The sequence below is a fragment of the Tribolium madens genome, unplaced genomic scaffold, assembly GCF_015345945.1.
Source record: "Tribolium madens isolate multiple individuals breed KSU strain unplaced genomic scaffold, Tmad_KSU_1.1 Scaffold_20;HRSCAF=117;Tcas5.2_LG4, whole genome shotgun sequence".
Classification (NCBI taxonomy): Eukaryota; Metazoa; Arthropoda; class Insecta; order Coleoptera; family Tenebrionidae; genus Tribolium; species Tribolium madens.
Genome location: NW_025400985.1, coordinates 9,129,220 through 9,191,271, shown reverse-complemented (window position 1 = coordinate 9,191,271; position 62,052 = coordinate 9,129,220). Strand labels below are relative to the sequence as shown.

At 35.8% G+C, this 62,052-nt stretch overlaps 3 protein-coding genes across 7 annotated transcripts; 2 read left to right on the top strand and 1 right to left on the bottom strand.

The window, feature by feature from the left end:
- The first annotated feature begins 4,534 nt into the window (after positions 1-4,534).
- LOC123004659 (LIM domain only protein 3-like) lies at positions 4,535-59,321 on the top strand. 4 transcript variants are annotated; one of them, XM_044398019.1, is made up of 6 exons: positions 4,535-4,702; positions 40,326-40,406; positions 55,182-55,473; positions 56,627-56,752; positions 56,845-56,967; positions 58,233-59,321. In XM_044398019.1, the coding sequence occupies exons 2-6, from the start codon at positions 40,382-40,384 to the stop codon at positions 58,366-58,368; spliced, it is 702 nt and encodes a 233-aa protein (XP_044253954.1). In that variant the 5' UTR covers positions 4,535-4,702; positions 40,326-40,381; the 3' UTR covers positions 58,369-59,321. The 4 variants fall into 4 exon arrangements, with proteins under 4 accessions (XP_044253954.1, XP_044253955.1, XP_044253953.1 ...); XM_044398020.1 differs by having other exon boundaries at positions 56,845-56,986; XM_044398018.1 differs by having other exon boundaries at positions 56,845-56,986; positions 58,168-59,321.
- On the top strand, positions 32,771-34,214 carry LOC123004660. The gene is made up of 4 exons (XM_044398022.1): positions 32,771-33,235; positions 33,286-33,405; positions 33,453-33,794; positions 33,845-34,214. The coding sequence occupies exons 1-3, from the start codon at positions 33,170-33,172 to the stop codon at positions 33,756-33,758; spliced, it is 492 nt and encodes a 163-aa protein (XP_044253957.1). The 5' UTR covers positions 32,771-33,169; the 3' UTR covers positions 33,759-33,794; positions 33,845-34,214.
- Positions 59,322-59,343: 22 nt separating the features above from the next.
- Positions 59,344-61,234, bottom strand: LOC123004658 (calumenin). Of its 2 annotated transcripts, none has more exons than XM_044398015.1 (3): positions 61,039-61,234; positions 60,619-60,844; positions 59,344-60,496 (listed from the first exon to the last, which is right to left on the bottom strand). In XM_044398015.1, exons 2-3 carry the CDS (start codon positions 60,840-60,842, stop codon positions 59,755-59,757), a joined length of 966 nt encoding a protein of 321 aa, XP_044253950.1. In that variant the 5' UTR covers positions 60,843-60,844; positions 61,039-61,234; the 3' UTR covers positions 59,344-59,754. The 2 variants fall into 2 exon arrangements, with proteins under 2 accessions (XP_044253950.1, XP_044253951.1); XM_044398016.1 differs by lacking the exon at positions 61,039-61,234 and adding an exon at positions 60,893-61,032.
- Positions 61,235-62,052: the final 818 nt, after the last annotated feature.

Here is a 62,052-nt window from a genome sequence, read left to right as displayed (position 1 = left end):
TATATATATGTTAAGTTTTATTCAAAACAGGGAACAATAGAATAGAGCTGTGATTTAAGATTGATTATTATTTGAATAAATATTATTGCTGAAGCATTCATTTATGCTTGCAGTTAGCTGAACTTAGCCTTGATGCGTCTATATCGGTTGAAGTAATCGTAAAATTAATTAATTTTTCAATATTAATTTGTATACTTGTAAGAGTAAATACATATCTAGGACCCGTAGCAGGGAGACGGGTAGACATGTGCCCCCATCTGTACAAAAACTGCTTATCCTAACAAAATTAAAAAAGCTCTCAGTTTTGAGATTTACAAACTGTGTTAAAACAACAAACGAAAATTATTACAAATTGTAAAAAGTTTTATTATTCCTTTTTTTCAAACTATTTTATTATTTAGGTACATAATTATTTACTTGTAAAATTTGTACCTAAACAGTAACCATATTTGTTTCCACAAACAGTCCTCAAAATAAAGTTCAAATAAAATTTATTACCAAGAAAATTTAGTGTAGACCACACAAGTATTCACTCGGTTCCTGAAAAGATTGCAAACTTTTGTTTGGCTAAGGAAAAAAAAAACTAAAAATACTTTTCAGAATAATTTTTACAAATTTTTAATAAAAGTAAACAAAAAAAAGTGCCGTTGGTTTAAACTAATAATATTATTTTTATTATTTAATATACAGCACTACAGGATGTGATAAATTGTGATTTTTTTCTCTTAGCCTTTCCATTAAAATTTTATTTGCTTTTTTTGAGCTACATTCCTAGCTACGGGCCTGACGTAGCTACAGATGTAAAAGAAATCAAAATGTAACTATTTTGGCAGTCAGCTTTAGACGACATAATAAATTTAATTCAAATGGAGTCATAAATCATTTCTTAGATAAAAGTATCAACAGAAAAACAATAAGTAAGAATGAGATTTTATTAATAACTTTGATTCTTATACATACAGGGTGTCCCAGCGAGTTGAAAAAATCCATTAGTGACTTTGTAAGGGTAAAATTAAACAAAAATATCGAGCGATCAAGATAATTTGTAATCGAGTCATCTTTGAATCCGAAAACGTATGTCTGTAAAATGTCAAGTAAGTCGAAAGATAAAACGGCATGATCAAAAAGGTGACGATTATAATAACTAAATTTATAATTTACCTTCAAAGAGGAACGGTCCTACTCGTATTACTATACGTCGGCGACTAATTCCAGCCCATTTTACCGTTTTACCTTACGATTTGTCATTTTATTTGACGTTTCCCGTGAAGTTAGTTTAAAAACAGACATACGTTCTTAGATGCAGCTATGACTCGATTACAAATTATTTTGATCGCTCGATATATAGGACATTGATAGATACTAATCTACTCCATCGCCTAAAATTATTTTCAACTATACTGCGTGTCTCAAAAATAAGTTACAATTCAAATTTGTGTTTTTTTAAATAAACCACCATATGTTTCTGTGCGTTTTTGGATGTAGATTTTTATGACAATGTTTTTAAGCTAAACTTTTATTGGTCAATTTTGCTTAGTTTTAACAATAAGACGGTTTTTTTTGACAAAAACAAGCACTTTTAAAAAATTTATTACACAAAAACTAAGACATCTAGAAAAAAATTTTTACTACCGCAAAGAAGAAGATAAAAGCTATAAGGTTGCAACATTTTTTAGTGTGTTGCATTTGCAAAGATAAAAAAATTAAGGTGTTTGTTTAAAGTTCAATAACTTAAAAAATTTAAATGGAACACTCTTTTTATTGTTTTTTAAAATTTTTATTAAATTGTCTTTCTAAAATTATTTGCTTTTAAGTGTTTATAATCAATAACTAAAAAGATATTTAACGTTAAACATTAAAAAAAATAATTACTTTTGTTTCAGTAGCCAAAAAGTGCACAGTTGCACAAGAGGTGGAAGAAATTTCACCTTATAATCACATTTGTGTTAAACTGAATCCATTATTTTTTTATTTTTACAATAAAATAATTTAAATTTTAGTATTTCTAACGACTTTTATAATTTCTTGATAAATCAACGGATAAGTGATCCGTGGTGAAATTTCTATGGTTGCCATAGTATCAACAATGCTCAGATATTTATAGGCATTGTTGCTACAATTAATATTGAATGTTAAATATCTTTTCATTTATCAATTTTAGACATTAAAAGTTTATTTTTTTTAGACAGATAATTTATCAGTCTATTTGATGCAATAATAAAAAAGTAGGGTGTTGTATTTAAATTTATTAAGTTATTTAACTTTTAACAAACTTCTTAATTTATTAATCTTAATAAATGCAAAACACTAAAGAATTGCTACAGCTTTAAATTCCGTACTTTCTTCTTTGCAGAAGTAAGAAAAAATTTGTTCTAGCTGTTTTAGTTTTTGTGTAATAAGTTTTTAAAAAGTGCATGTTTTCGTCAAAAAAACGTTTTATTTTTAAAACTAAGCGAAATTAACTAATAAAACTTTAGCGTAAAAACGGCTACATCCAAAAATACAAAGAAACATACAGTGTTTCCTTTAAAAAAACAAAAGTTTGTATCGTAACTTATTTTTAGAACATGCTGTATGGTTGAAAATAATTTTAGGTGATGCACTAGATTAGTATCTATCAATGTCATATTCAGAACTCGCCAGAACTCGCGCCCTAGAGAAAATTTTCAAGTAAGGTAAGATACCAGGAACATGAAAAAAATGTTTAAAAAATTCTATCTGTCAAAAAATTTTGACATTTGTTTTTTGACATTTGACATTTTTTTAATGATACTGATGATCTAGTATATGTTTTTTTTACAATTATTTAGTAAAGAGACAAAAATTTTGCCAATAAAAGCCACAAATAACATTGAACAGAGTTACAATTTAGGATACAGCTTCCTTGTTTCTTCTTTTAATAGCCTGCAGCAAAAAAACTTGGAAAATTATTTTTCCAACAGAAATAAATAGAGTTAAAGTGCAAACTTTTATCCTCATAACTTCAAAATTTTTATAGATAATTTTTTTTAACATCTTTTCCATGTTCCTGGTATCTTACCTTATATGGCATTTTTCTCTGGGGCGCGAGTTCTGGCGCACCCTGTATATATTTTTAAATTTTACCATTTAAATTTTAATATTTAAAGGTCATTAGTGGACTTTTTCAACTCGCTTGGACATCCTGTATATTGATAGAGGTCTTTATCATTTTTGTACAAAGATATCCAACATTTTTACCCACAGCACACTGTTTTAACTAAGTTGGTAATTGTGTACCTACTTGCAAATCATTCAAAAAATTGTATCTCCACTTCAGTTTTTATTAGATTACGTCAGTGATTAAAGAATGGAATTTAATTTTATCTTAAACAAATTTGAGATGTTACTATCAGTTCTATGTATGTACATACATAGACGAAACAAGTAATTATTATTTTATTTATTCAGGTACTCGTTTATTTGCTTATTGCATTGTTGTTGACTGTATGGCTTCCGTTATGCATGAGCGTAGAAAAAATATTTAAATATGAATTTTTAAGTAAATTTTCCAAGAACATGGACCATGTGGTGTAAGAGAGTTAGATAAATTTTGGTCTCGTTTGGAGTGTATTTAAGTATTTATTATTCAAGATGGTCTAGTGCAGATCCAATGATATCTAATAATAAACCGCTTCCGTAATGGTCTGTGTAGACGTCCGCCAACAAAATGAAATTAAAATTTAATTAACCATCATAAATTTCTCCGGACTGGCGAAATTAAGATTCACTATATGACATTGTTTAGACCGCTCGAATAAAGTGGCATTAGATTAATTAAAAGTGAAAAACTGTGTTATATTACTGGCTCCTTTCCTTAGATGCATTAAGCGCGGGGATTTCTTAAGTGAACTGCCGACTACGGCTATTATTTCACATTAATACGGCCGCTTTTAATGCTCCACCATAATGCGAGTTTACTGTTTACTTTTTATTCAAGATTGATTGCTAATTTGAAAGCCTCAGCAATTTTTTGCCCCTCTTTAAAACACCTGGAACTGGAGCCAAAACGCTCGGGCAATATCTGGCCTTAATATTTAAAGAGCTTTTTTGTTCGCGTACGAAATAAATAACGCAACGACTTGGGGCTTTTTCAATTCCTAAGTAAAGCCATTCATTCGTATATCAAATACAAAGAGGAATTATTTTTACGAGTGAAAGAAACTTGCATCTAGCGGAATAGACCGAGAAAATAAAGCTCCGGAATTGTTTGTTGTCCACACAATGGCATGGGCGTGATCCCTTAACTATAATTAAGTAACAATCCGGTAATGGCCGAGGCTCCCACCCTGACAACCCCGGAGCGGTTGCAATTTTTCCATGCAAATACTTTTCAAATTCCAGATATTAAATTATTAAATGGCTCCAACCGCATCGAAATTAAACACAGAAACACACGGCCTAATTAAATTATATCAGCTACCTGTATCGCTTAAGAGTTACGGCGGCGTCGCGACGCAAAGAGCCGACGCAAAACCCACAAAAACTCATCGCAATCTGGTTGCAAACACGCTCAGTTTGTCCTGAGACGCGCGTGTGAGTAGATGTTGTGAAACACCGGAGCTTGGCAACAAAGCAACGTGCTTTAGCTCTGTGTGGCTTTTAGTGTTTTTAACGTGAAAGTTTTTGGCAGATTTTTTCGCACACAAGGGACTAAACCAAACCACATCAGGACTGTCTTAAGGTAAGTTGCAATTTTTTATTTAAACCCAAAAAAATTGTACACTATGGAGCTTCTCTCAATATAAGCTTTCGGATGAAAACACCTTCTCTGAACTTACTCTAGATTAACTAAAACATTTTTTTTTAAATACGCACACATTTGTAATTTCTGTAATACAATGACAACACTCCATGCTACTTCCGCCAATGTTTTGAGTTAATGCTAGGTTGAAATTTCATCTTTTTATAATACGAAACAGCATTCAAGTTTTTTGAATCTCTAGGTAGCTTTCTTATTAATGTTTTTATTTACAAAAATAAAAAGTGATAAGAGAAAATAATGTTCATTATTGTTGTTCTTCTTTCATCTTCTTATTGCGTAATCAAGAAAAAAATAGAATAGGCGGTTTACATCAGTGGTTTGTAACAATTCTAGTTACAACTTCAAATAAAATAAATAAGATCAAGTTGTGTTAAGTTGGTTAAAATCATTTTTATCTAAATCCCTAATACTTGATATTGCGGTATTTATTATATTGAAGTAATATGTCATTTTGGATTAATGATTTAATGATTAATCGGTTACAAGTATTTACACACATGATTAGTAAAAAACTCTAATTGGAGATAAAATGTGGATTTCTAATCTGGAATTTTTGCTTGAAGCGTCGAAGTTTTAAAAAAGTTTGTAGGCCTATTTTGGGTCAAACTCAATGAGTTGAAGGAAATATAGGGCATTTAGCGTCCCTAACTGGGTTAAGGATACCGTGTGAGAGCGCAAAGAATGAAAATGTAGCACCGACCTGAAGTCAATAAATACGTTGACGTTTTAATTGCACAATTTTATGCAGCGTTGCATTTAATTGCTTTAATTAATTCCATTCTAAGCACATAAACGTATATACATAATTAAAAACGATTCCATTATGTGACACGTATCCACGTATCGTTTTCCCATTCTTTATTTATTAATTCTCGTCTATACCTCGCTTATTGTTATAACGGCGAATCGGATTTAATCCGATGAAACAATTTGCGGCGTTACATTTAATTAGTGCCTATACTTAAAACAAGAAAGTGTTTATTTTGAGGATTAAATTCATTTCAGCTTCACACCAAGATAAATAATTAATTAGCGGAATTAATTGGAGAGATACGTGCTATGCTCTAGAAAAATAGCAAAATTTATGGAGAAATATTGGCATTTTACTTTGCATCAGGATAATTTGTAATTAGTACAGAACTCACGTAAATTTGTAACGATATAGTTATCGTTTATTACCACAGTTAATTGCGTTGCACTAGGTTTGTAATTAAATTGCTTTTCGATAATAAAATTGTGCTAACTTACCGTATTTCCTAAGCAATGACGACAAATTAGCTGGACTGAAAAAAATCGCAAAATTAAAATGTGTTTTTAGTAATGTGATTGTTGATTGTTCATGCTTTTAAAATGAAACCGAGCGTAATCATGATCAACTACAATATCAAGCATTTTAGTTGGGTTTCAGGCAGTGTTTAAAAATATATTGATAGTTTTTAGTATTATTTAGGTAATTTAAGTATCTATATGTGTCAGAATGTAAAACTGTAGTGTTTATTGTTTTATGGAAATTGCTTGGCAAGTGCCGTTAAGTAAAGTAACCATTAAAATATTGTTAAGAACATTTATTTGTTTACAGTGACTTAATTAAAAACAAGTTCTTTTCAAATTATCATATCTTTATTGAAAGACATTAAGACTGGAAGCAGACTGTGTAAATTGTATTTATCAACAAAGGGGAAATATATTTGTTTTATTATCAAAGAGTGAAAGATTTATTTAAGCTATTAAATCCTCCGACACTACTTCTTTTAAATGCTCTTGACCGTTCCCATTCGGTCCGTTTTGTGCTAGAAGAAGAGAAAAAGTTTATTACATCAAGAAGGGTTAGTTAACTTTAAAACTTTTTGGTAAAAATTTTGGCAGGAGTCCTCTTCCACCAGATTAAAACTCTCAATTGCCTAAAAGTCTCCTCTCTCCCTGTCGCCTAATTTAATTTCTCTAATGAAACGGTTGGATTATTTTGAATACAGTCGAAGAGAGCACTCACATCTCTCGTTAAAGTTTCAAGTTTCCGGACCGGGGATGTTCTGGCCGCCGCCTGTCTTGATTATGAGCTTCAAGTTGGCTCGGCTCGTACTTCTCTGATTGGCACAAATCCTCGCGCATCCCGCTGGGGAATGTTTTAATCAGTCTCACACCCCGCTGCTGATTGCTTGCCCTTGCCCGACTTCCCGCACGCCACTGGTGTAAATTAATGAACGAATGTGAGCTACCCTCCCAGTAATAACGTCATGATAGTTCGTACATTGTCGCTTTAGGCCGGAAATGTAGTTATTTCGGCCGTCTTACGTTTTATATTTGCGTCGAGCAAAACACTTTCAGGTAAGGCTAAACGTCGGTTTTGATGGAAAACGTGATCCGAATGGTCAACGTGTAAGGGGGCTCTGGTGGCGCACGTTCGTACGCTGCTGCTGCAGGAAATTGAACTATGGAATCGGTAGAATGGGGTTCGTAATGAAGACGACACTCATCTAAAGGCCGGTCGAATGGATGCTGTTGGCTCTAATCAACGGGTACAAATGAGACGACCCTGCATACTTCTTCAGCCTGTGATATGGAAATTAGAGCTGGGAGAGCTTCTAAAGTTTCATGATGACACAATGAGACAGGACAAGATTTCGGATCGAAAAGAAAAAACTTGCACAAAGAATAGGATTCTTAAGTAAAGTGATATCGAAAATGGAAATTTTACCAACAAGATGATTAGTTTGTAACACAATTCATTAAGGCAAAAAGAAATGATGAAACAAAAACCACTTGACACTAACGTGAAATTTGGAATTGTATACAAATTTAGACAAGTAAAAATTATTGTTGGATGTAGCTAGCATGAGGAGATATTTTTGTTACAAACTACATTTACACCAACAACAAAAAAGTAAACAGTAGGTAATGGACAAAAAAGATCAAAAACTGTCAGTGTTTGTCAGTTCCCCACGCCAGCGGGCGGTTCCACCACGGGTTGAAAAATTTAAGTTTTAAGAATTAAAGTGCAATGTTGGCAATAAAATCATCAGTGATATTTTTATTATTCATTACGAACACTTCGACAGAGTGTTTAAAAAGTGTTGGACCCACTCTCGAATGGTGGTGATAAAATAACTTCAGCTAAGAATAAAAATAAATTTTAATTTTCTTTTCAAGTTTTTTTTGAAGTGTCAATTTCCATATTGTCATGTAGGCATCTTAGTTCTTTTGTTTTTGATTTATAGGATTTAATTTATTGTTGAAATTGATAGTTTGTTAAATGTTTTGTACACGAAAAGACAAAAATTAGTGATTTTTTTCAACAGGTATCTGTTCAGTGTTGCAAGATCTGCCGTTTCTGCTAACTAAATTCAAAATTACTTGATCTAAACGGCCAAAAACTTAATAAATAAAATGACGATTTAGTATAGTAGGTAGTGACAAAAAATAGTTTTACACCTAAAATTTTTCCTGAGCTTTGAAAGCTTCAGTAGGACATGTAGAAAGTTGCTTCAAAGACCGAGTTCCAACGAGGTAGATATTTCTGTCTCTACTAGATCATGGTTTAACTGTTTCGTAATGGTTTGTAGTGAATATACAAAACAAAGTTTATGACTATTGCTTAAGTTCTTAGGGAAAAATAAATCACTTACTTCACTTATGTGTCAGATGTACTCTTATCATCGTATCTTTTGTATAATTAACCTTGCAGGAAATTTATTAGCACATTAGCTATTTTATCTACGTTAAATCATATAGAAAATATTACCCGTACAAACTGCAGAAATTTCTTATTTTTTCTATTTCATACATGTAGGTTTTTCTACTTGCCCTAAAAACTTAAATTAGCTAGTCTGTGCTTGAAATAATTGTAAATTGTCGAGATAAGCATTCACTTAGTATCGTGTTAGAGGATGCCAATTAAGGACTTGACAACTTGTTTCTGTGCTTGACATAAAATTACTCATACTTTTTTCAAAGTTTATTACTTAAGTGAACATAATGTGTGGCTTTCTATCTTGGACTTTTAATTTGCTTGTAGAAGTGAAAGTAGTTTGTTTCGAATCAAAAGGGTTTTTGACTTTAAATAATCTTTTTTGGTCCAAATACATATTTGTAGAACAGATTTAGAAGGAGACAGAATATCCGGAAGCTTTGTCAACTTAATTTTTCTTCGGATTGTCGACCGGAGGCGTAGTCTGTCCCTGGACGAAAAACGAGTCTAATAATTTTCCTCGTATCTGGATTAAGTTTGATCAAATTCGGGTGTTATGCGCCGTCACACGGCCAACTCCGATGTGAAAATGAAATAAGGCAACATTTTCCTTTATTGGCATATCTGTTCACGTCTCTTCGTGCTCGCAGGGCACAAATTGGTAGTGTGTGACGTAACGTCCGCCCTTTCGTCTCTCGTTGGACTTTTTCAATGCATACGCACGCACAAAGCTCCAGTAACAAGAACCACAATGCCTTCTGAAAAGCTTCGTTATCGGTTCTGAATGACATTTTTAGTGGCGGCCGTGTGACAATGGTGAGTTCGTTAATGTTAACAAGCGGCTGATTAACTCTTGGTGATTCCATGCGGGGAAGCATTCACAATGCCATCTCGTCCACTCTAATTAATACCTCGGAGAACGAACGTTACGGATAATCGCGCCACGGCACACGCGAGGTACTCCCGGTGGGCAGTTCCCACTAATCTGCGTTTAGTCAAGCTTTTAGGATTTATCAGGAAATACAGGAAAAAAACAAAAAACTGGAAAATGTTTTTTTGTAAAATCCATTCTAGGGCGTATCATTGATCTATTTTGAATATGTGGTTGCAGTTAAAATTAAAGTCTATTTTGTGGTCGGCAAGCTATCGTTCTAATAAAATGTAACAGAAGGTCGCTCGAGACGGTCCAAGTTGCGGTTGTGCGTCAATATTAATTCGAAGTGGTGCTTCATAAAAACACAAGTCCGTGGCGTCGGGGGTGTTCGCAATCGATATTTTTAATTTAGTTAAGATACTTAATCCCTCCGTAGGTAGGACGCGTAACATCCGTGAAATTGCATTAGGAGTGCTGTGGAATTTTTCAATATTTTACGTCCTGTCCAGGCGATATTTCTCTTATTCGCTTAGTAGCACAGAACGGCCTCTCTCTCGCTTATTCAATTTCGCCGTTTCAATTCCGAAAACTGGAAGGTCGATCTGCTTTTATCTCGTCCATCAGTAATCACGGGCAACGTTTAGCGGGGGCGGCGAGCCTCAATCGACAATGGAACCGCCGTCACCAGCGGCGCGCCGAATATTATTTTTGCCGGCTGCATTGAAGCGATTTTTGAGGAACGCCTCTGGGGCTTCGCGTGGATAACGCCGCCGCCGCCGAGGTGTCACTCAGTGCCCCATCTCTAATTGAAAAAGGTGTCGCTGACCGCCCGGACGACAGATCGCGTTCGAATCCGCGTGACAGCTCCTAGATTGGAAATACAAGGACGAAAATGCCGCGCGGAGAAACTACAAAGTGGATTTTATCGACGACACGACGATCCCCTGTGTCAGACGAGCCGAATATCGCTTGCACTTCAATGATGAAGATGATGATGGGATGCCGGCGACGCCTCGGCTCAAGTCATTGTTGCCGGAAATGGAAAACTAATAAAAAGCCTTACAATGAAAAACATTTTTAAACAAAATGTGGATTGGTTTAGTAGTTTGAAATGTAATTATTACTTTTCTAAATAAGCTTTCGGAAGAAGTCAGAGGTAGTTGGCCGTAACTGCAGCGAGTGAAATATCGGATCCATTATTCTAGCCGGCTTTAGGGCCGTCTACAAAGTTGCAAAGCAGTGGAAACGTCCAGGTATTCTTGCAGCTGATCTATAATAGTGTCACTTTGATGTGGTTGCGGTCATCGGAACAATACAGGGCATCGGCCATTAGGGCATGCAACGTAGCCGTTCGACTGTCCGCAACACTTTGCGAGTAATGAGCTTTTCACGTCCGAGCTTTTCTCATTAGTGTAACAGGGCCATTCGCTCGTTAGCACGGCAGAGCACAGACAGACGAAGCCACATGCCATTTCATTAGTACTAACAAGACCGGGACAACCCAACGACACGCCGAGTACGACCAAGCAAGTCTTCGTTTGGCAAAAACCGTCATTACACAACACAATTGACACTCGTTAAAGTCATTAGCGATATCTGGCCGTTAATTACGTCGAGCTGACACTGAAATATCGCGCGATTTACCAATAAAATATTTTAATTAGAGGCATGCAGCTGTCAAACGTCCAGATTGGAAACTCCCATCGCTAAATAAAATCAAAATAACCGCCGAATACTATTCAAGTTTTATGTTTACTGCATATCTCGAACCAAGCATTTATATGTTTGTAAAGCTCATTTAATTGGAGAAAATGTCTAAATACGTAAGCCGTCCTGTATGACAATTACCTTAATGGGCCGTAAAAGAACAATAAATTTCAATAATTGGCGGTAGTGATAATAACGCAGCAACAATTGTACTTCGATATACGAGCAAAAAACAACACGTCGAATTAAAACGGAGCTTAATGGTTATTTGTCGTCTTAATGGAGTTTCGCTAGAACCACGTCAATACCGCTTCGGAAATGCAGCAGGACGTTAAAACACGCTCACATATGGCCGACTTTTTGCGATACACGCCTAAGACTTTCTACAAACCAAACATTTTATAAATATATGTACGAGTACTTCGATGGAAATAAAAAAATGCAAAAATTTTCAAAATTCACTTCATTTTATCTTTTTAAACAATAAAATCCGAAACTTGTACTTTATTTCAAATAAATTTAGAGGTCAGATTAGAAACATTCCAAAATCTAACTGCTGAGTAATCCATCATAAAAAGAATACACACTACTGTCTATCATCGAGGATGTGTATGCACAATAAAAGCAATTCTAATGGAATCTGAACGGCAAATAAAAGAATCAGTCTGTGAACTATAACGACCCCTCTATAAGACTTGCCAAAGGAAATAAACGATGTGGGATATTATTTTATTTTTCGACAAGTTTCGTTTATTACAAACAACAACAATGAATTACGATTTTGTTATTAATACATAGCATAACTAGATGGGGAAAGAAAGCGTTTCAAAACTTCATATTTGTAAAATTGCACAAATCTTTACAGTATTAGTATTCCCATATTTTATGTTGCAAATTGTAGTTACCGTCGTGATAATCTTCTTTGAGAAGGAAGTTATGATGCGTTTTTCTAGTAGTTTGATAAAAGTAGTTACTCAAGTTACAATCTTGTTTTGAATCAAATCATAATTAATGCATGTCACGATCATTATTATGACGAAGATGAACTACTGATGTGTTTGATTAACACATTAATGATACATAAATGCAATATCACAGGTAACAAAATTTTGCATTAGTGTGGCTAGCACAATCACGAGAACGTTTGTGCTTTTGTTGAATCTAATCGAATAAAGATATTTTGATATGTTTTGGTGCTTTGTTCGCAACTATCACGTGACTAAAGCTAATTAAAATCTCGCTTAATAGTTGACGAGACACATGAATGGAGGCTCGGAAACTGAATAAAAACTGGGTATAAAACCTCGCTATAAAAGAATAGAGGCTTGGTTTTTTAATTAAATTATTACCATCGAATTGATTTGTCAATATTGTACCGCCACGCTATAGCGGCTGTTAATTTAAAAATTTAATTATTCCACACACGGGTACTCTTTATTATTTCATGTACAGATCACATCGTTTTTTTTTGCCGTTCGATTTTTATTGAATCAACACCAATCGACGGAATTTCAGATTCAACAAGTTTAATACAATCCGATGAATTTGTCGCAGGAGAGTTGCAATGAGCGGATGAATATTTAAAAGATTACGATTAGTGGACTTGAGTTCATTCAAAAATTGCCATGTATAAATTGTTTCCTATCTCTGAGCTTATTACATGCCTTTCTAACCCCTACTGCAGGAAAGTAATAAACGATGAACCCCTGCTGCGCGGCTATCTGCATTCGTTGCGTTATTGACTTTTACTCACAAAAGTTCTCAAGAATCCATTACCGCAATTAAAGGAGAAATTCGAGGAAATACTAATCAGATATTGCAATCTCATTACTTTGGTTTGACGTAAAGATTAATTGGTAGCAGTACGTCTACTAGGGGCACCAATTTAGGACTGCATACGAATTTTGTATATTTTTCCCATATATTTTCCCAATATATTTTCCTATATACATTTTGTACAAATAGTACCGGAAAATTTCAAACAAAAAAGTACTACGTTACTATTCAGTTTTTATTTGATTCCTTTCAAACTAAACTCCATCTGAAGTGGCACGCATATGCCAACGTTTAACTCAATCATTAAAACACTTCTTATAAACAGCGGAAGGTATGGTTTTCAGTCCTTGCGGCGAATTTTGTTTTATGTCTTTTATGGATTCAAAAGCCTTCCTGGCGCACTGTCATGATGCAAAATCCCAGAGTTGTCTTTCCATAAATCTGGCCTTTTCCAGCAAATATTTTTTACAAACATTTCAACACAGCTAAATGATATTACTTTAAAACTTAAGTGACGATTTGCAGTCAGCATTTCTTTGATTTTCATTACGTTGTGCATCGTCTTTGCTGTTGACGATCGTCCAGAACGAGGAAAGTCGGTGAACTCTTTGCGGCCCAATTGAAATGTTTTGTACCAATAATATGCTTGTGTTTTTGACATACATGTGTCCCCAAAGGCTTTTTGCAAAATTTTCTGAGATTTACTACACGAATTTTCGTTGGCAACAAAAAATTTCAAACAAATTCTCTGATCGGTTGTGGAATCCATAAAGAAAAATCGCCAGTCTGACTTAACCACAAGTTTTGATAAAAACAATTTTAAACAAAGCACTTGACCTATAGAGGAAAAATTTGGCTTGGTAAGAGAGTATGATTGTACCAATATACTTGACAAGAATTAATAAGATATCTTCTACGTGAACTCCCGACACTTTTTTTACAGAGTAGTATTTTCCACTTGACGTGTGGTACAGTTGGGGCCATTTTTGGGTACCATAATTTAAAAAATTGTGCTCTAAAACTCTTACAAGCTTCTAATAGGATTGAAATTTATTAAGATATTAAAGTTTACTTGATGTTTCATATTTTACAATAAAAAAGCTCTTAAGCTTTTATTATATTAGACATTATTCAGCTCTAGTCTAATATACAGCGGCGGACATATTTTTTCTCTAGCTTCTTTAGTTTTGGCACAATTTAAGTGCGAAGTGATCCAGAAAGACTGTGTCTGTTGGTAACAGATTTTAAAATATTTTTATTAATTTGAAACACTGCAACCAGCGGATACGGTTTTGCTTGACAAATACTTGACGTACAACTCCTTAAGATTGTTAATCAAAAGCGCACTCCAATGGTAAGCTTTAAAAATTAGAGTCACGATTGCCAACAGATTCCAGTCATTGTGGATCACTTTGTATATTTCACATGAATTTCACATTGTCTAGTTATTGGTTCTGCAACTTTGTTGTAGATACAAACTGGAAAAAATATTTTCAAACTTTGTTAAATGGATTAACTTTTGGACTGGCGTGGTGAAAAAATCCTAATTAAACTGTTGATTTTTTTGGGCTTTCCGAACGCCGCCGTCTCTTTCCAGTCGTTTCGGCGTAAAATGCAATTCTCCTCACCTTCTCAGCGATTCGGACAGCTGAAAGATTTCCAATAAACGCGCTCTACCCAATTTCCTCGTTGCCGGCGATATCCTCCACCATCGCACGTTTGTTGCCCAGTTAAATTTAACTCTGCCTTCAATTTCAGATGACTTTCGCGATAAATGCGATTTAATTGTTTCTTTGGGATCGTTAGACACGGATCTGGGAGAGCTCTCTAAAAATAATAACAATAATCCCCGCTTTAATTGCATTGTAATAAGAGATACTAATTTTTTGAACGTGACTTGGGGAACAATGCACAGACGGTTTCGTTATTTAAAGATAACAGTAATTAATCGTCGATTTTTTTCGGATTCGAACAATGGGAGATTCTCTCCGATGATGGCATTTTTGGTGTGTCGTCTCATTAATGTCAAGTCCGGGTCGTCTTATGAAGTCGTCGTAATTGCTTCGGTGTTGAAGACGGAAGGCCGTGCCATCTTCGACGATATTAATAAAAACCAGAGCAGAGGGACGCACTTATTGCACATTATATGAAGAACATAAGCATATTGAAAATGCCAAGGCTCGACTTATCTATCTGCGGTCTCCAGAAGCAATAACGTATCGACGGGGGGCAAGAGGGAGCCTATTCTCTGGACTCCGGGTTTTAAACGACTCATTATAATCCGGTCGTGAACACTTTGCCTTTATTAAATTATTGCACTGAAACCTCAATCATATACTGGGTGATCAATTTCAAAACATACTTCGGGATAATGTTCGAAATAATTTACATACTTTGGTAACCCGTACATCACAGCAAAGCCCACTGGAGTTAATGCCCGATTAATTTCAATCTTGTGCAAGAATGTACTTGAACGATTCAGCCCCCCGCAGAGCCAACGCTCTTTATATATATACCTGGGACACATCTTGGCGAATATGTGACTGAGCTTAACATATATTAGCGAATGGAGAAAGAAGCGGCGACCAACGCTAAGCGTGATTTAAACTTGAGAATAAGCTTCTTACATTGCGAATCAATATGGGAAACCTGCCGGGACATATTCTTGTTTATCGCTGATGCAAAAATGCCATTAGCATGTCATGTACGAACACACAAGTAGATTATCTCGAGTTTTGTACAAAAGGACTATGAAATAATTAAAAATTTACTTACTTTGTGTTCTAAATTGTTTTTTTTAGTTCCTTGTGTAGTAACAAGTATGTTTACGCCTGAAATTTAGAAAATGATATTTACTTGTTAATTACTTGTTAAAACAGTGTATAAAACAGGATTCAAATTATTACATCTTTGGGCTCTGCCTAACCTGAGCTCTCGGAGTAATGTAATTTCGAGCTCGGTTGTAATAAACAAATAGGTCCTTAGTCGAATAATATAGTCAGAATAGGATTATTGGTAGCTGCAATTTTGATTCCTGCAACTCAAAAAGTTGAAAAAGCTTAGTTTTCGGAGTTTTCCAGAGTTCGGAGTACATGTGCCTCTTGGTCAGTACAAATCCAATAAAGCGTGTGTAGGGTCCTGCGGGTTTTCGACATAACATTTGCAAATAACGAGCCCACCGAAGCCTATGAAGCTGACCTAAGAATGTTAACGACATGTATACTGCATTAATTACTCGCGCACTTGGAATACTTGGCGCGATTAAGCTTAATGTCGGATAATGTGAGCCTGAATCGCGTAATGAATGACGTTACTTAGCTGCCTGCGGTGGATGGTGCGTCAACATCCCACCCGCTCTAATTATAATTACACAACGTCTACAACAACCCTTAATGCTCTCGCCTTGCATATACGTACATACAACAGCGACGTGTTTGGATTTATGTCGGATTGTTATTAAACGAAAAACGTTAAAATAGCGTCGATTCTTCCGAGTAATGAACCAGACGAAGATTCCTAGCTCCCACTTGCTTACAAGGCGGAGGATCAACTGGGTTTCACGGAATTGAGACATTTATATCATTAGATGTAGAGATGCAACAGGATTATGATCATTAGTACAGAGAATTGAGCAACACCCAACCAAATTAAAATTTTGATTTAATTTATTGTCTAGTTTTAAATAGAAACATGATTTGACATAAAAACTCGGAAACAGCTACTTTACACTTTTAAAATGTCGTTACACACTTGAGTAACTTTACGAGTATTTTATTTGAAATTAGCAAAAAGATATGACTTGCAAAGAGCACAAACCATTACTTAAACAATCCATTAACAGGCATTTATTTATGTTTATGTTCTCCGCGACGTGTTTGTTCGATTTGTAAGTTTTGCTCGTGTGTACATAATTCTTTATTTTTTAAAAGAAAGTGACACTGAATGACCCTTGCGGGATTTCCTTCTTTGAAAAGTATACAAATACATATGACTGTGTACTAATTCAACTCATCTGGCACATTGTGTTATATTATTGAAATAGACCTGTTTGGGAACAGGAACACTTGTTATAATTATTATAATTGTGCTTAATGTGTTATTGTAATTAAATTTAACAGTTTTGGGAAAATCAACACTTGATGTGCTTATTTATGACGGCAACATTGTTGGTAGTATTTTATTTTCCGTTGGTAACCTTTCACTTGAATTATAATTCAAAGTAATGAGTGGAGCTCTTTACCTGAAGCTATTATGCAATTTTCTAATTTGCATAGTTACTATACGTGCTTGTTTATAGATGCTTCTCACATACAATAAATAACAAGATTTAATTACAATCATTGTCGTGAACGATTCTTAAAGAGGTCTCTGCTTGTTATTTCCTTTATAGAATCGTGTAGATTCTTAATTAGCCAATAATAATAAATGACTGTTATTATTTGCGGTCATTACTGAATACCCACAAGCACAATACATTGTGAGTTTGATGAGATCACGCCGTTTTGAACTTGGTATTCTTTGGCATTTACACAGGAAGAGAAAAAGATGCAGGACATCATTAGAACTAGTCTAATTAATCGAGAATTCCTTTTATATACATGAGGCGGTTTGCAAATGCTCGTGCGTTTTATGCAAATGGGGAAAGCAGTGGTTTCATTTATTTACCACAGTGGCGTGCTTGGCGGAAAAATTAAAAAATGAATCAAACTTAACTCAGTTTGCAATTGCTTGTGATCAAGTAATTTAATCAAGGTTTGTTGGCGATAGCGTTAGTGGTTGTTTTGGGTTGTGTTATGACTTCGTTGTTTGTACAGTTTTGCAAAAAAAAACTGTGTTCCGTTAAATATTTCAAACTTGGTGACAGCGTTAAGTAAATATGTTTGCGTGGTTAATTTATGTATGAATGTTTGTCGCAAATGGAGTTCAAAGTGTTCAGAAATGCACATACCTCGAATAATAGGGATACATGTCGAGGGCCGTGGAACAGTTGCATTGTATGCTTTGTGCCCCCTTTGCGTTATATGCAAACTGAGGTCAACCGTTTTATGACATGCATAATGTTGTATTGAAAGTCATTAAGTTTTGTTTAGCAAGTTGTATTGAGTATTTTGTCGTTGACGACTCAATTCAATTAGACTTTCTTTTAGTTCGTTGACACCTAAGATTAGCTAATTGTTAGTGTTGACACGGCATCGTGTAACTAAAGCTCGAGCTTTTGCGTGTAAGCCACTGGAGTCAGACACCAGAATACAGCAACGAGAGATAATTAAGCAAACATCCTCCAAGAGCTCAGTATTCGACTCCATGCACGCTCCTTTTACCCCTAACCAGACCGTCAGCTGCATCTGCCCACTTTAATTTAAACCCGACAATAAATAATTTCGTACAACGAAATTTAATAATTTTCAAAATTGCTGCTTTCGCTGTTTTTAAGCCGCCTCCGAAAAAATACACTAACGATATTAATTAACAAATCTGGGCCGATAGCTACGCCGCATTAATTTTTATTTATTGATAACAAAACAATTACAATTCACACTGCTCAAATGAATAGTAATAACACTGTAATTACGTGATTAGATTTACATATAAACCTAAACTTGTGTATTCAAACATCAATGTATTGTACATTTATTAAATTAAATCAAATGTAAGCTTGTGAAATGACAATAAACACATAAACTAAACTAATTTGGGTAAGTTTGCCATAATGCAGTGTTGGCGTAATTACTGACTCATTGTTCAAAATAGAAATAGAAGAGGTAATTGTTTCTTGATGTTAACAGTGAGAAAAAGAGAATAATTAGTTTAATTACTATGCGAAACGTTTATGAATTAATGCTTAAACCTGCCGTGGATTTGTTAATCTTTGATCATGTTTACACTTGTTAGGTCTAATAAATTTTGGGTAACTCAAGCGGATAGCTAACTAGGTTATAACCAAATTATAAGATTTTCATGTACGTATGTATAGCATAGAAAATACATCATTTAATAATTAAAAGACGTTTTACGAGAAAACTCTTAAATTACTTGTTTATTTGTGTTTGAATTTTGGGACCGGCCAATGAATGGAGGTAGGTTTCTTTGCAAGCATTTTTGTTGAGCAACATTTGGGCAAAGTATTTCCTCGATAACAATTTGAAAACCACCTGTATATAAATTCCCTTTGAATATTTTGCCTTTAGTAGAGCTCAGCGTTGTGAAAAATGTAATGCGGTAAGGTGCACTATACATTACATAAAATAAATAGTATCTGAGAAATGGCTGCGGTCGGTCAACGTTTGGCGGGCCGGGATAACCTCGAGAGTAGGATGTAAGCCAGTACGACATATAAGTGAGTGAACACCAAATAGCTTTTTCTTTGAGTATAATTTCTGGAAGGAAATTGAGAAAATCTTTTATATTTCCCTTTTTCATTCTCTTTAGGCCGATCATTTTTCATGCCATCTCCATCCGATCTGGCGGCGGTCAGCCCGGTCCAGTTCAATTAAGATGGTGGCGCTCCGCGGGGACGGCGAGCGCTTGCAGATATATAGATGATATCCGCAAGTTACCGCAAAATCAACGAATGCCTAGTGTGTTTTAATCAACAATCCATTAAGTCGCTTGGAAATGAAGGTGTTGGAGCGTTTTGTTTTTTGACACCTTCGAGCAATTTATCATTTTAATTAGTTCTGGGACGGATTTACGCTTAATTAAAACGACATGAGAGTCTTAGGTGTCTCTTTTTGAGAAACGTATATCCGCCGAAATGAAAAATCTCTTAATCAAAACGAAGTGCATGGAAATTGAATATGCTCTAAAATTACTTTCTTTTCGGTTGACTAAGTTTGTATAAGAATTTGAAAAATCTGAGTGGTATATAGTCGCTTCTTTAGCGAGATACAGTTTTCAATTTAAGGATGTAAATTAGTTCAAATTAAATCGAAAATATGGATTCTTTTCATTCTGCAAGCGATCTAATTAAGATAAGGCGAGGCGCTGTAATAGGTTGGCGTCGAGCGAACCCTCCAGCTTATACTACGGCGAAGGCCCGGTGTCGTCCCTGTCAATATACACAGAGAGATTTATTTATATTCATAGGCGACACCCGGCACGTTTTAAATCCGTCACGCTGAACATTTCCAATTAGGTTCTCTAATTTTTTATTAAAAAATAATTGCCGACATCGATTCCTATCCAGTCAACATTCTTTCCCTTTTCATCGTCATCACTTTGATTACCTTCTAATCGCCGGTGATAGGTGTGCGACGTGTGCCGTAGGATAACCATAAACGGCGTCGAAATTTCCTGCCAGCATAAAATAACAAACAGTGTGACACGGCTACAGGTGACAGCCTATAAAATCAACACAGAGAAGGCCGGAGTAGGGAAGCCTATGCGCGAACGGGGATAATGGGAGATTGAATAAGAACGTAAGTCGGGGATGTAGCGTTGCAGCTGCTGGAGACAGTAGGATAACGGGACAAATAGACGGCCCGAGCGGGACCTCCGACGAGGTTTCAATATCGCCCGCAAATCCTCAAAGACAACTTGACGCGCTACCACCCCATATTAGACGAGAAAATATAATAAAATTAACGGACGTTTTGCCGGCGTTGTGGAGAATTCAAGAACCTCGAAAAGGAAGACGAAAAATTTTAAAAAAGTTAACATGCTTTTTTGGACAGATCCAATTTAATACAAAATAATGCAAATATTCTAAAGAATTCTTCTGTGATACAATATGGTGTTCGGAAATAAAGTTGATATTAACAGATTTTTGCGTAGAAATCTTGTCTCTGTTCTTGGGTTTTCTCTCAAGTTGTCTCGATTTGTAAAAACACTACTTTTCAAGCTGTAGACACCGTTTTTGTCGCGAATTCGTCATTCCGCTAAGCGATTATCTTTATGTCGATCGCCTTAACGGCCATTCCTTCCGTTAAACTCGCCATTGTCGTTTTTTCTCTTCTGGGATTAGCGCGTGTCGGTAAGCGTGGTCCATTTTTGGCTTAGTTTCGCGCAGTTTAACGGTCAAAGCTCGACACGTCCGAGGACCAAACACGGATGCTTTGTCGGCCATCTCTTATATGGAAGGTCGTTTCCGAGAACTAATAAAGCCGTCCGGTAATTGACTGACAATTACGCGTGTTTTATAGCTCACATCGATTTATGGTCGAAGCCGTTTGGTATTCGACGTCTAAGTGAAAATTTTATTATTTCGATATTGAGTAGGTCTCGCAGCAGGAGCGGCGAATTTGCGATTAGGAACAACAATACAATAGCTCGATCCATATTCTGGCTCTAATTAAACTGGTGGCGTTGATGTTGAGCTGGAATGTATAATGAACTCAGGCCGAGACTGTTCAAGGATCGCACCCTTAGAGAAACCAAATGAAGCCGATTAAAACGCTTACTTTGAAAAAGTCAGACTTGTACCGGAACTAAATTAATGAGGCTTCTTGTTTCCGGAATTATTGAGATTGTTGAAAACGAATTCGTAAATAATCCACAATGAATAGAAATTGGAGAGTGTTTTGATGTATTACAATGTAACACACTTGCAAATAGTGCAAAAAATACTAAAATCTTAATTGCTTTCCGAGATAAGAAAATCATTGTTATTTTTCTAACGTTTAATAGCTTTTCGATGATTAGACAAAAGTTTACTGTGGCAATAGCATCAGGCAATTTAGTGAACTCTAAAATTGTAACTATTCAGCTAGTTGGGTTTTAAAAGTGGTGCTCTTTTTGGTACATATAACATATTTTCAGTTTTTTTATATTTTTTCCCATTTAATAGCCTTATGCGAAATTTTGCACCTTGGGGTCACAGATCCCGTGAAAGCTCCTCGGCATTAGTCTTTGCCACCCTAAAAGATATATGCAAACTTAGAATCCGGTCTCTTGTGTTTCTTTGTACAGCGAGCCATAAACGAAGTATAATGTGTCTCTATTGGCACCATTGAGTTTTGGTCTCTCGAATTAATTCAAGTCTAAGCTGTAACGAACGCGAGTTCGCCCCATTAGCAATCACTAACGACAGTCATAATCATAATCGTCATCGCATTTGGCAGCGCATTTCAGATTTGTGCATCGGGAACATCGCCAAAGTGAAAATTGTAATGTTTATCATTTGTCTGGTGGGGGTCGTGCCTTATTTATCACAGGGACGATAATGCTGTGTGTTCAGCGAAGTAGATTCCTTATCGGTCCCTGTGCACTGCACTTTATGACGAGGAATGACCGAAACGTGCCCCGACCCAAGTCTGGGGTTGTTTCGCGCTAATCTGCGAAAGTGGTGCACATATAACCCCCGCACGTGAAACCGTCCAACACTATAATTTTACCTAATTGGGTTATGATTCACGGTAATGGTCAACTGATACCTTACGTATCGAACCAAGTGGGTTATTTATGTTGAGCCAAAGCCGTATATTGTCAGACTTATAGTGCAAATATGAGACCTCTAAGTCGGGAAAATTGGATTTCCGAGGGGCTTCACATTTTTAAATTAATCACAAGGAACGTCACGACAGAAAATTAAATTGGAAAAGTGACGATGACAATGTAGCATTTTGGTTTTCTCAGTCCACATACAAGTTTTGTATTCAAATCACACTTGAAATCATTGGCTGACCAGTCGAGAAAAGTAAAAAATTGTTAACAATGTTGATGTAATAAGGAATTTTAGATAACAAGAGCCTGATCAAGCCTGATTGAAACGAACTATTCTGCTGCACTAACAGGGGCAATAACAAGCTTCAGACATGATTCACCTACTCTGAACTTCATTCCAATTTTTATAGCATGGTGTAAAATACATATTAACCGCACATAAAACTTGCCATAAATTCGCAGTGAGTGTAAATGAGGGTGTTTAGTGATCCGTAATGGTCAACGATGCATTTTCCGCCATTTGAGCTACCATTTCGATTCAGAAATTTCCATGATGATTACTATTTGCGAAAAGAATGTCTAGTTTGATCCCGGCTTTGCTGGACTATTCCACAAGAATCAAAGCGTAGTCGTTTAAGACGTTCCACGCCGTCGCATAAACATAAACGTCCTTTATTGCCCCTTTTATGAACAACCCTCGGCAGTCAAATTTAATTTAAAATGTCGCATAAAAATTGGACGCAATATAAAAAATAACCGGATACATTGTGTCTGCGTGTGTGCGTCTTCTCCTTCTATATATGGTTTTATGAAAAGCGGCCAGTTTCGTAACAACGTGACGGCGAATTTAAAACGGACACATTTACCAAAGTAAAAGAGCAGATTGCTTTTTTATGAGTGTATTTATTTTAAATGGGACAACGGGATTTCATGTATATGAGACGGGTTTTATGGCGAGGTGGACGCTTTCGAACGATGCAATATGGGACGCTTGCTCAAACCAGATAGGTACATCTATGGCATTAATCTGCTTATTTTTATTTTCATATAACATGGAGAAATGAAATATAAATCAAAATATAGATTTTATACGTTGCTAAAACGTAATTGCAAGAAATGTGTTTTCTTCAAAAAATGACTAAAACGTTCCAAAAAGCGAGTCCAAGAACCAAGAACATCTAAAAATCCCAGTAGATTTCAAAATATGTAGCATCATTTTTGGAGTTGCTTTTTTATTCATTTATTGCAGAATATCACAGAGTAACTTGCTTTAATATTTACGTTTATTTGACTGTTTTGACTACTAAAATTTATTTTTAAGTTTTGAAATGCATAAAGACAAAAGTTGTTTGTAAACTGTATGTAAAGCATTTCATGCCGAAATGCCCTTTCCGTGCTGTTTAATGTGCTTCGTGAAAGTTGACATTTCGTTCATTCTGTTATTTTGATGGCAGCTTCAAGTTTTCTTTATTGGATTTGTTGCAGTTTCCGTCCAGCTCTGATTTATTGCGTTTTCTCTTCTGTTACACTAATCCCTGTTTTCGGTGGCGGCACCAAAACTGTTTGCTTTGATTTCATGTTTCCTCGCTCTTGTTACAAGTTCCAATTAGAGCCAGCCACCTCTAACATAATTAGACCGGGTTTGTAACACGACCGCGTCTGCGGCAACAATTTTGCGCTGCCGTTGACGTTTTATCTGCTACGTAATGAGACATTCAAGCCACAATCCGATGACGTGTCATAATTCGATATAAAGCGGCGACGGTTTGTTTCATTTGGATTTTATCCCGGCGCCTTCGCCAACCGGCAACGATTTTCAGTGCAACAGGTATCCAGAGAGGGGCGACCGGGGTAGAATTAGACCTCCACGCTCGGCGGTGATTAATAATTGCCGCCCCATCCTGGCCTCAGCTACAGGCCCCAAGCCCTGATACCGCTATCGACGCTTCACAGTTGTGGTCCACAACAATTAGTGGCATTTCGTCGCCGGATATAATTATTTACCTTAACGAATTCAGAAAAATAATTTTCCCGCCTGATGAGCACTTGTTCAGTGCGAATGCGGTAAAATTCTTTCCGAAAGAGTTAAGTACAAGCTTTTTTTTAACGTATAACTCAAAATTAATAAAAAAAAGATAATTAAACATTATTTAGTCATATACTATTTGGTGAGTTGGTAGCCCTGTCCGTTACTTTGGTTTTATGCAAACAAAATTTAAAACAGTAGTGCCATTTTCTTTTGTTGTAATTTTGTACGTATATAGGGTCCGCCAGAACTCGCGCCCCAGAGAAAAATGCCATGTAAGGTAAAAGACACCAGGAACATGGAAAAAATGTTAAAAAAAATTTATCTATAAAAATTTAGAAGTTATGGGAGTTAAAATTTTGCACTTTGACTCTATTTATTTCTGTTTAATTTTCCATTTTTTTTTTGCTACAGGCTATTAGAAGAGGAAACAAGTAAGCTATATCCTAAATTGTAACTCTGTTCAATGTTATTTGTGGCTTTTATTGGCAAAATTTTTGTACCTTTACTAAAAAAATGTAAAAAAACATATGCAAGATCATCAGTATCATTAAATAGACATAAAAAATGTAAGATGTCAAAAAATCAATGTCAAAATTTTTGACAGATAGAATTTTTTAAACATTTTTTCCATGTTCCTGGTATCTTATCTTACTTGAAATTTTCCTCTGGAGCGCGAGTTCTGGCGCACTCTGTATTTCTGTGAAAATGAGCGGCAACCAACACAAAAATTGACTTGTCTTAAAAAAGCCGATTAAGGTATGGAAAAACGTACCAAAATACCAACCGTATAACGCGATTTCTTCTTGTTCTTCTTGCGGTGCGAGAAAAACGTTTTTCCCATACATAATTTAATAAATGGAAAAATTTTGTTTCCAAGCAATGAGAACAAAAACAATAAAAATTATTTTCAAATAAAAGCACTACAACCTATACCCACGAATACATTTCAATGAAAGGTTAAATAAATCGAGGTTCTAAAAGTGTACCTAAGCTAACAATCTGTTAAAAGCTTCCCGCCAGAACTGAAACGGCAACGCGTAATCAGCCATTTCTGCCAGCAAGATTCTTCCACAATTTTTCGTAGTCTCAATATTTTATTTACACAATTAAGATTCTTGTACAGCCATAATTTTTTTTTTGTAAATCTTAACGCGTGTCCAGAAGTAATTTCAACATTACCTTTGATAAAATTTAAGTTTCCGTGTGGTAATAAGGTATAATTATTTTTGCATTTGCTTCAATGTATGTGTCAGTGGTGACGAGAGCCGTCGTCTGGCGTTTCCGTTTGGTTAATTATTATCGAAAGTGTGCTTTAGAAAATGGCTGTTAAATTTTGCAGATCCGCCCCAAGAGTTCGTCGCTATCTGGCCCCGTCCAGGCCGCCGTTAAAAGCAAGAAAGAGAGTTAAATATTTGCGAGATGACGGGAACATTTGTCAGTGAGGCTCAGCAAGTGATCAGCTTGTCGCCGTCTCCAAACAGATCCTGAAACAAGCAGCCCCTGTTCATTATGGGATTACGCCACTTTGACATTTAATTATTTAAAGTGAAACCGTGGGTGGCGCGATGGAGACTGCGAAAACCCGCAACCAATTTATGTGAGAAGCCGAGGCCGGAGTTAATACCGACAGAACTGAACTCTCATTTCGGCTAAAGCTCGTACGTCACTCTCTGTCTTTCTCTTTCTCGGGCTAAATTAAATAAAGTCGGGCTGTATCTGATCGCTGGCCATCCAATTTACAGATCGATCACGTCGGACGTCGTTTCTTGTCGTTGCTGCTTCCTATACTTGCCTATACTGCCCCATGAAATATTTAACGGGTGCACACCAATCTAAGGAAGAGCGCACCACTTTGACGGCATTAGCTGACGAACGCTCATTTCACCTAAAAGCATTTACTTGCCCTTTCGGACACAAGACCCCATGGTATAATACGTTCCGGAGAGTCCCTTTTCATCAAAAATTTTAAGGTTGTTGAAGAAGGCGCGCTTTATAGTGCGATTGATTTTAGCTGAAAACCGCGTGCATTCCTGATGCATAAAATCAGTTTCACGGTTTGTGATCGCAACGCGAATTGTTAATTATCGCTTTGGTCGGGCACGCAATTACGCAGGCCAGACTCGTTTGATTGATCGGAAAGGGGGTTCTAGCGGTCGGGTGGAACAAAGCTGACTTTTAATTACCTCTCAGGAGGCTTGCGTGTAATCAAGTTTTGATTGAGACTAATTGTTTATCTAAAAGTGCGCCATCGACCCACACGTTCCCAGCTTGAACACATGAAAACATTAATTTCCGACATTGCGTACGTGGGACGTTCAAAAAGTCGAGACTGCTTTCGGTAAGTTGCGTCTTAAATCAAAGAAGCCAGTCTGAGCTAGATTAATTAGCAATAAATAAAAGAAAACCGTGACAGCAGTTCGCGTGGAGAGAAGTAATCAAATAAATCTTGACCGCGGGGGGTTCGACAAGCCGGGAGCCCAACTATGCACATTAATTCGCCGATGTAATTAGGAGGTTTTATCCGCAGGATGGGCGCCCACTGCACATAAGGCCCCAACGCGGGGTCGTTGTCAGATGGACAAACCCAAAAGCTTTAATTGAATATACGAGGAACATCTAAAAATACTTTCTAACAATTAATCAAGTTATCTTCAAAATCTTAAAAAAATATTTTTATCTTATTTGTTTTCCAATGTAAAAGGAATCGACAATCTATTGGAGTTAAAGATGAGTATTTGAACAATTTGCAGCGTTTTCAGCTAACTTTGGAATTTTAATGAGAAATAAATTATGTCCCTCCCCCTCCCTTGGATTTTTTCTTAATTAATTAGTCGAGGGCGTATCATCAGTCGTCGGCTAATACACAGAAAAGCCATTACCAATGCGAAATAATACTAGTAATAATTCCGTCGGCATAAACAGCGCACTAATTAATAAATGGCGGCAAAGAGCAAAGTATTGTTCTTGAACGAAGAGCGATGGCTGAGAGGTATTTATATATAAACCGCAAATAACGGGGATGATTAATGTTCACGGACAGGGATGCACTTCTTCGCATATATAAAACCCATCCCATACACGTACACGAAATTTGACAAACGCCACCCGTTCCGAGTATATGTGTATAGAGTTGGGTTTAACTAATTACGCTAATTAACTAATTAAATTCCAGCCAGAAGCTGTGTGTCGGGGGTAGCAGGAGGTGGCGAGACATACGACCGACGTACGACAGCCGGATTCTGGCTGCAGTAATTAAGGCAATATTACAGGCCTGTCCTCCATAAATATGTTAGCACTTCCCATAAACGAAAACCGTGTGTCACAAATATTAATTTCATTATGAAATTTGCTGCGCTCTGTATGCGAGAATTTACGAATTTACGACCACGGCGCAAGGGCCGGTATACTCGAGACGCAAAAATGCCTTAATGCCATTAATTAATTTAAACGAATAACCTTTGTCTTATTTTTTATTTCAAAAGTAAAAAAAGGAAGAACAACCGCATGTCAAAATAGTCAACAGTTTTGTGGAAATAAGCAAAAAAATTTGTTTTAACATAAGTATTTTAGTGATAAATCATTTTAGTAACAAAAATGTGGGCAACTAATGAATGAAGTCGATGTTTGGAAATTAAGTTTTTAAAAGCAGAAAAAGAAGTTTTTAGGCGAGTACACAAACCGGTTGAAAAATCTCCACAAGCACAATTAATTTTAATTCAAGTGATCATAAATAATAAAAAATTTCGGAAGCCCAATTAGACTATCATTTTTATTGTTGGCGAGTATCCATTTAAAAGCATCAGATGGCTGGCGCTGCTATTTTCGGGAATACATCTCTGGAAATTTTAATTGTGTACTCGCTCGTTAAAAACAGTTGACGTTTATTCGAGACTTAACTTTAATTAGAGAGCTGCATATATCAAACTGCACTCTCGTGCACTAATTGAAATAATTCCACGGACTGTGACAGGTCGAAGTTGCTTTCATAAATTGGCCCCCAGTTCAAATAAAGAAAATGAGAGCGGATTAAAAAAGTTATCGCGCGTTTTCGAAATGGCGCGCTCTTTCATCCGTAGAAGGGCAAAGTGTGTTATGTCTCATAGAAATAAATTGGTTTCTTTGGAATAAATAATTTGGCGATAGTGCCTTTGGTCGTATTAGGGACAGCTATCGAACCTGCCTATCCGTGTTATTGTTGGCGTGTCTTATGTCACAGTGAAGCAAACCGAATTGACAATTTTCCGGGCGGTTTCCTTCCGTACTCCGGCAAGAAAACAGAAAATAGGAAGCTTCACACAAAATAGGTTTCTGTTGGGAAATACGCGGATAACGAAATAAAGACTTATTGATGGTGTTATTTTAAATTTCACTTTTCTGAACGTTTTATTTGCTGCGCCCGGATTTATCCCACCTACGATGCGAATTTCTACACAGTTTTACGACGTTTAGCAAAAATGACACTCACACTTCAAACACCATCACTACTTTTATAATTTTTTAATCAAATAATAGTTATTTATTGTGTGTTAGGTAGCGTTTTATCCACACAAGAGTGGTTAATTTTCTTAAGTGGATAAAACGCGACTAAGACACGACTGTAATATAACGTTTTATCCACAATCACAGGCCCAAATTATTCCAAACTTAATTAAAAATTAAACTGACATTTAAACGTTACGTCAAATGTGCTTTCGGTTAAACGTAGTAAGCTGTTATGCGGTGCGCTGGTTACTAACAGTGGAATAAAGTTACTTTATGCCACTAGTGGATAAAGTGGTACTTTATACGCATCTAACGTGTGGAATAAAGTCTCTTTTTCTATTTCGGTGTTAGAATAAGTCTATTCCAAATGACGTCATTTGAGTGCTGGAATAAGTCGTTCGCGGTAATTTAATTTTAGTGACGGACTTTCTTCACAATTCATTTTCAAATGTGAAAATATGAATTATTTTTATTTTGTACAGCCGCCTAAAATATTCGACATATCTAAATGTCGCCAACCGTCGCAATATTCTCTAGAAAAAAAAATTCGTTTTTTAATTTATAAAATGATATAAAATGGCAAAATAGAAAAAATAGTATAAAGCACTTGTTTCAGAAGGTTCTTCAAGCACTCATTTGTTCCTCAACTCGCCGCTATACGGCTCGTTTCGGAATTTCAAATTTGAGCTTGAATAGATACCTTCTGCAACTTGTACTTTAATATACTATTATAGAGTGATTGTGGATAAAAGAATTAAATTCAATATTTTTGCCCATTTGATTGATGAAAAAATGGCAGCAATTTTCTTTCGTTTCAAAACCTATGTACATTTTTCCGGTCGGCTTTATTTATTATTGAGTGTGTGCAAAGAGGTCGCCGTTGTCGAAATTGGATCCGGGCACTGTATCCGTCCGGAGCTTTCACATCGGCTACTCGAATTAGCTTTGGCTATAAGAGGTATTTCTGTAAAGTTGAGTGCATTTCAGGGGCAAACAATACGGCCCGGCCTACACCAGTCTGCACTTAGTGGATATGTAAAACCCGGTTAATGCGTCGAGTCGCATTGATCTCTCGTTCCCCTTGTCCTTCGACAATGAATCACCGGAACGCTAATCAAATTAACTTTAAAAGCGTCGTCGAAAGCTTTTACTGGTCAACTTATGAATAAGGCATCGGTCAAAGACCATATCGCGACTATAGACCCAGGTTCAAAGCGTCAACGCTTTCAGTTAAATTGTCTCTGCGGATAGAGCTTTCAAAGAACGAAAGTTTCCTGGGCCAAATGTTCAGTTAAATCTAAATAAAAGCTCAAGCTAACTATGTAGTGCCAGAATATAACGAATTAATTAACTTCTGGAAGTAATACACAAACAAGCAGCAATGAGTAATTTTCACTTTAATCCTAATTTGGCGACCCTCAGGAGGCAATAGACCATGCTGCTGTGTTTACACTCTCAGGTTAATAAATATAATAAACATGTTATGTTTGTGACTGCTGGGAAGGCATAAATCAGCCTAAGCTTTCGGATCTGGATAAAGATAAATTACTTTCAGACTAGATGTAATTAATGAAATTGTTATGTAAGCGCACTAAACCTATTACGGCTTAGTGCGCTGTAGTTTCAATAAAAGTCAATTAAATTTTCTAATTAAATCCTTGTATGAGTATATATAGTGTATAAAAGGCACAGAAATGGAACCGATCCCTTGCGCCAACGCCGGCACAATTATTACACTCTCACCATTTCAATTACAACTTCAAATTACTTTTGAGATTCTTTAATAAGAACTCGGAACACATCTGCACGATACGTATTACTCCGTATAAATGGCACATTTTTGTAGCGCCAGGCTCCGGCGTTTGTCATTTTGATGCCGAAGGCGGCTTGCCAAAACACGAAACGTCGGAAAAAAGAAGAACAAACAACAAAGCTGAATCAGTTGTGCAAATAATTTTTTTATCAATTTTTGTAACAGTAAAACAATTACTCTGGACAACCAGTTTGTATTGGTATACTGCAATTGTTCATAAAACTAGTTTTCTTTTTAATTTAAAGATACTATGTAATAGAAATTGTTTACAAATTGCTTCTAGCTCCTAAAAACTCACCAACACCATTAGTATGAGAACGTCATGCTTACTCGTATTGTTTTACTGAGAAAGCTTCAAAATTTGCTAAACAACTTTGGAAATCCACAGTTAGTATTAAAAAATTTTAATGCAATTTCTACCGTTTCTACCCATAGAACATAATGAATAACCGTTTTCTAAAGAGTTGGTCATTTAGTGTGGTACAGTAAAACCTCTCAACAACAGACACCGATGGGGAATCTGTAATTGTCCGTTGTGAAGAGGTGTCCCTAAATGGGAGGTGTGCAAAATTAATAAAAAAATTGAAAAGCTTTTTATTCAAAATAACAAAATAAAACAACATAAATACAAATATTAAGAAATTAAAAGCATTACAAAAAAATAGAAAAAAAACATTTTTATTTGAAAAAATTGTTAATTTTTGTTTGTTTAGACCGAATGTTCTTTTGATTATGTTTTTGAAGTTCATTACTTTAACTAACACGTTTTTCTTGGGGTTGTTCTGTATTCTGCAACTGAATGTAATTATTGAGTCTTATATAAAAGTTCATTTATAAAACAGTTTACATATACGGATAAAACTAAAACTATTCATTTATATTACTTATTATTGAAGTGGGTAAGTAGGTGATAATGCAACAAAAACATTTTACTGTACACTGCTGGTTGCATTTTCGGGGAGCTCCATTTTATTTTACAAATTCCATGGTCGTAACCGTGAGATCGGCACCAGTGGCGGAGTGTTTTTGTTCGTACCTCTTTTAGAGTAGACTTTAGTACCAGTTGGTCTGTCTGTTGTAGGAGGTAAATTTATATGACATTTAATGGGGAAAATTTCACTGTACGCGTCCGTTGTAGAGAGGATTTTTTACATTACATTTCTATGTATTAGTTACGTTCCTACAAAAATGTTCGTTATCAAGAGGTGTCCGCTATCTAGAGGTGTTCGTTAAGGGAGGTTTTACTGTACTAACATCCTGCGATTTTGCATTTGAATAGCATATTTTCTTTATTTAAGTTTTTGAAATCCCATTATATTTGATTGGTTTTAGTGCACATGTGGTACGGTCTGGGTGTTTGTGTGTATAAAATTCGACTTTAATATAGGTTGCATGGGCATTGTTCGCGCTTGTTCGATCAATACATCTAAGGAGTTTAATTTTCGCCGGCTCGTTGGTCAAACTTGATTGAAACTCGTCGAAAATTGCAATCTTGGAAAAAAACTTTGATATCCGGTAGAAAACAAGCAGATGCCGCAAACGATATCGGTACACTCACACACATACACTCACGTACGGACACACAATTCCCTGGCTTGGTGATATGCAGCCATTCAATTTTAAACTATCCAATTTTTCATTTCGGATTTAATAACGTCAGTTCTCGGCAATGGGGTATTTCGCCCGTTCTCCATTTCGCCCGTTCTTCGGCCAGTCACGAGCCCAATATAATATTAAGAAATGAAATTGATCTCTCCCCGTCTCCTTCCTGATGTTAGATAAAAGTTTCTGATTACTTTCGGGTGGGCCTTATTCGCCCGGGCCCGAATCGCTTTTTTCAATGCAAACGTGAAATGTATGCCACCTAAATGCCAATAGACCCGCTTTATTATTTTTTATTATAATTAAATCGGCCTCTGTTCCCACAAACCTCTAAAACTATTTTATCGTACCAAAATCCATTTTGGTGCCCCCTAAATCACTCAAGAGGTTTGTCATCGTTCCTGTTTTATATTTAGGGAATCAACAATGTGAAACTTATTTCAAATAATACGATTATAAATCTGTTAACAGTTTACCAAACTTGTTTGAAATAAAGCAAATCCATTTATAACGGGAAATAATATAAATGTTTTCACAAAACGTCACACTCGCACCCTTAACTAATCTAAATATTTAAAATGAAAACGTATCCGCCAAACTACTGGTTAATTTCACTATTTGAAAATTTATTCGAACACCTGTATAAATCTGGACTGGGATAATCTGGTTTTGGAAGATGTGCACTTTGCACGGAGGGTGCCTTCGTACACTCCGCTAATCTAGCAAAAGCCCCTGCATTATGTATGACTACTTACAAGCACTCTCTTCACTTTATACAGGGCCGTATTTAATGTGACACAAAGTAAAATTCGAACGCATCTATTTAACACAAAAAATGAGAACAGAAAGCTTGCACGTGCTTTCTATACACAAACTCTAGTTTTACTAATTACATAATAGCAGCAGTGACGTTCACATATGTTTTCTTTAAAACAAAGCGAAAATACGTTTATTTACACACCCATTGTTTTTATCTTTTGTATAGACTTATTATCAGTTTAAGTCTTCTGTTCACGGGAAGAGTCCGTAACAAGAAAATGTCGAAGAATCTGCGAAACCGCTGTGTTAAATTTGTTGTGTACTATGTCATAATTTCAAACATTGTAAGTGCTTAACTGAAACCCAACTCAAGTTTTAATAAATTTCTTTGAAGTTTTTGCCCATGTTATTGTTATTTTTTGACGATCCATATTCCTGTCTCTCCATATCTGATATTATCTCAGCTGTCGTATGGATTATCAGTGGATTTCTTCTACTAATTGGTACAATTCAGGTCAATTAACTTCATTGTTGTATTATTGTATTAAAAGTACTTTGCAGGGGAAACAAGGCTATATTCGAATATACGTAATGTTGACCACTGTCTGTTTGCTTGTTGGACCGGTCTATCTGGCGGTCTACCCTGGAAACTTTATTTGTGAGACTCGGAACACAATAACGATGATTCTTCTTATTATGTATTTTATTATGATGTGGCCTTTTCAGTATTGCATTTATTTATTCTATAAACAATTAGCCAGTAGTAATTATGAGGACGTTCCAGAGATTCCTTGTATTGAAATTCACATTTACGACGATCAGACTGACCAAAATGAAGAAACGGGGACCAAAAACACGATTGTGTAGTTTCTAAATGGATTTGTTATCTTTCATGATAAAATAGTAGGTATTAGTGACAGAGTTTTATGTTAATTCTTAATTAATTGCTTCAGGTGTTGGAAATAAAATATTTTAGAGCTGCCTTATATTTTCAGTTGCTACCTCTTTTCAGCATAACCGGGGATAAACAAGATAGGGCAAACATAATCGAATATATTATTATAATTTCACTAACATGACCTTTAAACCAAATTAAAAACAATTTTATAAAAAAACAGTATTTATGTTGTATTAGGTGTATTTTCAAAAAAGATAATACTTTAAATACTCATAGCTTATTGCTTTTGTACAAATAAATTGTCTCAGATTTTGTTATATTTGTAATATTTTTTAAGAAATCTAGAATAATAATACTATTAAGAATATTGTAAAAGTCTGATAAAAAGTTTAAATGTCACTAAAATGCTTACTTAAGAAACGTGTTTTGCCTAAATGATCTACATCTTAATTTCCTTTAAATAAATGGAAACAAAGAACCATGGTAAATTTACTAAAATAAAATTAAATAAAGAACAGATTCTGTTGTGGTTGTTTTTTTTCTGTAATTAGTTTATTAAAGGAAGGATTCAGAATAACTTTTGAAAGCTTTATTTTACTCGTTTCATATTTCATTATTATATTTTCATTATTAGTTTAGAACAATACTTTCTTGAGAAGAAGCAGTGCGTTTAATGTAAAATTAAAATTGATGTCTAACTACATAGACTGTTTTTTTCTGGTTAGTCATAAATCTGCGAGAAATTATCTAGATACAATGTAAACATTAAATTTTAAATTGGAAAACTCTTAATAAATGAAAAGTGTGTAGTTTTTTAAACATTTTCCGGGATTAATAGATCATAAAGCTCTCAAAGATGTTTTGCTTGATTAAAACTTTATCCGAATTAGATGCTTCAGTAAATCACAATTCGCAGCTGAGATTATCCAAATAGCGAAGTCTAGCAATCCGATGTGGTTAAGAAATAAAAGTCGACTGGTCATTGTCGGAATGTACTTTATCTTTAAATGGTTATTTTGTCATGTTTGCTGGCTCAATTGGTTCGTAAAGATTCTTCTTCTATTACAGATAGTCTTCAATAAATCAGTTGTTATTGTGGTGGAAGGATCTCAATAATAAAGTTGCTGATTTTTCTACATTTCCAACATTAGGGTATTTTAAAAGTTTTTCTCGAGGAGAGAGACGGCAGCGGAAACGACACTGACTAAACTAATGCAATAAGTAAAGCCATTTATGTGAGAGCAAACCGAGATCTTCGGCGATTCGAAATGGGAGCCTTTTATGCTGAAACCAGCCAGGCACTCAGCCGGCTGTATACTGTTTCCCTCGACATTGTGGATAACCACTTACCATCACTATTCCCTTGATTGGGGCTGTTTTCTTCCGAGAATCACTTAGTCGGACTCAAGCGAAAAAATAATTAATTTCAAAAAGGAAGTGTCGCAAAGTAGCGGTGTTATAATTAAAATTTCCAACGATCCTCGGACGAAAATAGAAAAAGGAAGAACAACAGTGACTGCTTCTAATTACTGTGATGACTCTCGGCACCGGTAACAAGTTCTTTGTTTAGGTGCAGGTGTACGTGTGTTCATTATTCCCGCATCTCCCTTACACTTGTCAGTAATTTAGCCGATATCCCCTTTCCTCCTACTCCTCAAGGGGATTACTTGAGAAGGATGTTAATTAAAGTGGAGGACGTCGCGCGAAACTCAACCGGAGCATCGGCCCGCAAAACTACGGCCCTTATTTATATATCAACTCAACACTCTCAACAGGAAATTGACAATTTAAGAAACGAGATTTAACAAGACTCATTACGCCTTCCGTTCATCAACTCCTGTCAGATTGCTACTCCCAGCTCTATTACTCCACGAAAGCGATCAATAAAAATAATTACCCAACAGTTGACCACCTCTTCAGACGGGAAGGAAATGTGTTTTTCCGCTCGGCTCCCAATTTAAAGATTTAAACAAATTAAAAGTGTTGTATCAAGGCAGTGGGCAGACGGGCTTCTTATTTAAAGACGCCGTTTCTATTGGTCGCTGGAATTGCTCCACAAATGAGGCGAAAAATAAGCTGTTTTCGGGGGCGAGTGGCCCTCGGCTTGGGGACGACGAGTTGGCGGAGGGCGAGCAACGGCACTTTTAATGCCTTTCAGCCAATTGCAATCTAATCCAAAACCTTTCAAAAGCAATCGCGAGAATCTTAAAAAGCAATTGAAGCCAAGTATCGAAGTTAATCGAATAGTGCAGTCCCGCGGCCGACTTTCTGCCTTTGACTACCGCTCTCGCCCTTCGCTGTTCCCTCTGGCTCTTCGTCGATTCGCTCATTTTTGCCGATTTTCTGTTTGATCAGAACGAAACGAGATGTGTAATTGCTTCGCATTTAAAGAATACTCATCCTCGAAAGAGATCTAAGGTATTATTGCAAGAAAAGAAAATACGACTTTTACCTATTACTTGATCTATAATATCTTCTAGTGTCTGGTTAGAAAATCCTAGTTTTGTTCATTGAATCCAAAATTATCCTTGAAATTCCCCTGTAGCGGGAATCACCAATTTGCACATTTTCACCACTCTGAACGCCTTAAAAAGGAAAATAATCCCTCGAAAAACAGTTCTTCATTCCTGCGGTTTCCTGCTTTCGCAGAATCCTTTTCGACCAGGCCAACATCATCGATATTGTTTTTCAGTTCAGTGGGTGAAGGTTACGGTACAGTGATGTAGGACGGAATGTTTGGTCGGGGGGAAAACAGCTGGGAGCGCGGCGCGTACAAATATCTCCCGCCTCCTCTCAACCTCCCCCGAAGCTTTCATTCAGTCATACCACGAACCGGCGAGCGTAGAATGTGCATAAACCGCCTCGGCAACTCTCTTCCCACAACCTCTCCAGATAAATCGGAGTTTTACACCGTCATCAGCAATAAAAGACAAATATCGCCAACATATTTTCAGCACTGTTTTTCAAGCCCACGAAACTCACGAAAGCTTTCCTTTCCTTAACGAATCAACTTAATTATTTTAACATTTAACCTTTTTTAAAAACTACTTTAGAAAAATAACTCCGGATCGTAAACACCCTAATAACGGTTTAATGGTCTAGTTTCCTATAAATTTTCGCATATAAATCGAACTTCGGTCGTGAAGAGACTATGGCTGCAGTACTTCATTACAAGCCACAGTATCATGCATTTGCTGAATGGCATCGTAAACTCACCTAGTCAACCAAATAACTGCATTAAAATTGACTTTGCGTCCAACCTTTCGAAAATAATAAATTTGGACTCGAAAAGCCAAATCTCCAGAGAGCTGTTAGTACCTGCGCCTGATGTGGAAATTTTAATTAATTTTGCCATTACACAATTTTATGGCAAAATGGTAATAACGTCCTTTCTCTCGAAACACGAATATTATTTGGTTATACTTTGATCAAAAATATTTCTTGTATTTGGGAATGTTCAACACAACTTAATTGTGTGTTATTCCGACAATAGAATAATATCGGTTAAATGAAATAGAGGGGAAATTACAATGGATTAAATTTGAGTAAATTAAGTTTGTATTATGTTAATCTGTTTGTAACATTTCATGTTTCTAAATATTAATGCAATTCAACCAGTAATAAATAATAATCTTATCGGTTCAATTCAAAAAAAAATCCTTTAAGAATTGAGCTAGATTACGTAGTCTGGTATAATTTTGCGGTCTTAATTCAATCTTATTGTGAATTTCGGTTCGTTTTTCCTCAGTGTATGTGCCATTTAAATCGTATCGTAAATAGTTTGGAAGCGTATCCCAAAAAGGGAACAATAAGACGACACTGTCGAGAAACAGTGAACTGCCATTAAGGCATCTATGAGGAAGTGCTCTTTGCCGATCCTTTACTGTTTTAAAATACACACGGGAGATTCGTCCAGCGCTGCCAACTTCTATATAAGGTGCTTTCGCATCGGCGTCGCCGCCGCCTAAGATGTCGAGTGCTCCGGTTTGGCGTCTCGCAACTTCATCTAAGTGTGTTTTAAAAGCTTTTCTGACATCTTGACCGAAGCGGACACTTTCAGACATGGAATGGCTTTCATTCCGGCTCGCCTTGTCTCGCCGAACTTGGCCTAAGTGACAGCTCGCCTCTAATATCGTCAGAGGAGTCTTGCTATAAAATTTAACAGCTTCGAGCTGTGACACGTATTTGATTTTAGCAAACTTCCTAATTTAATAACAAGCCATTTGTACGTGTCTTATATCGAGGCAAATCTATTTAATGCGAGAAATATTTCGATTGTTGGGAGGTTTTGAAACTAGGCACCTGTTAGTTTCAATAGGAGGCCCTCGTGTGGCCGAGTCGGAGCTTTAGTCCCTTTGGAGGGAATCAATCCCGGTCGTTAATATAACGAGGTGCCGGCATCGTCAGAACCGAGCTTCCCCCTAGTTACCAGGTGTCAATTTGTTCTAATGGATGGTGGATGAAAAACGCCACAGCTTGGAATCTCCTCTGCTTCTATAACGACCTCTCATTAAAACTACCGTGCCATTATATTAAAAAAAAACTGTCAACCGGAATGAAAGCTTTATTATGCTGCCACCCCGAAAACTAATCGAACTTTATTACACTATACATGAGCTTTTGAATTATTTAGCCGACGAGAGCGAAATCTTTAACTAGATCCAATGGCAAATTACGATCGTGTTTCAAGAAGCAGAAGCTTTGTTAAAAACTTTTATACCCCTCTTAAATGACGATACTTTTTCGTTGCTTTTGCTCGAATGAGGCACGCATTGCTATCTAAGGATATATTTAAAATGAGGGATGAGAGCTTGTTAGAGTTTCGCACGATTCGTTACCTCCAAAGGCCGCCAGTCGTCAGTTCGAAAGGCCATTTACTAACAACTCCTGAATTTATTTACTGTAATTGTGCTTCATTCTGATTGCTACATTTATTGAAGCTTAATTTAACTCTAACTTGTTAGAGGAAAGTTGTTTTCTCATTTTTTGATGCTTAATTTTGCAGACAGATTTATTTACAAACTACGATTTCGCCCAATTAAGGCGATACCATCCTTTAACTTTCATCCATTACCTCACAAGAAGCGCAAATGAAATAAGAGCCAAGTAATTTATAGCGAACGAACTCCGTGTTGTTGCAACTTCCCAAATTAACTAACTCTACAACACTGCTTCACAGAGAATTCCTTGTTTATACCACTGATAGCCCGGCATGAATATAAGCAAACTAACATACAACAAAACTACAAAGTGATCAAAACAAATTGTGTGATGCATCTACACAACAACAAACTTTAATCTCGTGTTAAACAATTCTTCAACGTTCTGATTCTGAAGTTTGGTGTACGACTAACAAACTCTAGATATGAGTACCACAAAATAAAAAAAAGTGTTGTTGAATGGGGCATATTTTTAGTTTGGTGTGATAAGTTTATTACTCATTTATGTATATTTTAACTTTGTAATTCTGAAATGAGTAATAAATGTATATTAATAACTTGTTCAGTAGCAAAATTAATGTTTCCTTATCCAAATTATTTATTTCCCCATTAAAGTTATAAATTAGTAAAGTAAAAAATAAAATTGCCAATTGTAATTTATTTTTATTAAGAAAAACGGAAAATACTAAAAGCTACAAACTACTACCACTATTTTTTTAAAAGCATTGAAACTATCAAAATAAACAAAAAAATTAAATTAAAAAAGTGATGTTATTAGATCACTCGTAGGATACATAAATATGTACATAAAATTACACGAAATTTGGGGAGCTAGACGGGAAACTCCGTTTTTCTATAAAATGCGTTGTATAAAAATAATATGTCATTTTTTAGGAAAATAAATCAAAAAAATCTGCAAGAAAAAATTCCAAAAATCTTTTGCTAAAAAAAAATTCCGGTACCTTATAGATTTAATGTTTTTCTCTTTATTTTTGTAAATTTTAACGCTTTTATGAGATTTGGTAAGTTCAGTTTGTCATTAAAAGAACTTTTACAGATCTGGTTTCTAGGTCCTTTCGTTTTACTTATGATTTCTCTAAAGTTGAATAAAATTTGACAGGTGTTTTTAGCAATTGTTGCGTCGATTACGTTGAATTGATCTTAGTTTTGCTTTTCCTTCCTTGGTTTAGCCCTAGGTTAAATCATGCTCTTTAACCCGTCTTGCCTTCTCCAGAGAAGCGTTCAAATAAAAGACAGTCGTTATATTTTCCTGTTTACTCAGCTCTAATCCTACCTCGTTAACGTTCCAGCCGCTGTTTACCAAGCACGAAACAAATACAATAATTGTCAACAAAATCGACACATCCAATTAAGCAAATTGAACTGTTTCGTCAGATTAATTGCGGCATTCTGTGATTGTTTAAATGCTTAACGAGGAAAACAACTCAATCTTGGCTCGAACGATTAAGTACACATCAGTGTCGTATGCATGTGGGTTGAAGTAATGGTACACATTGATAAGCGGGTAGCGATATCGGTAATGAGCCCGCATAGAGGCGGTCATCCCAATCTCATTATTGTCTTTGTCATTTGCAGGAACGGGACGTGCAATGGGGTGTTTGGAGGTCGTCTGAGCGGCCACATTTCTGATTATGCACAGCACAGACAATGGCTCGGGTGAGTATTTTTCACGCGAATTTTGAGCTTTGATCCAAAATCGGATTCAACTGAAGCCTGTTTTTTGTGTTATTTTGAATGGGTGATGGGGGTAGTGTCGTGAATTTTTAATTTCTCTTGTGAAGTTTGATTGTTGTAATTATTTGGAGCCCTCGGCGAAACAACCAATCACGGTGCAGAGCAATCTCGTCCCAGCGCAATTAGCAGAGTTCCTTATTAATTAATGCAAGCCGCTTACAGACAGTTTACTTAAGATTCGGCCGGATATGAGCTCAGCAATGGAACGAGGGTGCAAGGGGTTGTAAAGAGGTAACGTAATCAAGCCGCCCCGGCTAGATAATTATTTCGATAAATTTAATATGATCCATGCACATACGTAAGTAGTTACCTTAATTGTTATTGTTAATTTCCTGGTGGCAGCTAACCTAATGCACGTACTGTAACTTGCTTGATTAGACTTTGTTGAATATTTGATCGGGAATCTCGAGAGGCGATGATTGTCTCTCTCTTCAGCTGCGTTTTAACCACGTAAATGCCGGAGCGATTTCAGCAGAATTTGTCCGCAATTAATTCGTTTAATTAGCTTCAGCTTTGTTCTGCAATTCGATCGATGCGGATTCCAATAACTAATACGATTCAACAACTTTTTCGCTGACAATAACTATTTAACTTCTGAATCTGTCAACTGCTAGAATGGATAGAACATTACGATATAAAATTAAATAAGCAATAGATGCTTTAAAAAAGAAAGTACTCGTACATACCATACATACACGCATACAAATTTTAAATCGCCTTTCCAATACGACAAATTCGTATTTTGACCTAGGTACACAATGTAGAATTATCCTTACCCTATGAGGAAAAGCAATTATTTTCCACCCACAAAAGTTTCAAATACCTACATACAACTATTGCAAATATTACTATTACACTCAATAATTTTAAAAGGTAACGTTGATTAAAATAACAAAATATTAAAACAAAATTGGTATTGTGTAAAGTTAGTCTAAAAATTCATGTTAATAACTCAACTCAACACTATTTTATGTACGTTTACGAGTTCGCACCCTAAAAGTGCGAAATAGACTATTGGTTCGATTTTAGTAAGTATTCCGTTTTTCGTTTTTTTTTTTCAATATCTTGGCTGATTTCCGGTATCCGGATATTTATAGAAAACCATCAAATTTTGAACGTTTTGATCCTTTTTGATTTTTCAGAATTATGAAAGTTGCGATTTTCTCAAGCTATTAATTGTAAACAAGTACACAGTACAAATACTATGTCTAATATGTATATAAAAAAAAATATTAATAGATAATAATTATAATCAATTGTTAATAATACATATTAAACATTTTATAGGAGCACCAAATATTGATTTTCTCTGTTTTTTTAAAATTATTTCTTCATTTTTACTTGCATTTGAATCACTTTTAAGCTCTCAAGGATGTAAAATATCCCAATTTTATGTGCTACTTTCAACTTACCAACAAAAGTTCAACGTTTGTTTCTCGTGTGTCACACATTTATTTGATCATACAGTACATACCTACTTGTTAAAAAACGGTTTTATAATAAAAAAAATCCACTATGGTAAGTTTTAATGCTTTTATATGTTAGAGTTAAACAGTTTATGATGCGATTTGTTGGGAATAAACACACGAATGAATCTCTCTGACAAATATGAGCAACCGAGCGATGAACTGGCAAACTGCCTACTTCGCGCAGTTTCTCTTCACCAGAGTGATTGGGTAGAGTGCTCTATTGTAATCGGTTGAACAAGACAATCCCATTATAACGATGGATCAAAGCTAGAGGAGCCACTCTTTTAATGCATTTTTTATAAAATATTGATCAAATACTGATATATTGCTGCTAGATTCGTTTTTACTATCACGTCGTGATAAATAACAAGGCTTCTTCGCGCTTAAAGAATTTCGAAAAATTAAGTCCCTCGCCAAGAAACAAGATGTAGTAGACACACGGACGTACTCCATTAGTTCCTTAAAAGACACTTGATTTTTAGTCTTAGTGCTTTTTACTTGGAGCTAAAATGAAAATAAATCCTTTTGCTAATAGACTGCTACACGACTCTGCTATTATTTTCAAGAAAGAATGATATATATGGTAAACAGAATCAGAAAATGCACTCTACGAAGTATACACGAGAGATGGGAAAGATGTTCGAGGGCGTTACAGCGAACTTTACTTCAGTATCGGCCGATTAAAATATATAGGCGCCGATTCCGTAATGGCACTTCATCAAGTCCTTTGCTAAGGTACGCATAAACGTACAAAAACACAAGATACATCTTCACAAAACCTCCACAATGTTAAAATTAACAACAGAAATTTGTTTACACAAACACTGTGTTGGCATTTGGCAAACAGCAGCTTAATTAATTCTCAAAAATTTTTGGATGGTCCAATTCTTATAAATAAAAATTGTCACAAAATTTCCCGCAAGCCTCGTTGGGGCAATTTTCTCGAGATTCTACCTGTTTGCTCCTTTATCTAATTGTTTTGGGATAGTTGCGGGCGTCGTCGTTTATTGCAACTGGGAAGGAAACAATGTATGCGAGCAGTTTTCAAGTAATAAATGTGAATAAGCGGGCATGCGAGTCATGCAAGTGTGTGCCCCATTTCGCTATAAAAGTCAACGAGTAATATAAAATTCTAATATAAACGGCCGGATACAATCTGGAAATACATTGTGGCGTGGCAGCACCGTAATCGATGCGGTAGTTTATGCAAAGTGGAGGACCCAGGTTGACTTTCAAAGGCAATTTATAAAACTTGATAACGTAAAACATTGTGAAAGTTTCCTCAATCATGCTGAGTAAGCGCGGCTGCTGAGCATTGCTTGCGGACTCTTTTTGAAAGAAGGCGGACAAGCCTATTTCATCAGAAAGCCATCAACAAATTTGGAAGCTTCTTGAAAGAAATTCAAACAAATTTTCATCCGAGGAAGTTGTCCCCAAAAGTACCAAATTCAAAAACCACTTTCAATATTTATTTTGTAACCTTCAACTGGACCAACTATTATGGATCAATCTTGGGCCATTCCTCGTGTATCAGACAAAGCAAATCCAGAGAGAGACTACCGATTAATTAATAGTTTAATGGCTCAGCATACAAGTTATAGAGATCTAATAATTCACGATCACGCTGTAAATTGTCATTTATCATAATGTAAACTTTGACTTCGCAGCAAATTCAATTAATGTCAATCCATCTCTAATCTAAATCCGGCTTGCAGACCGCTCGTTAATGCATTCGGGAGAGAGATAACGCGTGTAATTGATCCGACTCCAATTAGGCGGACAGAAATTGCCAGAACTTGACGTCGACGTTGCGACGCACCTGCCTTAATGCCGTCTTATATTGTCTGCACTAACACTTGGCGAAAGATTTATTTTCGCGTTTATTGGGACGCTGGGAGTAATTTCAATACTAGAATACAAGTTGTTTTTTTGGGCTTTTTGGTACACTGCGCAAAACGTTTCATAGCAAAATCAAAACAAAAATTGGCTCAAAATGTCTTGCTTCCAATCTGCGACTCAAGGACTTCATTAGTTTAAACACAGTTTGTGAAAGCTTATATTAAACTATAAATCATCTCAAATTATTCTGTATACAACAACGAAAATTTACAGGAGATGGCTTGGTTTCAAAATCATATTAAGCACACATTAATATATTTCGTCTTGTCTTCATAATTTAGGATTATTTTTTCCAAATCATTTAAGCGTTGTTTCGTTTCAATTTTCGTAATAATTGCGTCCTCACATGGTTTTTGAGGGAATTAAAATGTGGGTAAAAAGCTTACGTTTGAGCAAGCTTAACGAGTAGTAGTGAACCAAATACTTTTAAAAGAACAGCGCTCTTGTCCGGACATTCCATTAACTTCATCGGATTCGCAAAAATGGCACTTTAACATTTCTTTTATTCCGTCTCCGTCTCGTAGGACGGACCTTTCGTTTCCACTCTCATAGTAAATTTAAGAGTCGATTATCATTTTAACTGCTCCTCCACTTAAAAGGCACTCTGAATTTCTTTTGTCGGAATTCACCGGGAAGAAAAACATGCAGAAGCGTGGCAGTTCTGAGCTGATATTGCCCTACAGAGGCTACTAAGTTCGTGTTTACCGCAACCGCAACACGAATAATACATGCCAATCGACTTAGAGCCGCGCTAAGAAAAGCCAATAATTCACATCAAACATTTAACGAGAAGTTGCTTATTGTAATGGAGATGGCGAGTTTCCATTCTGTTCGTTTGTTCATCGACGATGCATTAAGCCCATTTCACTCGGCTTTATTCGTAGTCGTTACTTTTAACATCGGTACTAAAGACGCAGAATTACACACTAATACCAATAATTAAAACGCCAACGAGGCCTCGCTTTTTTAACTCGACCGGTTGGAGACAAACGGGAACGATGCTCGGTATTTATATATTTCTTGAGGAAAAAGCAAAATCGCTCTGGATTCAATTTCCGCAAAAGACCGCCAATATATTATCGATAGCGGAAGATGAGCTAAATGGCTATAAAAGATTCTGCACAAATTTCTAGTTAAGTTGCAAAAGTCAGAATGATTAGAAAATTTGTCAGAAATGGTTTATTCCATTTTGCATTTATTATTTAAATATTTTCCAGTAATCATTTTAATAAAAACTGACGCTAATGTGGAATTCTATAATTTCCATTTACTAATTGTAAATAAAGCAGTTTACAATAATGCATAATAACGTTACTTTTCAATCTAATTTTGAAATCTTTATGATAGAATTAATGAGCATAAATCATTTTCACTGAGTGGTTTTTTGAATTAAAAATAAATTCAATTAAAATAGCAGAAAATTAATAATGAACCACTATTAATAATTTCTAAAGCCACGAAGAACTATAGTGTTAACGAATTACTAATTTATTTATTTTCAATAAAAAAAAAACCCGTAGAGTTTTTTATTTATTCCAGTATTGTACCTAAGATTTAAAATCAAATCTATTTATTTTTTACTTTTTGACGTAAATATAATTAAGCTCTTTGATGTTTGTTATTGGAAAGGGTTTAAAAGTCGTAATTCTTGGCATAAACTTGAATGAAACGTCTCAAAGCTGTACAACCGCCGTCCATATTCTATTTTCGATATTCTGTGAGCTAATTCCGCGTTCGGATTAAAAGCTGGTTGCATAAATCGAATTTCCTTGTGGGCGTAAGCCGGCGTTTAAAAATTGAAAATTGTAAGTACATTATGCAGATGTCGTAAACTGGGCCAAATATATCCTCGACGACATTAAGAATCCGTCGATATGAAATTTGGCAGCAATTTCAATTCCATCGTTCCGGCATATCCACGTGCGCATGAGGGGGATATCTGTTGGTTATTTGATATTCGCCGATATTTACGATTTCGTTCTCGTCTGCCTGCTAAATCCATCGGACCGAACGTCAAAAAGGCCCAAGCTGGTCTCATCTCCTCCACTATCTGTAATACATGTTCGAATGGGAAATCAGACAGGCATCGAAAACACTCGGATACGATAAAACTTGGATAAATTCGTACGAGAGACGGCGATAAATCTTACGCTTAAGGATATTGTTTGAGGCACGTGACACTTTTGGTCTGCTAGATGGCACTGCCGCTGATATTAAGCACTCTTGAACTGGCTCACGGACAGCTCCTTTACGCGATTTGTAATGCGACCGACCGTCGTTTCACGACCGTCATATACACACCACACCCACAAGGATTTTATCTTTGTTGCTTATTCCACAAGCACAAGAAGCAAAGTGCTTGAAAACGTCCCAAAAACGAAGATTTATTACCATTTTATATAAATGTATTTCGATATAGTGTCTGAACAACTTGTTTATTATTTTTAGGTGATGAAAATCTTGCCCAAACTAACTTCCTGTTGCACGTTCCGCCACTGCCGTTTCTAAATTCCCTTATGTAATTTGCTCCGGAGTTTGTATCACGAACACCTCGACTCCTCCGGGTCCGAAGTGAAGTTAATCTGCAGATAAGTTTGCATATCGTCGCCGGCCACCGTTCCGGTCATAACATCCAGAAAAATAAATATAAATTTAATCTAGCAAAGTAGAGGAGTCTCCGGAATGGCCAACCGGAGTCTCGGCGATGGTTTGCCATTTGGCGTTCACCTAACGCAATAACTACAGAGAACCTTATTAAGAAACTTTGATATTACATAAAAGCGGACCGTAATACATTGGTAAAGTTTGACAGAGTGACGGATGAGGTGGGGAAACACGTGTGTACCAAAAATCATTGGTCTCCGGAGTCGAATTAAACGGGCGCCCTCTGACCAACTTGGCGGTAAACAAAGTGCGGCGATGTGGGATAGAAGAAACACTTTTTCAATAAAGTGGAAAGCCGCACCGACAAAATTAAAACGAGTAAATCCACAAATGGTGCATTCAGAGCGTTTCATTTAATTTTTCAGCAATTGTTATAGAGACAGTTTCGCCTCAGGAATTGCGTACATCTACTTACAACATATATTGAACAAGTCTGGTGGAGTCTCAAAATGACTTTAGTTATTTTTAACTACCACTGATCCGAAAGACTGAAAGTAGAAAAAGGCTTTTCTTTCTTAAGGTCTTGTTTTTTGTTTGTGTGTATTCGAGAGCCGCGTCTCGATCTAAAAGTGATCATTAGTCGAGGGTGCGAGCCGCGGAGTTGAATTTCATTCTGAATAAAAGTTAATTAATCCTGTGAATTATTGGCAATTTGTGCTGGCGCGAAATAATCATTTCAACACAGGGGCAGACTGCAAACTCGGTTTATTTACGCTTAAATTAAAACTATCGTAATTATAGTTGGAGAACGTGTAAAGGAAACGTTTGTTAATGATCACAGAAGTTGCATTGCTCGCTCTGTAATTCCGAAAATCCCATAATTTGTCTTCATATTGTCGCAGTTTCATTAGGGATGTTTGTGAATGATGAGGATCCGTCCTTGTATCGAAATAGCCTGTAAATATCAGATTATGCGCTTATAATTAAACAGCAATGGGGAATTACGTGTGTAAAAGTAATCTAGGTTGGACGTGCTCTCGCACTGCGAACAGATACTGATCTTTTTTAATTATCACTTTAATTAAAGTAGGCTTTATATTGTAATTTATCGCTCTTTCTGATCCAATTTCCATCTCATTACATCAATTTAAATTTTAACTGCTCTTCGTTTATTTACATGTTCTTGAAGTCTCGGATGCTTGGCCGCCAGCCAGATGAATGGACCAATTCTTATACAACCACTAATGCTCCGAATGCGAATTCTTTAATTTAATGCTTCTTTTACTTGTGTTTAAATTGAAAAACTGCGTCGCCCACTAGCGATTTGCAATCTACTCCGGTCGTTCCGAGACATTTTCTACAACATATACTGCATCGATATCTAAGGATTATACGACCGACAAACATTTTATTCCAAAAAAGAAAGCCAAACGCGTGAGCACGGCCACAACAGATTAACGTTACGCCACTGATACACGGGATGGAGTAATTAATTATAAGGCGACGCATCGGCTTCTATTTTCTTACTCTATTTACATAAATAGATACGATTTGTAGCAGTTTGCTGAATAAGAAACTTAATTGCTTTGTAAATCTTAACAGTCAGTTTTAGCGAAAATTACAAACTTTTTGTTTTTTCCTGACAAATAATTTTACAACGAGAGTGCCTTTGTGCACTCACATGGAATTTATGTTAATAGCAATAAAGTTTGATCGTGGTTAGTAATATTGATATTTTTGCGCGAGTTTTTTAATTAATGTGGGAGCTCATAGGTGCCTGTAATTTATAAATGCTTGCTTCATATTCACGATACGTTTTTGATGAAATTAAAGTGAAGATTTAAAAGGTCGTCTGTTTAAGTGTAGTCTGAAATAATTTCAATTGGGTTTTTAATAAAGCAACAGCTTTAATGGTTCTATTTGTTGGCTGAACGTTAAATAATTGGATAAATGAAACCTGTTCAGCGTTCCGCAGGCAATGAATTGATGAAGAAATAATTGCGAGTTTCATTTAAATTGTTGGCTGGGTTAAATTGCATTCTCTTTGCCACTTATAAAGAACGAAAGATATCTCCATGTGTGATCTTCCAGTGAGTTTGCTTGTGAAGTAGAGTGTTGGGTGTATCTAATTTAATGAGTTGATCGAAATTTCGAAATTAATCGCTTGCTCGGGTATAAGATCAACAGTTTTCGGATAATAGGATGCGAAATGAATATTGGCTAGGTATCGGTTTCCTGAGTCCTTCGGGTGCGCCCAATCTGGATATAATGGTAGTTCTGTAGTCAGCCGGTTATTGGAGAGGTGAGTTGATATGCACTTATCTAAGTTGCGGTCAACAGAACATAATACGAAATTAATGCAACATGTTCTACATTGCAGAAATTGAGTAGACAGGGTATCATTACATATTAGTTTTAATGAGAAGCACCATCGGCGTTGTCACGTTAAGCTCTCTAGTTGTTCACCCACCTTGCGGCTCGAATCCAGATAAACAAACAAAAAATCTCCATTATAGCGAAAGCAAAAGCCTATCCTTAATTATAGCTCGCTAATTAAAAATTTATTTTTCATTTGGAAACGTTAATTAAAATTTCTGTGCGATATAAAAAGTTGTGTAGTAAACCAAGACGGACGAAAACAGTCTTAATCTCGCTTTGAAAATTTAATTTGATTATTAAAAATTTAAAGTCTCGAATGTTAATTAAATTGCGTACAGAAAGAAAGGCTAATGAAATGTCAGGACTCGAGAGAATGTGATTAATTGTAGGGATCAGCCAGCGCCTTGGGCTGAACGAAGACAACGAAAACGGGAGACAGAGGAGAAAAGAAAACCGATTCGTGCAAACACCTCGCTTTCTGTTCCAGCCATGACGAGCTAATCGTTTAATTGGGGCATTATACCAGACCGATCGCGATAATAAAAAAATTGATAGCAAAAAATTGAAAAGTCACGAAAGAGAATAAGCGAAATCGAAAGACTAGACATGATCTGATAAATTCTTTAATAAAATTTCAATCCACAATTTATTATTTTTTCATTTCAAAATAAAATATTCTAGTCCACCCCTTTCTAATCATAAACAATTACTGTGATTTATAAGTCAAGTCAAAAGTGGTTAGCTGATTTTCTTCGACATTGAATCAAACAAAAAACCACACGCAATCGAAATATTCATGCATATCAAACAACTGCTAAACTGTTGTTAATTTTGTTTGTTAAGAAAGGGAATCAGAAAACCATTTTTTATAATAAATCTTAACATCCTCATATTGTATATAATTTTCTCCGAAGACAAGACTAGAATCGTTGGGTCTTTGTATTGGGCGTGTTGAAAGGGTATCCACCAAGGGTGTTGAAGAAAAATAATTAAATATGACAGGAAGAACCAAACAAGGTTTAACGCGTTATTATTGTATGATTAATGGATTGTTCGCGGATGGTTCAATTGAATATTTTGGGAAGAGGAAAAGCTCAGCAGGAGCGGTACAGAGCAGAGGTCCCGCCTCTTTCGGATGATGACAGGCCGGTTGAATGCTTGGTTTGAGCCACCGGATTTCGTGTTGAGCTTATTTTAACGATCCTGCCAGTTACAGATGTAGGCACAAAGCTCTCTTGGAATTAGTCTCTATCAAATCTCTATTATAACGATTCTAACAGTTTATGCTGATTATGTCATTTACATTTTGATCGTATTGTGTGTTAATTTCGGTTTATTGTTTGCTTAATGACAGAGAAACACGTCACAATTGCCCCTAGACAATTTTATATCAACACCAATCATCCCGAGTCGCGTCTTATTAACGGTCACACCTACGTGTGCCCGAGGAACTTAATTGGAAATTTCACATCCTGAATGCAATTTTATACGTAATTAAATGCATTAATAAGACTAGCTTCGGGCAATCCGTCAATGGAACGATCGAATTCCGTTTCGGTTTGCCGAGCCATAATCGCAATTTAATAAATTCGACCAGAAATTATTTTTTATAGATTCCGGAAATGCATTATCGCGGGCTGATGGAACGCGTTTGCCGAACGAGAGTGGTTTGAGTTTTCATTTACATAATGGAACAACAACAAATGCATTTTGTATTAACTCCGGAGATTTAATGGCAGTGAGTGGCGCGCGAACGTGAAGAGTATGAGGCTAAGGGGAAGGGGTGAAACTCCATCATTACGCAGTCATGACGTCTGCACCCAATTTGGGCAAGGGTGGATTTTAGACAGAGAATATGACGACTACATTACACAACTTACCCCAGAACTTCACGAAATTTTGACAATCTTGAGCCAAAAACAATTCTCTTCTAAGAAGATTAGCAAACAACCCAAGCAGATTTTATTAATATCTTAAAACACTAAAGTATTAATATTTTATAGATACTCATAATTCTAAACAATGATTTGAAATTTTATTTATATTAACCCAGAATTATGTCTATGGCGCTAAGCTATACCTAATAGAAGAAATTTTAGATTAAAACAAAATTAAACATTTTTCCATAAATCTATTTTACATGTTGAAAGATACCCTTCAGACAACCTATTTAGTAAAATGATCCTTAATATACCCGCAAATAATTAACTTGCAAACAGTTGATGAGCTGTTCCAATTACTTCTGAAATAATAACCGTATACTTGGCTGTATAATTAAAAAAATATTATTTTTCCATTGTGTTTGTTACCGAGAGTGAGTTCATCATATTATCGCATTCTCTTGATCAAAATGAATAAAATTAGCATGATGTGAGTTATGTGAAAAGTCTTCTTCTTTTCAGGTAAGTGACGCCATTAGCATAAAACAGGGGCATGTGTATACAAAAGCTCCTGTTTGAATTAACGTTTTGAGTAAACAAACCGGAAAACATCTCTTTTACACATCTATTGTAAAAGCGCGCATTATTTATGTTTGTAATTTACATACATACGCAGGTACTGTAATATCATACGAGCAACTAATTACTTAAGTGCATACTTTATTAAAAAGAAAAAACTCATTAGCCAGAGTTTGTGTTGGCAGAATTACAACTTAATGTTACTAAATGAAGGGGAAATAGGGGACTAACACCTTCCTAGAAACAGGAAAATGAATTTTTTAATTTAGCTAATGAAATGTGAATTGTTTACATTGCTGTGTACAATTATTTTTTACACACCCACGCCCTGAGCAAGGTAAATCGAATTTAATTTTTTTCCTCTTTATTTAGGATAATCCCATGTAATTATTTTTTGTTTTTGAATATATGTGGCGATCTTGGTGGAAAAAAATTCGAGTGTCAGTCAGTTCGCTTCGCTCCGGATTAATTAAATCCTTGCTCCGTGTTGAAAATCAGTGCGAACAATACGGTTATGTTTCGGTATAAAAGAGGGTGTGCGAAATCGTCTTTAAATCGGCGGGACATTGACAAATGGCCCTGCGAATCAGTATCAAGACACTTAGCCCTCTTTAGTGGCTGCTTTTAATTCGGCTAAATTTAATTACGGGCGTCGTTAAATTCTCGCGCCACATAATTGCTGGCGTCATTTCAAATATGACACTCGCATAATATGGTAATTCTAGAAAATAATTCTGAAGGCGGAAATTAAGAAGATAGTGGGCTCCGTTTGAATACATAAAGCCATTTTACTTGCGAGCTTGTTTTCATCAGTTTTCTCATTCGGCTTAAACTATTTTAATTAAAGCAACGGCTAATTTAACTAGACAAATCTTCGAGGATGCAGAAAAGAGGTTCTCTAAGAATACGAGACGACGCCACCCCCACGACGGTTATTGTTGCTGCATAATGGATATGATTACATTCAACACTTGTCAGTTTCATTCTTAAGACGTGAACGAATCAATACCAAAGACTCTTACTGAGGTTTTGTAAACCGGTAATCATTTTTCAACAGTACTTCACAAAAGCCTGTTTATAACACATACAAGTGATTCGAAAAAAAATACTCAATATAAGATACAAGAACTTGTATTTGAACATCCATCTACCTTTCACTTGTCAATTCAAGCAGCAAATTATCTCACAGCAAAAAAGTGTTTTTATGAAGCTGTGTATCATCATTTGACACTTTCTCACCACACATAACACAATACATATTTTGTTTTTCCAAATGCAAACAAGTTATCGGACTGTACTTGTACTGTATTGTTTTTAATAAACTATTGTTTTAAATAAACTGCTCAACAATTGAAGTGGATAATAACAATCTTTTGAACATTTGCAATTAAAATGTATGTTAAAAAATGGCAATACATACTGACAATAGACAAGATTTCGAAGTTCATTTTGGATTTTGTTTTATTTTATTTCTTATGCCCTTTTTTATTTAACGATAAGATGCAGGGTTGTGGATATAATACCTCAAAAGCCCTGTCTCAAGACTTTATCAATAATTTAATTATGGATTCATTCAAATATAGAGTAAGAGACCTAATAAGAGTCATACGATGATATTAGGTGTTTATAATGACGGTCAAAATTTTAAAATTTAGCTTTTTAGAAGTTACCTCTTTTATTCATTTTTTACTTTAATTGTAGTTTTTTCCTTGATTATTTTTTTCAATTTTGACTGTACATGAGGAGAAATTTATTTTTTGTATATGCTCCCAAAAATAGCTACTTTGCGTACTCATATGAGTCCCTAAAATGAGTCTTTTCCGGACTCAATAAAATAGTACGCAAAACGGTTATTTTAGGTACTCAGTCCCCAAAAACAGTTAAAGTTAAATTAGTTACTATGGTAACAAAATTTTTTTAATTAGTAAGAGGTGTGAATTCGTGTTTTGGGAGCTTTAACAAAAACATCATGTATGCACCACGTACGCAAAAGGTTTTAGGAGACTCCTCTCAATAAAGACTCGGCTCCTAATACGTCGCCTCGTCATTAATTACGATTCGTCCCCTAAAACCCTATTTTGCGTACTTGATACATAAATAGCTGTTTTGTTACAAGTACCTAAAATACAGATTTTGCGGACGAATCGTTGCTGTTTCCGAACGAGGCAAAGCCAAATCTGGAATAGCAAATGAGTCCCCAAAAACGATTTAGGTACAAAAAACATAATATTAATAAATGGCAACTCAAAAAAAGGGAAATAAATCTAGAGAAAAATTAAGTTTTCTTTCTATTGTATGAGAATAATAAAGTTTTAATTACAGATTTGCTCGTTTGAGATGAAACAAAAAATGTTTTTCCTTTGCAGTTTTGGCATAAAATCAAAGATATTTTTTTTCTTCTTGTAAACTCAATCCGAGTACATACTGTGATTGAATTAAAAAAATTTATAAGTAATTTTTAATACCTACTTGAATATCCACTTCAATTGTTGAGCAGTTTATTTTGAATTAGAATTTCCTCGTTCAAAGAAAGACAAAATTTGATACAAATTAATTTCAAAGCTTTTGGCTATTGTTTGTTTAATTCCTGTTCCATCGTGGTTATGTTTGCTTCTTGATTTTTATTGATAGGTAAACGACGCTTTTCCGCATTGCCATGCCGTTTGATTGCAAATGCAATTAAAATGTGTTTGCCCCCAGTGAACATGAAATCGACCAAAACGTTACTTATGCAAATCCTGTTGGCTTCAACCACACATCTTATTTACTGACGTCTAGTACTAATGTATCAATATTATTACAGTTACACGATGCATACAGCATGAAAATTTTCTAGTTAACTCTTGTAAAAAGTCTCGTGCGATTTTATGCGTCTTGTCAACACAGCAGGACTAAACCACGACACCTACGTAATGTCATCTGTAAATTATGGATACAAGTAGTACCGCGAGTGCTAACGCTTTTTAAATTCTTTTGAAACCAGAAAGCCGTTAGTTTGTAATAAATGAGTCGATTCTTTGATGCCTGTTGTACTTCAGTTGATTGGTGTTTCGATTTTTGTCAGGTGTTTCGCACTGATTAAAATGCCTCCGCATACGGATGGAAATAATTATCGTCCGTTCCATCATTTCTGTATAAGTTGTGATGAAAGTCATCTCTTTGGAGAGAGGTGGCGGCGTTTGCCAATTACACTGCTGCGTAGGTACACACTAGTTTAATTAAATCGGCGATTGTAATTCGCCAGGCGGAATAATCTCATATTGTGATCTGCGCTTCCACTCAGATACTCCTGTTTATCAATTTGCGTCTCTACGAGTAAACACCGACTGCCGAACTAAAACCCGCACCTCATTAACATTGATCTGAACGATTGATTTACGTGGCTTTTCAAAAACCAAATATCAACAGAACCAGCAGCGTAATTGACGATGCTTGCAATTTAACGCCAACTCAAATAAGTCGCGCTGATTTAATTGCCACGCTGCTAATTGACAATCGAAGAATTATCCACCTCATCAGAAATGAATTATTTTTTAAAATAATTGCAACTGACAGACTCCAATAAATCACAATAAAGTTAAAAAATCCCTTTCGCCCGACATCGACGTGTGAATCCGGCGCGAAGTCGCTCCTATCCAGTGAGGAGTCTCGCAAGGGCCATTTGTCAGCAACCATTAGCGGCACTTTGCAGGCGGGCGCGCGGTGACACCCTAACAAGCGGATAACTGAAATAAAGAGCTCACCTTGTCTCTCAGGAATTATCTCAGCAGCCGTTCGTATCGAGCCTTTCAGCCATTTATTACGATTTCTTCGACGACACGTTTGATTTACCGTCACGGCTAATCCATATTTATTCGAAAAAGTCTAATGTCATTATCTTGTTCCAGAGTCCGGTGGGGAGCAAGCGGCGAACGGGCGAGCGGCGGTGGCGGTGGCGGGCCCAACACCAGTTCCGGTGTCTGTATCAACGGCCGCAAACAGCACCGCCACAGGTGCCGGAGTCCGGGAATGCGCCGGATGCGGAAAAAGGATCACGGAGAGGTTCCTTCTCAAGGCATTGGACCTCTATTGGCACGAGGACTGTCTCAAGTGCGGATGCTGCGACTGTAGGCTGGGCGAGGTCGGGTCCACGCTCTATACCAAGGCGAATCTCATACTGTGCAAAAGGGATTACCTCAGGTACTTTACACAAATTAAAATTCATTTCAAAAAAATATATAGCTTACAACACAATATTAAAATAAGAAAGGTAAACTTTGTGAGAAATGCTTGGTATCCAAACAGAATTATTTTTCAGAAGAAAGCAATCAACAAATAAAACCCGAGGCAGTAAACACGCCAGTTTCAGTCCAAAATAAATAAAACTTTGTATAATTTAATTTGAAATTGAATTAAATTTTGCAACAAGATGGAAATCGATAAAATTAGGTGTATTTTTGGAAAAAAATTAAGACTCAAGCATTTATTTTTATTAGCATTTTTTAGACTGAATCTTGAAAGAGAATACGAATTACCTGCAAAAACTAAAATTCCACTTTTCATTATTCTTGCCTTGTGGATGATCTCAAATCGTTTTGCAAAAAGCAGACAATTTTTCAGCGTCGCCAATACAAAATTAAAATCACAAAAGCAGTAATTAATCCGCCACCGAGGGTAGATTGGTTCAGATAAAAATTAATAATGGATGTATGTGTTATAGAAACGTGATGGCAATGGTGGTGGTAGAATCTTATTCGAAGTCAATTTGGTGTAATGTAATTTTTATAGCACGCTATAGCTATAAATTTTATAGCAATCTACACGAGGAAATTGGTGTAGCACGACAAGAACCTTATAAATATTGGATCGAATTGCTTTTGCTAATCATTTTGCGGTTTTCTCTTTCAAATTACCATTCAAACAAATCGATTTGGTGTAAATATGAAAACCACAACAAAACATTTTATAGCCAATTTCGCGTACACTCCAGGTGACCTACTATGTTACTGTCTATAAACTAAATTAATTCTACATGTTGAGTTGACCTTTGGCGAGCTCCAGGAAGTAACTACAATTACAATTACAGCAAATTTATTTACTCCTTAGTATTAGACTGGAGTTCTTAAGTAATTGAATTTTTTAATGGTTGCTACGTAGAGTGCTCGATACTGGGCGCACATGGCCATAGAAGGGTGAAAAACCCCATCACAGCGAAATAATTACAATTTTTGGCGGATTAGTTTGCTTTGTATACATTTTATTACAACAGACATAACTTTTCGTGTTTGTGGCCTATCGCTAGTAAATTAACAATGTATCGTAATAACACGGTTGATAATCTGTTTACTTTTAGGCTATTTGGTACGACGGGATACTGCGCGGCTTGCAACAAAGTAATTCCAGCATTTGAAATGGTAATGAGGGCAAAAAGCAACGTTTATCATTTAGAATGTTTCGCTTGTCAGCAATGTAATCACAGGTATGTTAAATATTTCACTGTTTAATGGTGCAAATAGAACGTTTTGCACAGTTCGATGAAACTGATATTATCCGAATTGTATTTTTTTCTAGGTTTTGCGTAGGCGACCGGTTTTACTTGTGTGACAATAAGATATTGTGCGAATATGACTATGAAGAACGACTGGTATTCGCCAATATGACCTACAACCCTAGCAGCTTAGCCCATATCAGAAGGCAAGTCAGTAACTTACAGGTACGACCCCTTCCACACGTGATAGACTTTGTCACTGATCCTAAATCCTACACTTTTCTTTAAAACCACTTCTTAAAATCCTTATCCAATCCGAGTTAAAAATGTGTAAACAAAATTTTTCCGAAACTATATCTTGTACTGGTCAATGTTAAAAATTGTACTTTTACAATTTCATTTTTATTTCTTTCCATAAGTCGAAACTTAGGTCAAATACTTCACACGCACTTGTTTTATTTAACGAACTCTCTTTTGTAATAAGTGCATTCATGGTTTCATGAGGTTTGTGCATTATAGCGTATAATCTTGATAGGCAATATAATCTTGAATAAATAATTAATTTCATTATGAACTCTTTTGCAATTCAAGTCACACGAACTCAACTGGGCTCATTATGCCATTTTAAAGCGAATTAATTTGATATTTCAAATGAGACTGGTTCTATAATTAATTTCTGCGATATAAAATTATTATGTTTTTGTTAGTGAAAATTATAATATTCGTGACATTTCTGTCATAGATTCGTATCGATCTGCAGCTAAAATAGCACATTTAATTTATTTAAAACCAAAGTCGACAACATTTCATTTATTTAATTAACAATCAGCCAAGAAAAATGTCCAAAAAAATGAGAAAACATGTCCAAAGTGTAATTTAATAGGACGCAATTTTAAACTGATACCTTTATTTGTTAAGTATTTTTTCAATACCTTTAAGCAGAAAATGTACCAAATGAGGTGAAACAGGGCTGTTAGTCCTCGTTGAGAAAAATAACACTCAAACAGTGTCCCGCGGCTGATGTAAAATAATTTTTTGTGCTTAAATCCTCCCATTTATCGTCGCACATAGAGGGTCGCGAGTTGTTTGCTGATGGTCTGTACGATCATAAAATAATATTTGTTGTATTTTAAAAGCGGCCATCACGCTAAGAGCTTCATTCAGTTGCTTTTAGCTTTCAAACAAACCACTTTGCTGAAAACTTTGCTTCAGTCCATTTGCTCGCACCATTTAATGATTCTCATTTATCGCTTACAGTGTGTTATTTTTAACGTTTTATGATGCGGTAACGGTGAAACTGTTCCATTTTCACGCAATCCCCGATCAATGCTTAAAAAATAACAGATAGAATTTTGAGGAGTGAATATCGGAAAACTTTTGAGTACAGGTTGGTTGATTTCTTTCAGCCAGCGGGCGACAATCTAAACGGTTTGGGTGAAGGTAGACTTCTGACGAGCCCATCCTGTTACAGCGAGAAGAACTCGGACATGGTCCTGGGCGGCCCACAGCGACAGCCCATTAGCACCAATAACCACCGGGATGACGGATCCAGCGGGTACGGCAGCCCCGACTCAGAGACGTTCGAGCCCCCTCTGCCGCATCAGTGACACCGAGTCAAAAGGAACTCTTCGAATAAGAGTGCAGTGCAGTGCTCCGGAGGAAAATCTCATACGTGCTAGTCTACTTGCCAAAAACTACACGAAATACACACACACACGCGGATTTAGTTTTATTATTGTGTTACTGTTGTGTTCTCTTATCACTCTTGCATAGTATACGACCCTGGCACCTTCACGAAGGCACGAAAATTCTCCATCCAAATAAGCTTCTAGTCAATCTCTTGTTTGTGGCGACTCCATTTTAGTTTAGTGCCAATACTCACTAAAACGAATATTACCTACGTTAAGATATCATGAATGTATACGACATGTTTAGACTTATTTTATTAGTTTTAGTTACTGTTGCTAACCTTTGGAAGGTGCCATAATTTACTACTCTCAGCCAATTGCTCCGAAATTATGGCCATATTAATTATAAATGAATATTATTTAATAGTGCAACACTGGCGAGAGTATTCTCTTTGAAATATGTATACTGATTTGTGGCCTGTTGAGATCACTCAGGTGTCATATAATTTCCAAGATGCATGTTTATCTACCCTTAAAGGGTTATGTATATATTGAAAAAGATAAGGAAATAAACACTTTTGTGATTCACTTGTATAATTTGTAAAGAAAAAATCATAGGACTTCCTTATTATGTATGATTGTGTAACATATGGTGATCCTTTTCGCGCCAAGGAATCCAAACATTGTTTTTTATTTTGTCATGTGATATAATGAAATTTATTCGTAGATGTAGTTTCTTACGACAGAAAGCTTCTTTTTATACATATCTTATGCTGTTTATGTTTAATATATTTTTATATAAGTTAGTAATCTATGCTATTTATGTGGGAGCATTATACAATTTTTGCATTGTTTTCTTGTACGTTTTTGATCTTGTATATAATAGTTATTATTGAATAAATGTTGTCTTTTCGTTAACAATTTTTTGAACCAGGAACAAAAAACAAACCTCAATAAAATAAAATGTATAATTTATTGATAGAGGGAAATTTGTATAATATAAAAATAATCTGAGCACCAAGGATTCATTGCATTAAGTATCTACAGGCCCAGACACGATGCTAACGACCTCATTCTTAAAGAAATTGTCTTAAATTAGTAAATGCTTTGGCCAACGGAATGGCACATAAATACAACACCTACACATAATCTCCATAAACAATAAATTTTAGTATTACAAACTAACATTAAACATACACACTAAATTAAGAACACTTAATCGTTCCTTCATCCATGAGATAAAGAAACTAATACATGTAATAAGAGTTAAAATAAGAGAAAGCAGCATCTTTATTGAGATTTTTTGGTAAAATTGGAAGACTTCAGATATGACTGGCCCTTGAAGCCCTCCTGAAAAAAATTGCACTAAAATTCGTCATGTCGGGCCAATGCTTCACCAAAATCGGTTGCTTGCGAGCCTACAAACAAATCGTATTTATTCAAAATTTCATCTTTTGTTAATTGTTCGTCGGCGTCTGAGTCAGCTTCAAAGATCAAGTGCCGGGCTTCGGCTTCGGCGTGGTCGAAATCAGGCGGGAGAATCCAATTTTTCACTTCCTCATTATCCATAAAGCCGTCGCCATCCTTGTCACGGTATGTGTTAAATTGTTCCCTTTCGTTGTTGACCCATTCCGGCTCTTCCTCATTTTCGTCCCCTTTAAACATATCGCCGATATACTCTTTTAGTGATATTTTCCCATCGTTGTCTTTATCAATATCTTCCATAGTTTCCTGAACCACGATATCTTTCATGTGATCGGATTCTTCCGGATGCAAGAAATGCATAAATTCTTCTTTGGTAAGAGCATCGTCTCCATTAAGGTCGGCCACTTGCCATCTCCTCCTGTCCCTCTTCAACATTTGTTTGTAAGAAAAACCTTCACTATCTTTTTCCGCCTCTGAAGGGTCCATACTATCCAAAAACCCATAAACAAGCTTCTGGTAACGCTCCCATGGGATGGTTTCTTCGTTTTCTGGATTGTGTTGCTTCCACTGACGATCCACATCTTCAGTAATGTAGCGCTTTTGAGTAAAACGAATCCAATCTTTGAGTTCTTCTCTCGATATGTATCCGTCCTTGTTATTGTCGATTTTATCAACGATCAGTCTGAAAATAATTGCAAAAAAGTAATAATTTTTTATTACTTTTAGATAATAGTCTTGATAAGCAGCCATACACGTCACAGCAATGTAGGTACATAATTCTAGAAACAAATTAAAGAAAATTACCCCAAACGTCGTTTGCTCTCTTCAGGTGGTAACTGATCAAATGTCTTCGCTTCTTCCCCCAAAAACGCTTCGTGGTCATACTGAGGGTTGTGATGCTCATTTTCAAAATGTTCCTTATCACTCAATTCCCGGTCAAACACCCTATCCTTCTTCTCTTCTGATTTCGGCTTTGCCAAAGCAGCAAAAGCCAAAACTAGCAACACTACAGCCTCCCGCACAATCATTTCTGGAAATTTAGGTCAGAAAACCCCCTTTAAAACGTTTTCAAACAAACGTGGACGTGTTGTATTGGAACTTGTGGTTTTCTAATTAATATTTGCTCCACATCAGCACCAAACACCCACAATTCAATTAAATAATTTAAGTTTAACAAAATGAATTTCCTGAATGAAAAACAAGCTTAACCTCAATGACACTTACCGGTTTTTTGTGTTTATAATTGATTTCTGAAAGTTTACGAAACACAATGGGAGGAACACTTGAAATGAGAAATCTTTTTTTAAAACTTCCAACTCATCAGACTTCTCTTTGGATGCTGTTTAAAGATTTTTATGATGTTCAACAGCTGAGAGAATTTAACAAAGAAGGAAATGATAGAAGCTTCGGCCACTGCTTCGGCTGTTATGTAACAGATGGCGGAACTACACTGTTAAGCAATCATCAGTTTTTGGTCGGCTTTGTTAGCACTTTGTTAGTTTAGTGATACCACTGTAATTTAAGGATTGTCCCTACAAAGAGTGCTAATAAGAATTTTCCTTTTTTTACTAGTTTAGTTGAACAGGCATTACTATACAGTATGTCCCCGAAGTTTACAAAAATGTTTGATTTTACGCCAAAACTGCAAAGGAAAAAAAGTTTTTGCTTTACTTGAAACCAGCAAATCTGTAACTAAAACTTCATTATTCTAACTCAGTAGAAAGAAAAGTTCATTTTTCTCTTGCTTTTGGACTGATTTTTAAGTCTTATCACATTGGCTGTTTTAATTATTTGACAACTATATGTCACTTTGACAATTAATTAATTAATTAAATAATGATAGTTCTTGTTAAAAATGACTTTGGTTTTTACCTTAAAGCTGTTTCTTTGAGTTGCTGTTTATTAAAGTTAGGTTATTCACAAACATTTTTGTTGTTTAACTTGCGTAAATAAATAATAAAAATAATAAAACCGCCAATGTGAGTCCTATCACATCCTTAAAAGTCCTTAAAAAGCAGAAAAAAATTATTCCAAATTAGTCCAAAATCAAGAGAAAAATGAACTTTTCTTTCTACTGAGTTAGAATAATGAAGTTTTAATTACAGATTTGCTGGTTTCAAAAATGTTTTTCTCTTGTAAATCCAATCCTGGGTTATTCCTGGGTTATTGTTTTAAAGTCATCACCGAGACAAATTTTATTTTCTTTCAGATTTTTTTTGTTTCATAAATAGGTAGGTA

Excerpts from the sequence above, each read along its gene's own strand:
- LOC123004658 (XM_044398015.1), bottom strand. The coding sequence starts at position 60,842 with ATGATTGTGCGGGAGGCTGTAGTGTTGCTAGTTTTGGCTTTTGCTGCT. Across the intron at positions 60,497-60,618 it reads GAGAGCAAACGACGTTTGGG|ACTGATCGTTGATAAAATCG; the intron begins GTAATTTTCTTT and ends AATTATTTTCAG.
- LOC123004660 (XM_044398022.1), top strand. The coding sequence starts at position 33,170 with ATGTCGAAGAATCTGCGAAACCGCTGTGTTAAATTTGTTGTGTACTAT. Across the intron at positions 33,236-33,285 it reads ATGTCATAATTTCAAACATT|TTTTTGCCCATGTTATTGTT; the intron begins GTAAGTGCTTAA and ends ATTTCTTTGAAG. Across the intron at positions 33,406-33,452 it reads TACTAATTGGTACAATTCAG|GGGAAACAAGGCTATATTCG; the intron begins GTCAATTAACTT and ends AGTACTTTGCAG.
- LOC123004659 (XM_044398018.1), top strand. The coding sequence starts at position 40,382 with ATGCACAGCACAGACAATGGCTCGG. Across the intron at positions 56,753-56,844 it reads TGTCAGCAATGTAATCACAG|GTTTTGCGTAGGCGACCGGT; the intron begins GTATGTTAAATA and ends ATTTTTTTCTAG. Across the intron at positions 56,987-58,167 it reads GGCAAGTCAGTAACTTACAG|CCAGCGGGCGACAATCTAAA; the intron begins GTACGACCCCTT and ends GATTTCTTTCAG.